Source organism: Pongo abelii, chromosome X (genome assembly GCF_028885655.2).
Source record: "Pongo abelii isolate AG06213 chromosome X, NHGRI_mPonAbe1-v2.0_pri, whole genome shotgun sequence".
In the NCBI taxonomy this organism is placed as follows: Eukaryota; Metazoa; Chordata; class Mammalia; order Primates; family Hominidae; genus Pongo; species Pongo abelii.
Genome location: NC_072008.2, coordinates 76,489,086 through 76,556,124, shown reverse-complemented (window position 1 = coordinate 76,556,124; position 67,039 = coordinate 76,489,086). Strand labels below are relative to the sequence as shown.

The 67,039-nt window shown below is 46.1% G+C and overlaps 3 protein-coding genes across 3 annotated transcripts in view; 2 read left to right on the top strand and 1 right to left on the bottom strand.

Moving 5' to 3' along the window:
• The window catches only part of LOC129047433 (uncharacterized protein CXorf49-like), a 1,882-nt gene extending 813 nt beyond the window's left edge, over nucleotides 1-1,069 (top strand). Inside the window, exons 2-4 of the mRNA XM_054544182.1 lie at nucleotides 179-224; nucleotides 784-825; nucleotides 932-1,069. Coding sequence (XP_054400157.1) covers nucleotides 179-224; nucleotides 784-824 — 87 coding nt within the window. The 3' untranslated portion in view covers nucleotide 825; nucleotides 932-1,069. The remainder of the gene's footprint in view (nucleotides 1-178; nucleotides 225-783; nucleotides 826-931) is intronic.
• Nucleotides 1,070-40,649: 39,580 nt separating this feature from the next.
• Nucleotides 40,650-44,370, bottom strand: LOC100449772 (uncharacterized protein CXorf49). The gene is made up of 6 exons (XM_054544236.1): nucleotides 43,141-44,370; nucleotides 42,464-42,608; nucleotides 41,844-41,920; nucleotides 41,519-41,564; nucleotides 40,926-40,967; nucleotides 40,650-40,820 (listed from the first exon to the last, which is right to left on the bottom strand). Exons 1-5 carry the CDS (start codon nucleotides 44,368-44,370, stop codon nucleotides 40,927-40,929), a joined length of 1,539 nt encoding a protein of 512 aa, XP_054400211.1. The 3' UTR covers nucleotides 40,650-40,820; nucleotide 40,926.
• Nucleotides 44,371-45,270: 900 nt separating this feature from the next.
• On the top strand, nucleotides 45,271-49,185 carry LOC100434045 (uncharacterized protein CXorf49). The gene is made up of 6 exons (XM_009236854.3): nucleotides 45,271-46,621; nucleotides 47,208-47,364; nucleotides 47,905-47,981; nucleotides 48,266-48,311; nucleotides 48,865-48,906; nucleotides 49,012-49,185. Exons 1-5 carry the CDS (start codon nucleotides 45,407-45,409, stop codon nucleotides 48,903-48,905), a joined length of 1,536 nt encoding a protein of 511 aa, XP_009235129.3. The 5' UTR covers nucleotides 45,271-45,406; the 3' UTR covers nucleotide 48,906; nucleotides 49,012-49,185.
• The last annotated feature ends 17,854 nt before the right edge of the window (nucleotides 49,186-67,039 follow it).

The window sequence follows — 67,039 nt, the reverse complement described above, 5'->3', positions numbered from 1 at the left end:
CTTCTGCATCCCACGGAGAGAGGGTGCCTCTTTTACATTGAGGGTTTCATGCCAACCCACCTCACCACTGGGCTGCAGGCTATGGGGGCTGTAAGGGCTGGGGGAGACGGGGAAGACGAGGAGAGAGGAGGCCAGAATTGACTAGCCATTTATCTTCCTCCGGTGTCTACTGGTCTAGTGCATCAGGCTGCAGAGGGAAATTGAGGACCTTACACAGCAACTAGGTATGATGGAGCCCTGGCTGGGGCAGGAATGGACAGCGGTGTCTTTCTGCAGGTGTGGGGGGCGGGGGTGGGCTGTAGGTACAGGCGGCGTCACTGGGACTGACTTTCCTTTGGGGAAGAGAACCAAGGAAAGCCTGGCCCTGGAGCCTTCTGTGCGTTTCCAGCTAGGTGTGTGCACAGACAGCAACGTGTCGTCTGAACTCCGTGTATCCTTAGTCCACGAGTCCCAGAACTCTCCTTCTCTTAGGAGGGTTAGAGATACCGCATGTGTTTTCCCTTTAACTGCTGCCTGGTATGGCTTGTACGGTGTTTGCTTGCTGGCTGGCTTATCTGTCTTTGAAACACGTTCTGAATGAACGGTTCTGGGATGGCCCAGCACCTGAGAACCACTTTCCCACTTAGAAGGCACTTCCACATTTAATTCAGGTGATGGGTGGGTGAGTCAGTCCCAGGGCTGGTGGGGTTTCTGGTTGCAGGGCTAGGTGGTTCCCCAGGGGGGCAGGGGGTGAGTTTCTGTTTCCCTGGGTCTGGAGTGCCCGGTTCTGCCTCTCTGTTTCAGCGGCCATGCAGTTCCTCAATGACAAGTTCCAGGACCTTTGAAGTGAGTGTTGCACACACCATGCCCCTTCCCACAATCCTGGTAGCTTAGGAGGGCTGTGGGCTGGCCCTGGCTGGGGGCCAGTCCCTGAGCCTGCTCTGTTTCACAGGTTGGAGCCAGCGTCCGGAGCTGCAGCCAAGCGAGTTTCCTCCTTATCCTCCTTAGCCAGGGCTTTTTCTCTTCCGCTGCATTTGCCCCCTTCCCAACGCAGTTCAAAGCAGTGTGAAATAAAGTCGTTCTCATATTCTGTGGTCTGTGGTCTGCCCTCTCTGCGATTGTTGGGAGTGTTGGGGTGTGCCGGGTGTTGCTCCGTTCCCTGGCGCTGGAAGAACAGTTCCCCTGGCGCTCTGTGGTGGGCCCTCTCCCTGCGGGGCGCCTGGGCCGGCCTCTGAGCAGCAGCCCTGCACTCGGGCTCACCATAGTGCCCTGGGCCTAGGTGCTGTGGGAGGCCTGCCCGGCCACAGCAGCATTTCCTGCTTTTCCTGTACACGCCCTGCTCATGCCCCCTCCTCTTCTCCCACTTTGGGGTCTCACGGGTCCCCTTCTTCAGTGCTATTCTCTCTCCCCTTCAGCAGGAACTGATGGCCTCCTTTGAGCACCCTGGTCCTTTGAGCAACCTTTCCTCCTGCAGTTCACTGTCCCTGTTTGTCCTGTCACTGTCCTTTCCATCATGAGCATCCTTGCTCTCCCCCATGGCTTGACGCCAGTGGCCTTTCCTGCATGATTATTTCCGTGCTGTTGAGGAACACGACGGAGCTCAGTCCTCTTTCTGGAGCCATTATTTCCCTCCGGTGCCACCATGCGCATGGTCAGGTCATCTGGGCCAGTAACCTGCGTGACATCCTCAGTTCGTCTTAGCCCTCACCTTTGAACCTCAGTTACCAAATCCCGTTAGGTCTCCCTCTTTAGTTTCAGTAGCCTTGTGGAGGCAGAAGCCACATCCCGGTGGGTGGCTGAGTCAAAGGGAAGGTAGATGGAGTGCAGAAGAAAAGGGCAAGATAGTCTCTTGGTTGGAGGTGGGGGCACCGAGTCTGTTCTGGCGCCTGTGGGCCAACCTGGTGGAAACTGTTCGCAGGCACCTACACAGAAGGTGGCTTCCATATCCTTGGTGTTCTATAGGTGGCCAGCAGCCCCTTCTGCAGCCAGTGGGCTCCATACCCTTGATTTGAAAATGGCCAGCTGGTTTCCAGGGCAAGTGTGGATGCTAGGCCTGGCTGGTCTTTGATGGTCCCCGTGAAATACCATTTCACCATCCCCAAGGCCGCAGGGTTTTGTGGACGTAATATTTTCGTGTCCCTGGTCAGTCTTCCAGACCACCTCTCCAGGTCACACGAGATTTTCTCGAGCTCTCTCTTCTGCCTTCACCGTCCCTGACAGTTGAGATCGCCTCGTTCCTTCAGCCGGCATCCTGGGCTGGGCAGGCCCCAGACTCGGGCATAGATTCTGGTTCAAGTGAGGAGGTGTGTGTAGGTTCTGCCAGCTCCCATTGCCAAGAGACTGGGTGTTGCGAACAGACAAAAACAATAGAAATGCAGATACCATTCCAAGTTAGCGTGTGTGTGTGTGTGTGTGTGTGTGTGTGTGTGTGTATGCACGCACATGCGCACACGTGAGCGTGCCCCTGCTAGCACCTGCTTGGGAATCAAATTAATCGTGGGTGCTGTCCCTTGAGTGAGAATGGACTGATTCATGGAGTGGAAGCAGTGGTGAAGGATCCATGAAGGATCGAATTTGCTAAAGCAGGGCTGGGATCTACCCTTTCACAAGAGGTGTTGTTCAATTCTAACACCTAGAAGGCTGTGGAGTGGACGAAGGGGACATCCCCAAACACAGGGATGGGTGTCAGGGCCCTCAGAATGCTGGAGGTGCCACAGTAGGCTCGTGATCCTCCGCAGGATGGATGGGATGTCTCAGCACTCCCATGTGTGGGTGCAGTGATAATGCCTCAGAGTCGCTGGTTGGTGCCTCATCTAGGAAGTGGGGAGCTCCCGTGGGAGGGCGCCATGATGCCCGCTAACCAACACATGGGCAGGATACTCACAGAGAGGGTGGAAAGTGGGAAAGAGAGACTGCCCTGGGACAGCTGGTCGGGCTCGGTATCTGCCTTCCCCCATACTCCCTCTGTGTCTCCCTGCTGGGCTCATGGTGTGAGCTCAGCGAGGGGGACCACCACACACATGGTGGGTCAATCACAGACCTCAGACCTGGAAACCAACGCTGGTGGGGACCTACCCCATCGGAATCTAACCCCTCACTGGAGAGGATGGGCTTGACTCCTTGGGCCAAGGCTTTGACCCTGATACAGGTGGTTGTTTCTTGGGGGGATAACACAGTGGGCTGATGTTTGGGGGAAGACATGTGTCAGGGACTCTCCAGCTTGGGTTTTTGCCACCGGAGACATCTAGGCAGGTTCTGGTGGGGGCAGAACTCCAGCCCCAGTCACTGCCCCGGGGGGCGTGGGCCATGGTCGACAGGGTGTGGAAGGGGAGAAGCCCGTGGACGGAGTCGTGGAAGGCGTGAACCCATCCCTCAGTTGCTGGCTTTTGCCAGCCCTGCCTCCCAGCACGCCACCTCGGTTCCATATTCAGACCACCTTCTGCACAATAATGGGGCCGTAACATGTACACCCTAGGCCCATGGTACACCACATGGTTGGGCGGAGCCTTCTGGTCCTAGGGGATGTAAATGCAGAATCTGAGGCTCCTCAGGTTAGAGGAATCCGTCTGGGTCCCATTGGACAGGAAGAGGTTGAGCCCCTCCCCTCATTCAGTGGCCCCCTTTTGCTTTTCCCTCAAGCCTCCTCTCCCACCAAGAGGAATGTGGGGCCTGGCCTGGAGAGCCTTAGACCCCCTTCTGCCTTGTCCTGCCACTCAGCTCAGATGAGCTCCAGAGGTCTGGTGAGCTGCGTGCCTGCCACAGTGGCGGAGCCCTATTGCAGAATCCCACCTACACCCGGTGCCAGGACTGCCACAGGTACATTCCCATATGAGACCTCTTACTCTGTGGGCAGAAAAGAGCATCTCCTCTTCAGACTCCAGCTAGGGCCGAAGGTGTGTGAGTCTCCTAGCACGCCCGCCAGCCAGAGTCCCCAAGGGTGGCCTTCCAGGCTGTGGCAGAGGCCCAGGGCATCACACACGGGGATGTGAGATGGCAATCATAGGATCATAGTGGTCATGGTGAGTAACAGCCATGAACTTTAGCCCGCCTGGAACACACTCCTGGGTGAACTCGGACGACCTCATGCGCATCTGTCCTCAACCTCCACCCCAAGAACTCCTCCTTTCCCCCACACATTTTCTCATCATGCATTTCCTCGAAGGATGAGGCCAACACCAGTGTTTGCCAGGTACGGCCGCGTAGGCTGTGGCCGCCAGGGTGGCTGTGCAAACTCTATCTGTGGGATTCCAGGGTGCTCCGTTCTCGTGATCCAGCGTGAACGGCACCCATGTGGTTGTGCAGTGTTGAAGTCCAGGTCACTACCATGCAGAGCAAGGAACAGAACGTTGGCAGGGTCTTGGAACCCTCCTGTTTGCCCCATCCTGATCACTACCTCCCCCTTTGCACACCCCAGAGGAAATCACTCTGCTGACTTTTCCAATAATCACTCACTTTCCTTTAAGTATTAATAATTGTCATTTAATAACCCTCACCAACATATAAAAGTTAGAGGCAGTTAAATGTAAAATTATATGTTTGAAACATAATACACACACACACACACACTCTCACATGCACGCGCGTGCACACACACACACACACACACACACACACACACACACACACACACACGGGGATAACTCAGAAGCCCGCCATCTGACAAACAGTTATAAGGTGATCAAGCCAGGTAGCTATTACCCAGGTCATGAAACTGTACATTGCACCTTTAGGGAATTGCAGTCCGAGTGTCTTTCTCTGAAGGAAGCCAAATGCACATGCTACGTACCGTGTGATTCCATTTGTATGACATTCTGGAAAAGGCAAAACTCTAGGAACACAAAACAGATTGATGGTTGCCAGGGTCTGAGGGTTAAGACGAGGAGTTCAGTATAAGAGGGCGTAAGGGAACCTGGAGGGGGGCGGGGGACGGCGATGCTCTATATCTATATATATTGTGCTGGTGTTTTTACAGCCATATGCATTTACGAGATCTCGTAGACCTCTGTGTAAGTTATAGCCCAATAGTCCTGACTTCTTAGAAAAAAAAAAAATTGTCAGCAATACATTTCAAATGGAAATTGACATTTAGTCAATACCTTTTGTGACTATGAAGAGCATGTTGCTCTCCCCGAATCTGTTAATGTGGAGAATTATACCACTGTATTTTCTGAAGAGAAATTAAGTTCATATTTCTGGGATGAAGCCAATATTAGTCATGCCATATTAGGTATTTTCCTTTTTATATCCTGTAGGCTTCCGTGTGCTAAGATTCTGCTTCCAATTTTTACTTCTATGTCATGAGCCTGTGATTGACCTGCAATGTTTCTCTAGGTGTCCTTGCAGGATTTGGTATCGAGGTTATGCCAAGCTCATACAGTGAGTGGAGGATTGTTCTTCCCTTTCAATTTTCTTTTCTTTTCTTTTTTATTTTTTTTTGAGACGGAGTCTCGCTCTGTCACCCAGGCTGGAGTGCAGTGGCACGATCTCGGCTCACTGCAAGCTCCGCGTCCCAGGATCACGCCATTCTCCTGCCTCAGCCTCCCAAGCAGCTGGGACTACAGGCGCCTGCCAGCACGCCCGGCTAATTTTTTTTTTTTTTTAATTTTTGGTAGAGATGGGGTTTCACCGTGTTAGCCAGGATGGTCTCGATCTCCTGACCTCGTGATCCACCCGCCTCGGCCTCCCAAAGTGCTGGGATTACAGGCGTGAACCACCATGCCTGGCCCCTCCCTTTCAATTTTCTGCACGAGTTTGTGTAAAATGGAAGATATGTATTCCTAGGATGTTTGTCAGAATGTGGTGGTGAATCCTGGAGTTCATTCGCGGAAAGCCTTTGACTACTGATATCTTTCTGTAATGATTCTGGAACGGTTCAGGTTGGCTGTGCCTTCTTGTGTCAGTTTTGGCGGGTTTGGTTTCCTAGCAATTGGTGACCTTTTTCACTGTTTTCAAACTGACTGGAATAAAATGGTCCATAATACCCCCTTCATCCCAGATTGCATTTGTCTAAATTTTGGAGCCACAGGAGAGTTAGTTGCAGGGAAAGCACAAGGAGCACCCATACGTATATTCTTCAACTGCATCCTCCAGTTGTTACCATTTTCTCACATTTGCTTCAGCCCTCCCTCCATCCTGCACCCCCGTCTTTCTCTAAGCGTGTGTGCGTGCTTGTATTTTTGTTTTTTATTGTTTTGTGGAATCATTTGAGATCCACTGGAATCATTTAGATCCATCATCCGTAAATACTGCAGCATGTATCGCCTACAAGAAAGCATGGGCTCCCACAAAACCTTAATGCCATCATGACACTCAGGAAATGTAACACTGAGACCACACAATTTTCTACTGTATGATCACATGAAACATTTTCCAACTGTCCCCATGGTCCCATAGTATCCCTCATAGCTGCTTTCTAACAAAATTCTCTTTCCAACCAAACATCATGCTTTGCATTTAGTTGTCAAGTCTCTTTTGAGACAGGGTCTCCCTCTGTCGCCCACGCTGGCATGTAGTGTCACGAACCCGGCTCACTGTAGCCTCGACCTCCAGGCTCAAGCCATCCTCCCACCTCAGCCTCCTGAGTAGCTTGGACCACAGGCAAGCACCAACCGCTCGCCGAGGTCTCCCAAATTGATGGGATTACGGGCATGAGCCATGAGCCATGGTTCCCGGCCCATCAAGTCTCTTCAGTGTCCTTTAAAGTGTGCTTTTGTGTGTGTGTGTGTGTGTGTGTGTGTTTGAGATGGAGTCTCACTCCGTTGCCCAGGCTGGAGCACAGTGGCACGATCTCGGCTCACTGCAAGCTCCGCCTCCCGGGTTCACGCCATTCTCCTGCCTCAGCCTCCCGAGTAGCTGGGACTACAGGCGCCCGCCACCACGCCCGGCTAATTTTTTGTATTTTTTAGTAGAGACGGGGTTTGACCGTCTTAACCAGGATGGTCTCGATCTCCTGACCTTGTGATCCGCCCGCCTTAAAGTGTGCTTTAAACCAGTGCAGTCCTTGTCAGGAAGCCCTTGAACGTAGGTTTGTCCAATGGCTTCCTTGTGATTAGATTCAGGTAGGTTTAACATTTTTGGCGGGACTACTGCAAAGCAGACGTGCTGTTCTTCTGGGTGCGTGACATCAGCAGATTCTCCATGTCGGTTTGTCTCATGACTGGTGATGTTCATCTTGACCATGTGCTCGGGGCGCTGTTCCAGATTACCCCATTGTGAAAGTGCCATCTTCTCTTTGTATTTAATTAGCTATGTGCTGTTACTGCATGGGCACTCTGTGTGAATATCCAGTTCCCCCACAATATCTTCTTTCTATCTTTTGGATGTCTGCATATGATATGGCTTGGAACCGTGTCCCCACCAAGTCTCATGTCAAACTGTAACTTCTAATGCTGGAGGTGGGGCCTGGTGGGAGCTGACTGGATTATCGGGCTGGATTTCTCAGGAATGGTTTAGCAGCATCCGCTTGGTACTGTCCCCGTGGTCGCGAGTGAGTTGTCATGAGTCTGGTCGTTTAAAAGTGTGTGACACCTCCCCCTGTTCTCTCTCTCTTGCTCCTGCTCCTACCATGTAACAAGTACCTGCTCCTGTTTTGCCTTCTGCCATGATTGCAAGTTTCCTGAGTCCTCCTAGAAGTAGAAGCCGCTATGCTTCCCGTACAGCCTGCAGAACCATGAGCTCTTCTCTTTATGAATGACTCGGTCTTGGATATTTCTATATAGCAACACGAGAACGGACGTAACATCGTTTGTGCTTATTTCTCCCTTTTCTTTCCTGTTAGCGGTGCCCTTCTCCCTTGTTTTCTTGACCAGTCTCACAAGAGTTTTACCAATTTCATTCTTCTTCCAAACACCCAACTTCTGGTTTTGTGATCCTTATGCTTGTTTCTACTTTCACTGATTTCTGCTTTTACCTTGATGACTTCCTTCTACTTTCCTTGGTCTTATGTTGGGCTTCTTTTTCTAACGTTTTCTCGTTAATTGTCTGCGATCCTCTTTTAAATATATGCTTTTAGCAGCCTACACATCCCTCTCAGGACTCCTTTACTTGTGCCAACAAGGGTTTATGAGTAGTATTTTTGTAATCACCCAGTCCCAAATATGGGAAACAACGAAAATCACAACTTTCATGGGACGGAATGAATACATTGTGGTATGTTAATACAATGGAATACTATTTCAGCAACGGAAAAGTACAAAGTACTCCTCCATGGAATAATAGGCGCAAATCTTACAAAGATAACATCGAGGGAAAGAAGCAAGGGACAACACGGACATGTTTAATGATTCCATTCCTATAACTTCAAATGACAGGCAACACTAACATACCTTGTTGAAGAATGCATACTTAGGGTATAAAACCATAGAGAAGAGCAAGGAAAGGACAATCAGAAAAGTCAGGATGTTGGTTTCCCCTTGCAGTAGGAGTGGGGCTGAGCTCAGGCAGGGACATCCCAGGAGGCTTTGGGGGATGCTGGCGGTGTTCTCCTCTGGGACCTAGGGGAGCGTTCCCGTACAGGTGCACTGGATAATCATTTATTAAACTAGGCACATAAACTGTGATGTTTTCTTTCTGCACGTTGCCTGCCACCATAAGCAGACAAAACAATAGTGCTAAGGGAAGTAACATTGCATTAAACAGGTAAGTATTTCATAACCAGAAGGATAACCAAAATTTTATTTTCTCTATTTATAGCAGATCTCCTTGCGAGTACTAATATCAGTTTATTGATAGTGATAGCTTGATTTCAAATTCTCATAGATTTCACCAAACATCATAGGAATGATGCTTATATAATTGTGATCTTAATTTCGATGTTTTGGTAAATATTTTATATTTGGGTGGTAAGTTTTCATTCAGAATTTGTGATTTTGTGCTGGAACCCTATGGCCTTGGTACATTTTTCTCACGGGAGATTTGTCACCTCCCCATCCACTTATTCTCAGAGGCAGACGACTTAGGACCTGAGAAAAAGAAATTAAGGCAACAACATTGAGGGGCAGCAACGCAAATGTTTACCTTCATAGTTTATATCAGCTAATTGTGGTATACTCATATGATGGAATACCTTTTTTTTTTTTTTTTTTTTTTTTTTTTGCAATGGAAATGTACGGGGTATTCTTAGGGATACTATCCATTTTTAAGAAAAGTCCATTACCAAGATATAACAAATTACATAAAGTTAACCATCATATGATATTTATAAAGCATACTACACATATATACAAGTTTAGAAAACCAATCGACTGTGAATGAACTATTGTGAAGTGATGAAAACACGTATTGAGTACTGAGGTCAAGAAAGAGTACATTGCAGTTCTAGAGGTCTTATATGTATTTCACTGTGCTAAAGACACCAAATATGAAATGCTACATAATGTGTGATTCCATTTGTAGAACATTCTTAAAACTGGAAAACTACACATACAGAAAACTAATCAGTCATTTCCAGGTCTGTGGATTGTGAGAAGTGTTTAACTACAAATGCGTGTTATTTCTTATTAGCAATTTCGCCCCTCTTTATTTTGAAATGTAACATACATAGAGAGAACTTCACAATATGTGCGTGTTGTTTAATAAGTGATTATCAAGGGCACCTCTACAGAAACACCCCCATGTCACAGAGGAGAACACCGCCAGCATTCCCCAAAGCTCCTGGGGTGTCTCTGCCTGATCTCAGCCTCATTCCTCCTTCAAGAGGAAACCAACACATTTACATTTGTGATCATTCTTTCCTCTTTTTTCTCTACGTTTTTCTGTCCTATGTCCTATATTACATTCTTTTAATACTACAGTATGCCTGCAGACGACATGTTCCTAAGTCTAGAAAACCACACAGTGTCAGCCCCAAAGCTCCTTAAGCTGATAATCAACTTCAGCAAAGTCTCAGGATACCAGATCAATGGGAAAAATCGCAAACATTCGTATACACCAACAACAGTCAAGCAGAGAGCCAAATTGGGAACACAGTCCCATTCATAATTGCTACACACACCAAGATACCCAGGAATACACCACACCAGGGAGGTGAAAGATCTCTACAAGAAGAACTACAAAATACTGCTCAAGGAAATCAGAGATGTGACAAACAAATAGCATCTATAAGGAACTTAAACAAATTTACAAGAAAAAAACCAAACAACCCCATTAAAAAGTGGGCAAAGGACATGAACAGTCACTTTTCAAAACAAGACATACATGCGGCCAACAATCCTGTGAAGGAACGCTCAACATCACTGACCATTACAGAAATGCAAATCAAAACCACAATGAGATACCATCTCACGCCAGTCAGAATGGCTATTATTACAAAGTGAAAAAAAAATAATAATGGATACTGGCGAGGTTGCAGAGAAAAAGGAACACTTATACACTGTTGGTGAGAGTGTAAATTAGTTTAACCATTGTGGAAGACAATGTGGTGATTCCTCGAAGACCTGAAGACAGAAATACCATTCGGCCCAGCAATCTCATCACTGAGCATATACCCAAAGGAATATAATAAATCATTCTGTTATCAAGACACGTGCACGTGTATATTCATTGCAGCACTATTCACAATACCAAAGATATGGAATCAACCTAAATGCCCATCAATGGTAGACTGGATAAAGAAAATGTGGTACATATACACCATGGGATACTATACGGCCATAAAAAAGAATGAGATCAGGTCCTTTGCAGGAACATGGTTGGAACTGGAGGCCATTATCCTTAGCAAACTAATGCAGGAACAGAAAACCAAATATCGCATATTCCCACTTACAAGTGGAAGCTAAACGATGAGAACACAGGGACACAAAGAGGGGAACAACACACACTGGGGCCTATTGGACGGTGGAGGGTGGGAGGATGGAGAGGAGCAGGAAAAATAACGAATGGGTACTAGGCTTAATCACTGGGTGACGAAACAATTTCTACAAGAAACCCCCACGACACAAGTTTACCTATGTAACGAACCTGTACATGTACCTCTGAACTTAAAATAAAAGTTCAGTTCAAGAAATAATAATAATATGGTTTGGTGTTGACTGTTATGTACTTTTATATTAGTGGAATCAGAAAATATGTTCATTTTTCTTGCTTCTTGTGTTTAATGTCAGGAGTTTGGTTTTGGATATTTAAATTTGAGATGCCTATTAGGTATCCACGTGGAGAAGTTGAGTAGACAAAGGTCTGGACCTGGGCTGAAGAAATACATACGGGAGTCATCGTAGTATCGATTTTTTTTTTTCAGGGCCCATTGCAGAGCTTATAGCTTGCAGTGGAACGCCAAGAATGAGTTCTCAGACAAATCCAGCTGAGGGGGGCCGGGGGCAGCTCTCCTAAGAGACTCCGCCCCAGCATCTGTCCGCCAAGTATTCATTGAAAGGGCTTGTTAAACCACAAACATCCACTAGATGGCCTTTTTGAGGTCGGGTCGTGAGACACCTGTGGCCTGGTACAAGCACGCAAACCGCATTCTCGGGAGGCTGTTTTCAGCGTTCCTTATCACACCACACACTCCACTCCCCGTGCTGTTTTCAGGGTCAAGGAGTTTCATTCTCATGGACAAATAACATACACACAGTGCCTCAGTATGTTTCCACGCCCCAACCTCAAACGCCTTGTACCTAAGCTTGGATATGTTGTCGTACACCCCCCATATCCCCCCCTTCTTTAATTCTTACAGCATGCTGGTCATCCAATGCAAGGTAAGCTTCCATGATTCTTCCCTGGTCATAGATGCGTCGGGTGGCAGCACAGAGCCATCTGCAAGTGCCTAGCAAACAGATACAAAAAAGAATAAGTACAGCGGCCATCACCCAAATGCGTATGTTTAACCCAGACAACCAAGTGTTCGAGTTTAACCATTGAAAGCCTTCTTGTAATTGCTGCGACCATTCTTCAAGGTGTTTCTTTAATTCACACTCAAGAATGGAAATTTGAGAAGACAAATGGTCGTGATAAGCCCCTTGCAGATGTGCTTTCACTCTCTCCCAAGCATATTGGGAGCTATTATATGGCAGAGGTGTGACACAGATAGAATTATACTGCGAATCACAATGTAAATTTTGATGGGTAATGAATGCCTGCTGCTGATTCCCCAGTTATTCAACAGCGGCTTCAAGAGACCAGGCGAGACAGAATGGTTTTATCTATATTGACCTGTTCTTGAAATTCACGGGTTACATTATATACCATGTGGTTCACCACTGAGGCTGTGTGAATAGATTCTGTCAGAAAAACAGCTGCAGTAGCAGCAGTTGCTAATATAATAATAGCTGAGACTAAAAAGGCAATTAAAGTGGCCAGGAATCTTTTTTTTTTTTTTTTTTTCCGAGTATGAGATAGTGCTTTTCTAAGTAGCTGCAGGGTGGAATCTCCTTTTCAGCTCCAGGCTAAATTTACAGGCAGCCACAATTCTGCACGCCATTTTAAGATCATGACATAGGTTATATCCAACTGTGTAACGTTTCGATGGACAAGCATGTAGCATACCAACTACTGGAAGAGACTTTAACACTATAAAAGGATTGATTCTGCTCTACGTTAGGAACACCTTGCCCAAACAAAAGTATGTAAGGGTGAGCGGTACAAATCAGGACTGTGTCAGTAACATTATTATGCAAAGAGAGGGTATGGTTGCCACCGCCAGTAATATACTCACCATGTGAAAGAACCCGTTCAAAAACAGGAAATCCTAATCTCCAAATGTGGGCATGAGCAGGGCTTAAAGCTTGTTTCTCTCTCACTTGTAATATTGGTCCTGAAAGCCCATACTCTGACTAGGTAATAGAACTACTGGAGGGACTCCCAAATCCAATAGTCTGATTTGCAGACATAAGATTACCATGGGGACCCCAATCAAGTAAGGTGCCATTATCAAACAGAGGCCCTTGACATGGAGCAGGCTGGTCTGTACGGCGACCACTGGCACCTACTCGGACGGCATATAGGAAGATCGGGCACTTGTGTAGCTTCATTAGAGACCTCAGTAAGATTAGTGGTAATAGTAGAAATAAAGGTCAAGTTTGCAAGCTTAGCATCCCTTTTAGGCTGATAGTAAAGATACTCCTGAGGGATGAGAGTAACACACTTATCATGTGCTATTGTGGAAAAATAAAGAGGGGGATTACTAGACAATAAAATCAAGGAGTAGTTAAGTTGAATCCATCCCAGATTTTCAGTTACGGGGTAAGACAGACGCATCCATCGGCCTCCTGCCCAAGAAGTATCATTAGATGACAAAAGCGGGTCAGCATCCCACCATGTAATAACATTAAAAACAGGGGGATTTAGAACATGACTCCAATAAACATGTTCTTGAGCTGATCCCACTTGGCAAAGGACAAGAATTACCCGCCACCCCAACATCCATGTCTGTCTTACTTTCTCAGAAGTTTCCCCAATTACCGCCAGATACGTAAGAAACCGATTGTCTGCAGTTGCAGGGGCTTCCACGGCGGCAAGCTGGGTAGATGCTTGTTGATTCAATTTCTTTAGCTGTCCCCAGGTGATGTCAGCTGCCTTCCGAGTCATCACCATCATTGTTGGGTGGTTCTCCAACGACTGGTCCTGTTCTCTAGAAGAGAGCCCCATAACCTCCCCCTCCCTGCCTTTTTAAATTAAGATATACTTTAAGAGTTTGATGAGCTCGTTTAACAATGGCCTGACTGGTTGAGTTATAAGGAATATCAGTTTTGTGTGGCATGTGCCAAAGTTGCAATGCATATGTAAATCGAGCACTAAGATAGGAAGGTCCATTATTAGTTTTTATAGTGTGTGGAAGGCTTAGAGTTATAATAGATTTAAACAAATGAGCGATTGCATCTTTAGTTTTTTCTCCTGTCTGGGAGATAGCATGTATTAGGCCTGTATATGTGTCCACGGTAACATGGAGAAATTTAAAACGTCCAAAGGGTGGATACCGAGTAACATTAGTTTGCCAGATAGCATTAGGCACCAGACCTCGTAGGTTGGCACCAAGCCCTAAGGAAAAGGGGGAAAGAGAATGCTGTTGGCAATTAGGACAAGTTTTAATAATCATGCAAGCTTGAGTAAGTGTCAAATGAAGCTGTTGTTTAAGACTGCGGGCGTTCTGATGAAAAAACAACATGATCAGCTTGAGCTTGCAAAAAAGCAGAAGAATTTGCAAACCACATCTGTGGTCGTACCAGAGCATCAGCTCAAGCATTCCCTTCTGATAAGGACCAGGTAGCCCAGAATGACGGCAAATATGTGTGATGTAAAGAGGGTGACGACAGGCACAGAGGAGCTCTTGCGTTGCAAGAAACAAAGCTAATAGGGGTTTATTAGTAATGCGCTTCACATGTGCAAGATCTAAATGAGTAATACTATACACCACATAAGCGGAATCACTAACTATATTTATGTCTTGGTGAGGAAAAGTTTGTAAGGCCAATATCAGGGCACCTAATTCCGCCTGTTGTGTAGTTTCTAAAATGCTCCTGGATTTTGTGCTGCCAGTTCTGCATGGCATCTTGCCACACTATAGCTGCTTTTTCAGTTTTTGGGTTTTTTTTAACCATCTGTAAAGACAGTGGTGGCATGAAGTAAAGGCTCAGAGACAACAATAGATACAAATTAAACAGGTACAGTTTGTAAAAAGTTCAGGAGTTTAGAGGCTGGTAAATGAAAGCTGATATTACCAATAAAGTCAGCCATTGCCACTTGCCAATCAAGATCACAAGCTAAGAGAGTGTGAAATTGTTCCTTGCTTAAAGGTAGGAAAAGAGTAGCAGGGTCTTATCCTGACAGCTGGACGCAACGCTGGCGTCCTTTTATGAGAAGAGAAGCTATTATATCTGTAGTCTTTTGTATAAGTTTAGAGGGATTATGAGACAGGTACATAACATATAAAATACCGAAATGGCAAAAGATAAAGCCTACCTGTTAAACTAAGGCATGGAAAGGATGGCTATTTTAAGTGATTTTTACTATATTTTGGCCCTTGAAAGTCATTAGAAAGTGACTGCAAGTCACCAGGATAATAAACCTGCATTGAGTTAGCTTAAGCGTGTAAAAAAAAAAAAAAAAAAAAAAAAGCTTTTTAAAAATGTGCTTTGGTGTTAGCCATTTTCCTGCATCAGCCTTCAGCTGGAATGTCTTAGAAGTGAGCTTGGGAAAGTAGGGCTGTGGCCGGTTTCTTTCTATTCATTCTGGGCCCCTTAGGCAGCTTCTCTTTTTAATAGCCTGCCACTTGTTGCTGTCCTTACCCTGAGAGGAAGGAAGGAAGAGTACAAGTGGCAGTAAGAGGCCAGAGAATGACCGGGTGGTAAACTGTGTGTGGAAGTGCGGAGGCTGGAGGCAAGAAGGTAACAGGCTGGGAGAAAAACACTCCCCTTATCTTCTAGGCCACCTACGCCTGCAGCCAACCCTGTTAGGTGAGGTACTGAGAATATACTGGGCTTTTTATTATTTTTACCACCCCCAAGCAGAGAGGCTCAGGGGAGGAGCAGACATGCAGCACAGGGTCTGCTTTGAAGTTTCTTAGCCACAGTGTTTTTAAACATTTCGTAAAAAAGCAAAACAAACATTCCTTACTGCTGCGTCTATCTTCTGAAGATGACAGCAGCTGGCAGAGCTCGTCCCCCTCAGTCTAGTTAGCATTTAATATATGGCTATGGGAGAGCGCCCCTTATTAGTGGGCTCCTCCTCCAGGGCTCTGTACTCCAGGCTGCTCCACACTCCTTTGCCCACCTTAGGCCAGTAAGGTCCGGGTGCACATGGACTATTTCTTAGCCCTTTCCCTAGGGGGCCAGGGAAGACAAGGACTTGCTTGTCAACTGAGGCATGTGAGGGGTGGCAGGGAAGGGCAGAAGTAGGAAAAGCAGCAGCACAGCAAGCAGCAGGCCACTTCCTGGGCACAGTTACTAAGGCACGTGACCATGGTGAGGCGGATCCTCAGGACTGGGCTGCAGCTGCCAGCAGCCACCCGGGGACTCGGCCTGTGCCTTTTGGCCTTCCCTCCGTCACCACAAACCTAGAAAGGGGCAACCTGCCCAGACTGCCCGTGACCAAATGGGCACTCCATGGCATCTTAGCAACTCTCCTGCCCCAGGCCTCTGTGGGCAGCAAGAAAGCTAGAGCTATCTGGGATAAAACCCAGGAGGCAGCATGTAACTTCCCCTTTTACTCCAGTGAAACAGAAAAAAGACAAGGCCAGAAAGGCTGATGCTGGAAGTAGGAAATGAGAACTTGCATATTAGGAAGACAATCATAATCAGCCACTTTCCTTCCCTCCTGGACGCACCCCTCCAGCAGGGAAGTTAGTCGAGGAGACGCAGCCACCCAATCACACAGATCATACAGATGTTCGCTGACCGGGGGTCTTACCTAAGAGCCGTCCCTTGGGCGGCCTCCAATCTCCTTAAGGGGGATGGGAGGCGCTGTTGGCTGAACAGGGCCAACAAATGCAGGTCCTTCTAAGGGTGGAGGAAAGAAGGGCAATGGCTTTTCTACAGGGAGAGGAAAAGGCTCCCATCCGTCCTTATCCTCACTAAAAAAAAAAAAAAAAAAAATCCTCCTTATGCCCTACAGAAGGGAATGAAGTAGAGAGAGGAGCACCCCCACCCCCCAACCACTGTTCTGGTTCCTGTTTGTCCTCACTAGAAAAAAACCTCTTCCTTATTCCCCATAGAAGGGAACGAAGTGGGGAGAGGAATCTCTCCCTTTAAATCTTCTGAATTCTTTTCAGGTGGAGATAATGGGCGGTCTAACCGCGATCTGGCAGATAAAGAGGATACAACGCAGAGCGCACCAGCGCCCAGGTGGTCAAAATAGTAACATTAGTAAAATGACCTTGCTCATATCCTCTTTTCAGGCAGCGACCTACCTGCTCCCATAACCCTAAATCTAAGGTTCCTTGATCAGGAAACCAAGGGTATTTCTGCCAAATTAAAAGCGTAAGCTTGTGTAGAGCTCCAGGCTCTACAGTGCACTGGATAGCCTTAGGTAGCTGTTGCACTGTTTTAAAAAATACTTTCTGTTTGGTCATTTCCTGACCCATGATAACCCAACCCGCGATAGTTTACGCATGGGTCCCGTCCTCCTGATGGGAGTCAGGACTGTCCCTTACCAGGATTCCCCGAAAAGTAATGAGCTCTCCTCCTTCACACGTAACTTCAAGGCGATCACGTCCGGGGCACCACTTGCAGAGCTCATAGCTTGCAGTGAACGCCAAGAATGAGTTCTCAGACAATTCCAGCTGAGGGGGGCCGGGGGCAGCTCTTCTAAGAGACTCCGCCCCAGCATCTGTCCGCCAAGTATTCATTGAACGGGCTTGTTAAACCACAAACATCCACTAGATGGCCTTTTTGAGGTCGGGTCTTGAGACACCTGTGGCCTGGTACAAGCACGCAAACCGCATTCTCGGGAGGCTGTTTTCAGCGTTCCTTATCACGCCACACACTCCACTCCCCGTGCTGTTTTCAGGGTCAAGGAGTTTCATTCTCATGCACAAATAACATACACACAGTGCCTCAGTGTGTTTCCACGCCCCGACCTCAAACGCCTTGTACATAAGCTTGAATATGTCGCCGTGCACCCCCGACACCCACTCCAGAGACAGAAATTACACCACTTTTCTATTGAGTTATGTTAAAATACACGTAACATAAAATTTACCACCTTAAGCGTTTTTCAGTTTTCAGTTCAGTAGTGTTAAGTATATTTGCATTGCTGTGCAGCCAATCTCCAGCACGTCTTCGATTGCAAAACTGAACTGTATACCCATTAAACAACTCCTCATTTTCCCCTGCCCCGCAGCCTCTGGAAACCACCATTCTACCTTCTGTTTCTGAGTTTGAATATTTTAGATCCCATATACAGGCGGAATCATGTAGTGTTGGTCCTTTTGTGACTGGCTCATTTCATAGCATAAGGTCCTAAAGTTTTATCCACATTGTAGCCTGTGTCAGAACTCCATCCTTTTACAGGTCAAATCATAATTCACTGTAAGGGCCAAATAGTGGACCATATTTAGTTTCTGTATTCATCCGTCAGTGGACACTTGGGTTGCTTCCATCTCTTGGCTCTCATGAATGATGCTGCTATGAGCAGGGATGTACAAATATCTCTGAGACTCTGATTTCTATTTTTTCGATATAGACACGGAATGGAATTACTGGATCAGATGGTAATTCTCTTTTTAGTTTTCTGAGTAGCCGAGTAGCCGCCATACTGTTTTCCACAGCAGATGTGCCATTTTACATTCCCACCAACAGTGCACAAAGGTTCTGGTTTCTGCACATCTTCACCAGTATCACGTCAGTTTTATTGAACAAACGGAATTTATTTCATTTCTTTGTATTTTGTTTTTATTTTTAATGACACAATCGTATACATTTATAGTGTACAACATGATGATTTGAAATATGTATACATTGTGCAATGGCTAAATTAGGCTAACTACAATATGTATGAACTCACATACCTTTCATCTTCTGTGGTGAGAACACTTAAAATCTACCCTCTTAAAAATTTTCAAGTATACATTATTATTAACTATGGTCACCATGTTTACAATAGATCTCTTGAACTTAGACTTCTTGTCTAAATGAAGTTTTGTATCCTTTGACCAATATCTCCCCAATCCTCCCCAGCCCCAGACCCTGGTAACCACCATTCTATTCTCTGTTTCTAAAAAGTTTGATTTTTTAAGATCCCACACCCCAGTGAGATCATACAGTATTTGTCTTGCCGTGCCTGCCTTATTTCACTCGACATAATATATTCCAGATTCACTCATGTTGCCACAAATGACAGGATTTCCTTTTGTTTTTTTAAAAATGCTCAGTACTATTCTATTGTGTGTACATATACACATGTGCTTTACCCATTCATCCGTTGATGGGCTCTTAGTTTGACTTCACGTCTTGGCTGTTGTGAACAGTGCTGCAATGTATATGCAAGTGCAGATATTTTTGACATACTCATTTCATTTTCTTTGGCCATCTATCCAGTAGTGGGATTACTAAATCAAATGATAGTGCTATGGATAATTTTTTAATTTTAATGGATACATAAGATTTGCACATATTTATGATGTACATGTGATATTTTGTCACGTGCATAGAATGTGTAATGATCAGTTCAGGATATTTGGGGTAACCATCACCTGGAATATTTTTCATTCCTAGTATTGGGGATATTTCAAGTCCTCTCTTCTATTTTGAAATATACAATACATTGCTGTTAACTGTAGTCATCCTACTCTGCTGTTGAACATTAGAAATCATTCCTTTTTTTTTTTTTTTTTTCTTTTGAGACAGGCTCTCACTCTGTCGCCCCAGGCTGGGGTGCAGCGGCGCGATCAAAGCTTACTGCAGCCTCAACCTCCTAGGCTTAAGCGATCCTCCCACCTCAGCCTCCTGAGTAGCTGGGACAACAGGCACATGCCACCATGCAGGGCTACCTTTTTTTTTTTTTTTTTTTCATAGAGACAGGGTTTCGCTATATTGTCCAGGCTGGTCTGCAACTCCTGAGCTCATGCTATCTGCCCGCCTCGGCCTCCCAAACTGCTGGGATTACAGGTGTCAGCCACCATGCCCAGCCTAGAACTTATTCCTTTTTTAACTGTATGTTTATGCCTGTCAACCAATCTCTCTTCTTCCAAACCCCCCTTCCTCCAATCCACACACACTTCCCAGCCTCTCATATCTATCACTCTATTCTCTGCCTCTAGGAGATCAACTTTTTTACCTCCCACATATGAGTGAGAACATATGGTATTTGTCTTTCTGTGCCTGGCTTATTTCACCTAACATAATGACCATCCATGTTCCATCCATGTTGCTGCAAATGAAAGGATTTCATTCTTTTTGTGGCTGAATCATATTTCCTGTGTACATATGCCACATTTTCTTTATCCATTCATCCACTGATGGACACTTAGGTTGATTCCATGTCTTGGCTATTGTGATGAGTGCTGCAATAAACATGGGGGTGTAGGTATCCCTTTGATATACCGATTTCCTTTCTTTTGGATAAATACCCGGTAGTGGGATTGCTGGATAGTTCTATCTGTAGTGTTTTGAAAAGTCTCCATACTGTTTTCCACAGTGGCTGTACTAATTTACATTCCCACCAACAGCGTATAAGGGTTCCCTTTTCTTCACATCCTCGCCAACACTTGTTCTCTTTTATCTTTCTGATAATAGCCATTTTAACAGGTGTGAAGTGATAGCTCATTGTGACATTTCTCTGATGATAAGTAATGTCGAGCATTTTCATACAACTGTTGGCCATTTGTATGTCTTCTTTGGAGAAATGTCTATTCAGATCCTTTGCACATTTTAAAATCTGGTGATTTGTTTTCTTGTTATTGAGTTGAGTTCCTTATGTATTTTGGATATTAACTCCTTATCAGATGTATAGTTTGTGAATATTTTCTCCCATTCTGTAGGTTGCCTCTTCACTCTGTTGATCATTTCCTTTGTTGTACAGAAGCCTTTCAGTTTGACGTAATCCCATTTCTCTATTCTTTCTTTGGTTGCTCATGCTTTTGGGGTCATAGCGGAAAAATTATTTCCCAGATCAATGCCATGGATGTTTCCCCCTATGTTTTCTTCTGGTAGTTTTACAGTTTCAGGTCTTACATTTAAATCCGGAGTCCAATTTGCCTTGATTTTTGTGTATGATATGAGACAAGGGTCCCATTTCATTCTTCTGCATGTGGATATTGCGTTTTCCCAACACCATTTATTGAAGAGACCGGCCTTTCCCTATGTGTGTTCTTGGCATCTTTGTTGAAAATCACTTGACCATAAATGCATTAATTCTTTCTAGTCTATTACGTTTGTCCGTATGTCTGTTTGTATGCCAGTACCATGCTGTTTTGATTACTCTAGCTTTTATTATATTTTGAGATCAGGTTGTGATTCCTCCAGCTTTGTTCGTTTCGCTCAAGATTGCTTTGGGTAACTGGAGTCTTTTGTGGTTCGCTGCGAATTTTAGGATTGCTTTTTCGATGTATGTAAAACTAGCATTGGAATTTTGATAGGGATTGCATTGAATCTGTTAATTGCTTTGAGTAGTATGGACATTTTAACAATATTGATTCTTCCAATCCTTGATCATGGGTTAGCTTTCCATTTATTTGTGGCTTCCTCAGTTGCTTTCATCAATGTCTTATAGTTTTCAGTGTACAGCTCTTTTACCTCCTTGATTGAATTTATTCCTAAGTATTTTATGTTATTTTTGAGAACTGTTTTAAATGGTATTGTTTTCTTGATTTATTTTCAGATAGTTTGTTATTGGTGTATAGAAATGCTACTGATTTGTACATGTTGATTTTGTTTTTTGCAACTTTCCTTAAAATTCATTTGAATTTTAAGGTTTTTTGTAAAATATTTTAAGACTTTATATATGTACAATCATGTCATCTGCAGAGAGAGGTAATTTAATTTCTTTTTTCTTTTCGTTTCTTTTTTGAGATAGGGTCTCGTTTTGTCACCCAGGCTGGAGTGCAGTGGTGCGATCTCAGCTCACCGCAGCCTCGACTTCCTGGGTTCCAGCGAGTCTCGTGCCTCAGGCCCAGATGTAGCTGGGCGCCACCACGCCCAGCTAGCTTTCGTATTTTTGGTGGAGACAGGGTTTCGCCGTGTTGCCCAGGCTGGTCTCGAACTCCTGGCCTCATGTGATCCACCTGCCTCGGTCTCCCAAAGTGTTAGGATTACAAGCATGAGCCACCGCGCCCAGCAAACTTGTTACTTTCTGCTTTGTGTGCCTTTCATTTTTTTTCTCTTGCCTAAGATTTTTGACTAAAAGTTGTAGTACTACGTTGCATAGCAGTGGTGAAAGGGAGCATCTTTGTCCTGTTCCTGACGTAGGTAGTATTGAAACCAGGGTCTTCCATCAGCTGTGGCAAGAATGTAGTTAAAGAAAAGAATCAGACCAAAAATTGAGCCCCGGGGCTCTATATTTTTAAGAATTTGGGGTAAGGGAGCTTCCAGATAGCTGAACTCATGGAAGTTCCTGGAGGGAGGTGCACCTGTGCCCTATGCATCTCTTTCATCTGGCTGTTCGTCTGTATCCTTTCCCATATTCTTTATAATAAATGGGTAACATATTTATTAATCAGTGATAAAACCCAACACGATACACCAAAATGATTTTGTGCACTTAGAGGAGAAATATTTCCTAGTTAAGTAGGAAATTGTGCAAAAGGCCTCTGGAAGACCTTCATTCTAAACTGTTTCGTAGGGAAACGTTTCATTTAGAAGTCTGGACATCCTTTCTTCGGTTTGCTGTAATCTGCATTCGCTGAGTAGAACTCGTGTTGATCATCGGGACCCCGTTTATTCCAGGATTCTGAGGTATTCTTTCTGTCCCAACTAACTTTTGGGTTAAACAGTGTCAGATGCAAGACATGCAGCCCTGCTCTAGTGCCTCCTGCTCAAATAGATACAAATACAGAGATGTCGAACTCAAATGCTTTCTGGCCTGACCAAAGAGCTGCTGGAGCATGTGTGAAGCCTGGAAGGAGAGAAGAACAAATATTTCAGGCCCAGGTCCAAGTAGGTCAATGCAGCATTTGATTTTTGGAGGAGACTTGGGTAATATAGAATTGAGTTAATCATAATCCTTACCTCATAACATGCTACCCGTGATTGATACGAAGCCCTATTTATTTTAAAATGCAATGTGCCCCCATTTACCTATTACCCGATCCAATAACTAGATTATCAGTAGAAACCTGGATATCTACCTCTGAGCTCCCCTCACTGTAACCTCCTGAATCCCTTCACTTCCGCCAGAGGCAACCCCAGCCTGAATTGTGTACTTGGCATTCCTTTGATTTTTATTGCAAATAAGTATATGTATAAAACAATATACTCTTTTTTTGTTTTTGAGACAGGGTCTCACTCTGATTGTTCAGTCTGAAGTGCAGTAGCATGATTTTGGCTCACTGCAGGCTCGACCTCCCTGGCTCAGGTGATTCTCCCACCTCAGTCTCCCGAGTACCTAGGAGTACAAGTGCGCGCCGTGATGTCTGGCTAATTTTTTGGAGAGAGGGGGTTTAGCCATGTTGCACAGGCTGGTCTCAAACTCCTGGACTCAAGCACTCCACCCACCTCTGCCTCCCAAAGTGCTGGGATTACAGGCGTGAGCCACTGTGCTCGGCCATTATACTCTTCAGTTGTGCTTGATTTTGAACTTTATGAAAAGGGTGTCACACGGTATGTAGTCCTGTGGGAATTACTTTTTTCATACTTATACTAACATTATCCATTGTTGAGTATGGAACTGCAGTTCACCCATTTGCCTTGCTACACAGTATATCATGGTGTGCATATACCACAGTTTAGGCATTCTCTTGTTCATGAGCATTTGCATTGGTCCCAGGTTTTTGCTACTGTGGCCAGTGCTGCTGTGAAATTCTTGTCGGGTGGACATTGACAGGAATTGCTGAGTTGTCAATGATCTACTTTATATATTGATGCCACATTGTTTTCCAAACTGGTTGTGTTCGTTTATATTCCCAACACGTTTCAAGCTGTATGAGATCCCACTGCTCTGCGTTATCTCTAACCTTTGATGTTGCTAGGTTTCTTATTCTTTGCCAATCAAATGGGTACAAGATTTATCTTGAGGTCGTGTTTAGCATTTCCCTGACTACTGATGAGCTGAGCATATCTTCGTGTGCTTATTGGCCACATAGGTTCCTTCTTCTTTTTTTTTTTTTTTTTTTATATTTTCAAAAATTTATCTAGACTTTACACTGTGCCCAGTAGACATTCTTTTATGCACCTCTATATGTATCAGCTCATTAATCCTCACAACAACTCTTTATGTGTCATTATCATTCCCATTTTACAAATAAAGAAATCAGGCTGCAGAGAGGTTAACTAATTTGCTCAAGGTTACAAGCCAATAAGCTGAAGTATCATAATTTGGAAATCAAGGATTCTGAACTGACCCTACACCTGATGTCTACCACTGTATTTCATAGTTGCAGGGTAACAGAGCAGAAGATAGAATGGACGTGGATGAATACTTGGGTTTGAATTCATCTCTGCATTAGTTTGGTTTAGGACCCTCTCCTTTTAAAAAGGTAATACGATTTCTATCACAGGGATATTAGGCGAACAAAGTGAATTTCACATAAGAAAGTATGCTGTACATCACAGATGCTAAGAGTTTTTTTTACTCTATTTTGTCTATTTTTAACTTTTTTTTTTTTATTCTTTCTGATTAATTTTTAATTTATAATAGTCACATAATTGTACATATTTATGGAATACAGGTTGATATTTTAATACATGTATACATTGTATAAGGATTAAATGAGGGTAATTACCGTATCAATCACCTTAAATATTTATCATTTCTTTGTGGTGATAACATTCAAAATCTTCTCTTCTAGCTAACTTGAAATATACACTACATTGTTAGTAGTTGTAGTCACCCTACTGTGCAATAGAACACAAGAACCTGAAGTCCAAGAAGGGAGAATAAAAGAAAAGAAAAACACCACCAGAACTTGTTCTTCCTATCTATCTATACATTTGTACCCTTGAGCAATCTCTCCTGGTCTCCTTCTTCTATGGAATTCCTGTTCATGATTTTTGCCTATTTTCTTGCTGGGTTGTTTGTCTTTCTTATTGATATCTACAAGTTCTCAAAATATATTCTTGATACCAATCTTTTGTCAATTGTATACCGGATAAATATCTTCTTCCAGCTTGTACCATGTATTTCCGCTTTTATGTGACATCTTTTAAAAATTGAGGTATTACATACATACAGCAAATCACAGAAACATAAGTCTACAATTTTATCACAGTTATACACCCATGTAACCGCCATCCTTTATCCTCCCATCCCCAAAAAGAGAATTTTGAGAGAAAATGAGGAGCCAGTAAAGATTGAGGAGTGATCACTGATATGGGAATAAACCCTATGTCTTCTCCTGGTAATGGCAGACGAGATAATTCAGATAAACCCTGTGTGTTGGCCATCTGTTAGTTGGCCATCTGGTTTAACTCAATCTACAGCCTCCCTCCCTCTCTCTGGTGACTGGGCTGATATCACATAGTTCAATGCCCCAACCCTCTAGTCATATGATTGGTCTTTCTGGTCTGGCCAGCCTCCATTTGGAGTCACCTCATCACATAAACTATCTAGGGGCCTCCCATGATTCACCTCATTAGCATAAACCATGAAGTGTGGTCCATGGGACCCATCAGGAATGACACTATCACTCAGGAAATTGCAAGGGATTAGAGGTTATCTCCCAGGTCTCAGGGACAAAGTCCAAGCATCCCATTCTTTATTACACATTAAGTGCGCAGAAAAATGCACATTATAAGAAAAATTCATCTTATTGGGATCTTTCTAGATCCTGGGAATATAGAAATATACTGCTATGGTTTGGATATGATTCGTCTGTCCCCGCCAAAACTTATGGGGAAATTGGATCCCCAGTGTGGTGGTGTTGGAAGGTGGGGCCTTGCGGGAGGTGTTCGGGTCATGGAGACAGATCCCTCATGAACAGCTTGCTGCCGTTCTGGAGGTAGTGAGTGAGTACTGGCTCTGGTGAGACTGGATTAGTGCCCATGACGGTAGGTTTGTCATAAAGCCAGCATGCCCCTCGGTTTTTCCCTCTTTGCACGTGTCCGCTTCCCCTTTGGCCTCTTCCACTATGCTTTGGCCTAGGAGGTGGCTGTCACCAGAAGCTGAGCAGTTACTGGTGCCATGCTCCTCCTACTTCCCAGCTTGCTGAATCATGAGCTAAATCAACCACTTTTATTTTTAAATTACCCAGTCTCAGGCGTTCTGTTACAGCAACACAAAACAGACTGAGACACATACTAACAATGGCCCAAAAGAGGCAGAGATGGTATAATGTTGGTGCAAAAGTAATTGCAGTTTTTGTCGTTACTTTTAATAGCAAAACCTTCTGCACCAACCCAATACCACAAACAACTCAGTTCAAGAACTTACATGAAATGGACTAAATCTTTTGAAGACACGAATTGTCAAGACTCACCCAATATGAAACAACTTGAGTAGTCCTATAAAGACATTGAACTTTGGGAGGCCAAGCTGGGAGAATCGCCTGAGCCCAGAAGACCGAGACCAGCCTGGGCAACAAAGTGAGACCCTAGCTCTACAAAAAATTTATATATAAAACGAAATGGAATTCATAGTAAAATACCTTCCAAAGAAGATATTCCAACCCAGATGGTTTCACTGGCAAATTCCACCAAACATTCAAAGAAGAATTAATACCGATTCTACAATATCTCTTCCCAAAAACAGACCAGTAAAGACTACTTGTCAACACGTTTTATGAGGCCAGGATCACCCTGATACCAAAACCAGCCAAAGACTGTATAAAAGAAGCAAGCAAGCAAGCAACGACAGACCACCAACTCTCATGAACGTAAATGCAAAAATCATCGCAAAATATTAGCAAATTGAATCCCGCAATGTCTAAAAAATATATAGCTCAACCATGTGAGGCTTATCCCAGGAATGCAGGGCTTATTGAATGTTAAAAACAAATAATAAATTTATTCCATTATATTAATGGTCAATAAAAGAAAGAAATACGTGATCATATGAATTGATGTAGAAAAAGCCTTTGGCAAAATTCTATATCCATTCAAGACACAAACTCTCAGCAAACTAAGAATAGAAAAGACCTTCCTCAGCTTGATAAAGGGAATCTGCAAGAAAACCCACAGCTAATATCATAGTTAATAGTGAACACCTGAATGTTTTCCTCCTAAGTTCATGAACAATACAAGGATGTCTACTCTTGCCACTTCTATTCAACATCATACTTAGAAGTCCTTCCTATTGTAATAATTCAAGAAATAGAATTAAAAGACTTTCAGATAGGAAAAGAAGAAATAAAACTGCCTGGTATTCACATAAGACGTTGTTATCTATGCCGAGAATTCCATGGAATCTACAAAAAAAAATTCCTAGAACTCGTAAGTGAGCTTACTAAAGGTAAAGCGTATTTGCTCAATACACAAAAATCAATTGTATTTCTATATAAAGTAAGTATAGAAATAGAAACAAAACATTTAAAAACCAGTGACATTTACAATAACTGCAACAATGAAATACCTAGGCATGAATCAAAGAAATTCTACGTTCTGAAAATTACACAATGCTAATGAAAGAAATCCAGGAAGGCCTAAATGAATGGAATACACATGAGTGTACTGTGTTTATAAATGGAAACACTCATTAAATATATGAGTTCTCCTTGAATTGATCTATATATTTAACGCAATACAATTAAAGTGATAGTAGGATTTTTTGTAGACATACACAACATGATTCTAAAATTTATACTAAGAATCAAAAGAACTACAATCATTAAAACAATTTTAGGCATGGTACAGTGGCTCACGCCTGTAATTTCAGCACTTTGGGAGGTCCGGGCGGGCGGAGCATGAGGTCAAGAGATCGAGACCATCCTGGCCAACATGGTGAAACCCTGTATCTACTAAAAATACAAAACTTAGCTGGGTGTGATGGTGGGTGCCTGTAGTCCCAGCTACTCGGGAGGCTGAGGCAGGAGAATTGCTTGAACCCGGGAGGTGGAGGTTGCAGTGAGCCGAGATCGTGCTACTGCACTCCAGCCTGGATGACAGAGCAAGACTCCACTTCAAAAAAATAAAATAAAATAAAAAAGAGTAAAGTTGAAGGAATCACTTTACCTACTTCTTTTTTTTTTTTTTTTGAGACAGAGTCTCATTCTGTTCCCAGGCTGGAGTGCAGTGACACAATCATGGCTCACTGCAGCCTTTAACTCTCAGACTTAAATGATCTTCCCGCCTCAGCGTGTTGAGTAGCTGGGACTACAGGTGTGCACCACCATACCTGACTAATATTTTTATTTTTTTGTAGAGATGGGGTCTCACTATGTTTCCCAGGTCTCGCCATGTTGCCCAGGCTGGTCTTGGACTCCTGAGCTCAAGTGGTCCTCATGCTTTGGCCTCCCAAATCTGACTTCTAAGACTCACCAGAGCACTACACTAATTACGACAAGGGTGTTATTAGCAATGGGGTAGATATAAGTCAGCAGAAAAGATAGAGATTCCAGAAACAGACCCTAGATGTATTGCCAATACATTTTTAAATTTATTTTTTGAGGAGAAATTTTTATAACATTAAGCTTTCAGAATGAGCAGTCCAGCAGCATTCGGTATTTTCATAATGTTGTGCAAGTACTGCCTCTAACTAGTTCGGAACATTTTCATCACTTCCAAAGAAATCCGTATGCTCATTAAGAAACTACTTCCCATCCTCTTCCTCCTGGGCTCAGGCACCCACTAAGTTAGTTTCCGACTTTATGGGCTTACCTATTCTGGATATTTCATATGAATCAAATAATATAATATGTGACCTTCGTGTCTCTCTCACTCTCTCTCTCTCTCTTTTTTTTTTTCTTGAGACACGGTCTCCCTGTCTCACTCAGGCTGGAGTGCAATGGTGGAAACAAGGCTCACTGCAGCCTCGACCCCCTGGGCTCATGGGATCCTCCCACCTCAGCCTCCCGAGTAGCTGGGACTACAGGCACGCACCACCATATCTGGCTAATTTTTTTTTGTATTTATTGTAGAGACGGCATTTCGCCATGTTGCCCAGGCTGGTCTCGAACTCTTGGCCTCAAGTGATCCACCCATCTCAGCCTCCCAAAGTGCTAGGATTACAGGCATGAGCCACTGCACCTGGCCTTGGCTTCTTTCTTTAGCATGATGTTTTCAAGGCCCATCCACGTTGTAGCATCTATCAGTATTTCATTCCTTTTTATGACTGAATAATATTTCACTGTATGCATAGACCACAGCTTGTTTATCCATTCATCAGTTGATGGATATTCGGGTTATTCCCACCTTTTGACTTTTGAAATAATGCTGCTATGAACGTGCATGTACAAGTATGTCTTTGAGCACCTGTTTTCAGTTCTTTTGACTATATACCTATGAGAGTAATTCTCAAGTCACATGTTAATTCTATGTTTAACCTTTTAGGAACCACCAAAATGTTTTCCACAGTGGCTGAATTATTTTACATTCCCATCAGCCATGTATGAAAGTTCTAATTTCTCCACATCCTATTCAACAATTCTTATTGCCCATCTTGAAAAAAGTGTGACCATCCCGGTAGACGTGGAATAGTACCTGATTGTTTTGATTTGCATTTTCCTAATTGCTAATGATGTTGAGTATCTTTACATGCATTTCTTAACTATTTGGATATCTTCGTTGGAGACATGTCTATTAAATCCTTTGCTTATTTCAAAAATGGGGTTGCCTTTTCTTGATGGGTTTTTTGTAAGTTTTAATATATTCCGGATGTTACATGATCAGATACATGATTGGCAAAGGTTTTTCTCCCATTCTGTTATCTTTTCACTTTCTTGACAATGTCCACTGATCCACAAAAGTTTTCAATTTCAGTGAAGTCCCATTTATCATTTTTAGTTTTGTTGCCTGTGCTTTAGGTGTCATACTCTAAGAATCCAATGCCAAATACAAAGACATGACTTACCCCTGTGTTTTGTTCTAAAAGTATTAATTTTAACACTTACATTTATGTTTTTGATTCATTTTGAGTTAATTTTTGTATATGGTATATGGTATGAAGTAGGGGTCCAACTTCATTCTTTGGCATGTGGATAACCAGTTATCCTAGCACCATTTCTTTAAGAAACGATTCTTTCCCCCATTGAATGGCCTTGGTGCTCTTGTTGTAAATCAATTTAGCATAGGCTGACCCCCACAGACTCAGGCTCCAGGCTTGCCCTTGCAGTCCCAGGCTCCAGGTCACCCACGCACACTGTCTTCAGCTCCACCCCAGTGCCGGTCCAGCCCCCACAGTCTCGGGCTCCAGGCCCACCTCATCACCAGGCAGGCCCTGGTTTTCCCAGGCTCCAGACTGGTCCCATGGCCAGGCCGCTCCCTCAGCCCTAGACTCCGGGTACACCCATGAACCAAGCCTGCGTTGGGGCAAGGCTAGCCTCACAGCCCCAGGCTCTGGGCTGGCACCCATGGAATGAGCCACCAGCCCTGCCATGGGGCCGAGGTGGCCCTGCAGCCTTAGGTTCCAAGCCAGCCTCCAGAACCCCAGACTCCAGGCTGACACATGCAGACATCACCTGCAGACCAGTCCCTACAGCCCCAGACTTCAGGCCTGGACATGTGGACCCAGCTTCCAGATCCTCCTCAGTGTCAGGACAACCCCTATGACCCTCGACCTGGTCTGCTTCAATGATAGGCTGGCTTCTGTAGTTTCAGACTTCAGGCTGGCACCCATAGACCTAGCCTCTGTACCCACTCCAGCTCCAGGCTGACCCCTGTGACCTCAAGCACCAGGCCAGAACCTACAAAGCCAGCTTCCAGGCCAGCCCCCAAGGATTAAAGACTCCAGGCTTGCCAAGTGCCACGCTAGCATCTTTGGCCTCAGACCCCAGGCTGGCCCTCTCAGACTCAGGCTCCAGGCCCACGCCAGGCGCCAGACAGGCTAAGAGGAAGTCTGACCCACATGGCCTCGGGCTTCAGGCCCACGCCAGGGCAAGACTGGCCCCAATAGCCAGGTTGGTCCCCATGGCACCAGGACCCAGGCCCAAATCCATGAACTCAGGTTCCAGGTCCACCCTACCTGCTCACCAAGCCAGCTTTCCCAAGAAATCCAGCAGCAAGTCTATCCATGCACCATGCCAGATGGTCTTCCCAGAATCCCTGGATGGACTGAACCGTGAAGGGCTTTCCCAACCAGAGCCAGTCGTCAAGCACTGGAGCAAGTCCCCACTTCTTTTTTGTTTTTTCTTTTTCCTTTTTTTTTTCTAATGGAGTTTTGCTATTGTTGCTCCGGTTGGAGTGCAATGGCGCAATCTCAGCTCACTATAACCTCCGTCTCCCGGGTTCCAGTGATTCTCCAGCTTCAGACTCCTGAGTAGCTGGGATTACAGGCGCCCACCACCATGCCCAGCTAACTTTTTGTATTTTTAGTAGAGACGAGGTTTCACCATGTTGGTCAGGCTGGTCTCGAGCTCCTGACCTCAAGTGATCCGCCCACCTCTGCCTCCCAAAGTACTGGGATTACAGGCATGAACCACCGCACCCGGCTCAAGTCCCTACTTCTTTAAATGCACAGATGCCAATGTACAGCCACAAAGGTCACAATCAATCAGGGAAACATGACACTACCAAAGGAACAAAGTAAAGCTTCACTGATCAACCCTAAAGAAGAGAGATTTAGAAACTTTCTAAGAAGGAATTAAAAATAATCTTCCTAAAGTAGTTCACTGCATTACAAGGAATGCTAGAGGGAATTCTTCAAGCTGAGAGAAAGCGATCTGGTTTTTGAGTTTGTTTGTTATTTGGGTTTTGTTTTTTGTATGTTTCTTTGTTTGTTTTGAGACAGGATCTCACTCTATCACCTGGGCTGGAGTGCAGTGGTGTGATCGTGGCTCACTGCAACCTCGACTTCCCAGGCTCAAGTAAACCTCCTACATGAGCCTCCCAAGAAGCTGGGACTGCAGGTATGCACTGCCATGCCCAGCTAATTTTTTTGTTTGTTTCTATTTTGTGTGGAGACAGTGTTTCACTATGTTGCCCAGGCTGGTCTCCAACTCCTGAGCTCAAGTGATCAGCCTGCCTCAGCCTCCCAAAGTGCTGGGACTACACGCACGAGCCATCGCACCTGGCCAAGAAAAGGATGTTAATTGGTAATAAGAAAATATGAAAGAAGAAAATTTATGAGTAAAATAAGTACATGTTCAAACCCAGAATACTCTTATTGTAATGACGATGTATAAATCACTTATATCTTTAGTATGAAGGTTAAAAGACAAAACTATTTGTGAAAGTATAGCTACAAAAATGTGTTAAGGGATATGGAATATAAAAGAGATGTAAATAGTGACATCAGAAACATAAAATATACGGGGAGTTAAGGAGCATAATTGTAGTTTTTGTGTGTAATCAAAGTTAAGTTGTTATCAGCTCAGAATAGTCTGTTATAACCATAAGATATTTTATGTAAGCCTCATGGTATTCATAAAACAGAAATCTATAGTAGATACACAAAAGATAAAAAGTGAAGAATCGCAGCATATCACTATTGAAAACCACTTGATCATGAAGGCAGACAGCAAAAGAAGAAAGGAACAAGGAATCCACAAAACAACCAGAAACAATGAGCAAAGAGGCAACAGTAAGTCCTTGCCTATCAAGAATTAACTTGAATGTAAATAGATTAAATTCTCCAAAGACATAGCAAGTCTAAATGGGGGGGAAAAAAAAAAAACAAGACCAAAGCATATGATGCCTTTGAGAGACCCACTGCACCTTTGGGACACACATAGACTAAAAGTGAAGGGATGGAAAAACACATGTCATTCAAATAGGAAACAAAGGAGAGCAGGAGTGGCCATATTTGTATGAGACAAAATAGACTTGAAGTCAAAAACTACAAAATGAGACAAAGAAAGTCATTATATGATGATAAAAGGGTCGATTCATCAAGAGGCTATAATAATTATAAACACATACACACCTAACTTTAGAGCATCTAAATATGGAAAGCAAATAATCACACATCTGAAGGGAGAAATACACTGCAATACAACAGTAGGAGGAGACTTCACTATCCCATTGTCAACAATGGAAATTCAGAGAGAAAACTGGTAAGGAAACAGTGGGTTTGAACACGATAAAACAAACGGGCCTAACAGACATATACAGAATGTTCCATCTAACAGCAGCAGAAGACACATTCTTCTCAAGTGCACACTGAACATTCTCCAGGATAGATGATATGTTAGGCCACAAAACAAGTCAACACATTTAAGAAGATTGAAATCATATCAAATATATTTTCTGAACACAATGCTATGAATTTAGAAATCAATAATAGGAAGAATTTTAGAAAATTCACAAATACATACAAATGAAACAACATGTTCCCAAACAACCAATTGATCCAAGAACAACTTAAAAGGGAAATTAAAAACTATCTTGAGACAAATGAAAATGGACTCACAACATACCAAGACATGAGAAATGCAGGAAAAACACAGTTTTAAGGGGAAGTTTATAGCAATAATTGCTCACCTCAAAAAACAACAAAGATTTCAAATAATGACCAAATGTTACACCTCGAGGAACTAGAAAAAGAAGAGAGTTTATGCCCAAAGATAGTAGGAGGAAGGTAATAATAAACATCAGAGCACAAATAAATAAAATGGAGACTTGGAAAACAATAGAAAATAGCAACAAATGTGGGATGGTTTTTTTAAAAACATCAACAAAATTGACAAATGCTTAGCTAAATTAAGAAAAAAAGAGGAAAGACCAACTAAAAACAGAAATGAAATCAGAGACATTACAACCAATGCTACAGAAATTAAAAGGATTATAAGAGACTATTATGAACAATTGTATGCCAACAAATTGGATAACCGAGAATAAATGAATAAATGTCTTTTATCCATACAACATACCAAGACTGAATTATAAAGAAATAAAAAATCTGGACAAAAACTGGGTGAAGAGATCGAATCAGTAATGGAAAGTCACCCATCAAAGGGAAGCCCAGGACCTGATGGCTTTCTGTTGAATTCTACCAAACATTTAGAGTAGGATTAAGATCAATCCTTCTCAAACTCATCCAATAAACTGAAGAAGAAGGAATACTTCCAAACTCATTTTACAAGGCCAGCATTACCCTAGCACCAAAGCCAGATGAGGACACCACAAGAAAATTATAGGCCCATATCCCTGATGAACATAGAAGCAAAAATCCTCAACAAAGTACTAGGAAACCAAATTTCATAGCACATTAATTTTTTGTGTTTTTCTGCTGTTTAATTAAAGGATTACCCACCATGACCCAATGGCTATGAGACTTGCACTGTACTCACTGCTGCCCTGTCACAGCAGAAAGCAAAACTGGTCTGAAGTTGGCTGATGCCCACAGAGGGAGCATTTAGACCAGCCCTAGCCAGAGGGGATTTACACATCACAGAAGTCAGAACTTGGGTTTTGGGAAGCCTCGCCACTGCGAGATCAGGGGTTATAAATAAACTTGAAAGGTGGTCTAGGCCACAAGGTCTGCAACTCCTAGTGCTGTGCTGGGCTCAGAGCCAGAGGACATGGGGAGCACATGACCTAGTGAAACACCAGCCAAGGTGGCTGAGGGAATATATGTACCATGGCTTTCCCAACCCCAGCAGCACAGCTCGCAGCTCCAGGAGAGATGCCTTCCTTCACTTGAGGAGAGGAGAGGGAAGTGTAAAGAAGACTTTGTCTTGCATCTTGGATATAAACTTAGCTGCAGAAGGATAGGGCACTGGGCAGAGTCCTGAGGCCCCCATTTCAGGGTCTAGCTTGTGGATGACATTTCCAGACACACCCTGGGCCAGAAGGGAATCTGCTGCCTTGAAGGGAAGGATTCAGCCCTGACAGGATTCATCACCTGCTGACTAAAGGGCCCTTGGGCCCTGAGGAACCTGCAATGATACCCAGGTAGTTTACCATGGGCCCTGGGTGAGACTCTAAGACATGCTGGCTTCAGGGGAGACCCAGCGCATTCCCAGCTGTGGTGGCTATGGGCAGAGACAGTTTCTCTGGGAGAATAGCAGAAGGAAGAGTAAAGGGGACTTTGCCATGCACCGTAGGTGCCAGCTTGGCCACAGTGAGGCAGAGCAGCAAGTGAGGTCTTGGGGTACCCAAGTCCAGGCCCTGGCTCTTGCATAGGACTTTTGGACCTCCCCTGGGCCAGAGGAGAGCCCATTACCACGAAGAGTGAGTTCCAGGCCTAGCAGTATTCACCACAAGCTGACTGAGAAGCCCTTCAGCCTTAAGTGAACACAGGCAGTAGCCTGGCAATAGTCTCTGTGGGCCTGCAGTGGTGGTGGCCACAGCAAGAGGCTTCTCTGCCTGTGGAATGGGCACAGAAGAGGGAAGGACTTTGTATTGTGGTTTGAGTGCCAGCTTAGTTGCGATAGTGTAGAGCACAAGGTAAATTTCTAAAATTTTTGACTCTGGTCCCTGGCTCCCAGAGGCATCTCTGGGCCAACCTGGGGTCTGGGGGAACTAGCCACCCTGAAGGGAAGGACAAAGGCCTGACTGGCTTTGCTACCTGCTTATTGTAGAGTCCTCCAGCCTTGAGTGAACATAGGCAGTAGTCAGGTATTGGTTACAGCCAGGTAATGGGCAAGACCAGTGCTGTGTTGGCTTCAGGCCTGATTCAGCAAGGCCCCAGTGGTGGTGGCCACAGGGGGGATTGTGTCACTCCACCTGCAGCTCCAGGTGTCTCAGCACAGAGAGAGAGCAAGAGGAAGAGAGAGCAAGAGGGAGAGCGAGAGCGAGAAATGGGGGTGGGGGTGAGAGAGAGAGAGAGAGCGAGAGAGAGATAGAAAGAGAGAGAGAGACAGAGAGAGAGAGAGAGAGACTGAGACTTTGTTTGTTTGGGAGAAATAAGGGAAGAAAACAAGAGTCTCTGTCTGGTAACTCAGAGAATTCTTCTGGGTCTTATCCAAGACCACTGAGGCAGTACCTCTACAAGTCTGCAAGAGCCACAGTGTTACTAGGCTTGGTATACCCCTAATGCAGATACAACTTAGATTACAACACCCAGCTCCCTTTGAATATCTGGAAAGCCTTCTGAAGAAAGATGGTACAAACAAGCCCAGAATGCAAAGACTACAATAAATCCTAACTCTTCAATGCCCAGGCGCCGACGAACATCCACAAGCATCAAGACCATCCAGGTAAACATGACCTCACCAAATGAACTTAAGAAGGCACCAGGGTCCAGGCCTGGAGAATAAAGATATGAGACAGGTAATTCAAAATAGCTGTTTTGAGGTAAGTGAAAGAAATTCGAAATAACACACAGAGGGAATTCAGAAATCTATCAGATAAATTTAACAATGACATTGAAGTAGTTAAAAGGAATCAAGCTGAAATTGTGAAGTTGAGGAATGCAATTGGGAGGGTGGAGCAAGAAGTTGGGATGGAAGCCTCCATTGGTTGTTCCCCCTGCAGGAACACCAAATTTTAACAATGAACTGCACACAAAAAAATTGTGTAAAAAAATTAATAACTATGGGAACTCTTCAAGTCATAGAGAGTGCAATAAGACATAAAGAGAAACAACAAAAGTTAAAAAGTGGGCAGATGAAGTTAAAGTGCTGAATTTTCATAAGTTATCTTTTCACTTTGTTTGTGTATACAATCAGTGCTAAGTTGTCATCAGTTTAAAATAATGGGTTATAAAATAGTATCTGGAAGCCTCATGGTAACCTCAAGTGGAAAAACATAAAATGGATACATAAAAAATAAAAAGCAAGAAATTAAATTTTACCACCAGAGAAAATCATCTTCTCTAAAAGGAAGGCAGGAGGAAAAGAAGCAGGAAAAGAACATTACAAAACAACCAGAAAGGAAATAACAAATTGGAAGGAGCAAGTCCTTACTCATCGATAGTAACATTGAATGTAAATGAAATAAACTATCCAATCAAATGACATAAAGTAGCTGAATAAATATTTTTAAAAGACCCAATGATCTGTTTCCTTTAAGAAACACACATCACCTATAAAGACAAACATAGATGGAAAATAAAGGGAAGGAAAGAAATATTCCATGCCAATGTAAACTAAAAAAGAGAACCAGTAGCTATACTTATGTCAGACAAAATAGATTTCAAGACAAAGACTATAAGAAGAGAAAAAGAAGGTCATCATATAATGATAAAGGGGTCAATTGAGCAAGAGGATGTAACAATTATAAATATATATGCACCCATCACTGGAGCACCCATATATAGAAAGCAAATATTACTAGAGCTAAAGAGAGGGAGAGACCCCGATACAATAATAGCTGGAGACTTCAACATTTCACTTTCAGCATTAGAGAGATCTTCCAGGCATGAAATCAACAAAGAAACATCAGACTTAATCTGCACTATAGAGCAAACGGATCTAATAGATATTTACAAAACATTTCATCCAATGGCTGCAGAATACACATTCTTTTCCTCAGCACACGGATCATTCTTAAGGACAGATCATGTGAGGTCACAAGTTTTAAAACATTCAAAAAATTGCAATAATATTAGACATCTTCTCTGACCACAATGGAATAAAACTAGAGATCAATAACTACAGACATTTTAGAAACTATAAAACTTTAAAAATTTCTTGAAATGAATGACGATAGAAACAAAACATACCCAGACCTATGGGATACAGCCAAAGCAGTACAAAGAGAGAAGTGTATATCTAAAAGTACCCACACCAAAAAAGAACAAAAAAAATCAAGAAGAGCTAATACTAATCCTACTCAAACTATTCTGAAAAACAGAGGAGGAGGGAATACTTCCAAACTCATTCTACCAGGCCAGTATAAGCCTGATATCAAAAACCAGACAAAGACACATTTTTTAAAAAAAAAAAAAAAGGAAGCTACAGGCCAATTTCCCTGATGAATTTTGATGCAAAAACCTTCAGCAAATACTAGCAAACCGAATTGAACCATACATTGATAATTTGACTTCTTTCTTTCTAATTTGGAGGCCTTTTATCTCTTTCTCTTGTCTGATTGTTCTAGCTAGGACTTCCAGTACCATGGTGAACAAAAGTGGTGAACATGGGCACCTTGTTGTGTTCCAAGTCTTAGAGGAAAGGCATTCAGTCATCATCACGACTAAGTGCGATATACCCCAGGGATCCAAGGATGGTTCAACATATGCAAATCAATCAATGTGATACACCATATCAACAGAATGAAGGATAACAACCATATGATCATTTCAATTAATGCTGAAAAAAACCATTTGATAAAATTCAGAATTCCTTCATGGCGAAAGCCCTCACAGAACTGGGTATAGAAGGAACATACAGACTCACAGCTAGTATCATACTGAATGGGGAAGAACTGAAAGCTGGGGAAAGGGAGAAGCTTGGAGTGGCTCAGTCTAAGTCTGAAAGTCTCAAAACCAGGGAAGCCCACAGTTCATTCTATTTAAATATCTTTTCTTTGGACCCATTAATTATCCCCACTTCTCCCTCACCCCTCACCACTCTTTCCAGCCTCTGGTAATTATCCTTCTGCTTGTTTGCAGATGACATGATCTTGTATTTGCGAAAACCTAAAGACTCCACCAATAAACTCTTCGAACTGATGAGCAAATTCAGGCAAGTTGCAGGATAGAACATCAACGCACATAAATCTAGCATTTCTACATGCCAACAGTGAACACTCTGAAAAAAAAATCGATAAAGTCATCTCATTCACAACAGCCAGAAATAAAATAAAATACCTAAAGGATTCGTTATTTATTCCAGTCTTCTCTGTCTGGCTTGTTTGGATTTTTATGTTTGCTTAGAGATTTTGTGTAATTTACCTGTTGAATGTCATTTTTTTTCTGCTAGGCCACTACCATCTTTACAGCATTAGATGGTGCCTTAAGCCCAACTTTGCCTTGTCTTAAGCAAATGATCAGAGTGCTGCCCATCCAGAATGAGGGAGGTCCCAAAGGTAATGTCTTGGCAGTATGGAAGAGCTAGCTGGCTAAGGGTCTGTGCCCAGGGAGCTCATGGAACATCCCACTAACAGTGTGGCACTGCTAAACAGCCACTCTGATTTGGCATCTCGTTTGGCTGAGTTACAGAGCAGAGGTTCCAGGGCTGAGGATGATAGTTCTGCCTCTCCGTTTTGTCTCTGGCTGTCCTCAGGGACATTTCTCCCCTCAGGCACTCATGATGCTTCCCGTGGGTTGAATCAGGAACAGGTCTCCTGCCATGGAACCCAAGATGGTGTGGAAGCTGACCGTTCACCTCAATATCACTTCTTCCAGTGTAGAAACAATGACTCGGCCAGCACGGTTGCTCACACCTGTAATCCTAGCACTTTGGGAGGTCGAGGCGGGCGGATCACCTGAGGTCAGGGTTTCAAGACCAGCCTGGTCAACATGGTGAAACCCCATCTCTACTAAAAATACAAACATTAGCCAGGATTGGTGGCACACGCCTGTAACCCCAGCAACTTGGGAGGCTGAGACAGGAGAATTGCTTGAACCCAGGAGGCGGAGGTTGCAGTGAGCCAAAACTGTGCCATTACACTCCAGCCTGGGCAACAGAGTGAGGCTCCGTCTCAAAAAAAAAAAAAAAAAAAAAAAAAAACAAGAAAATAAAAAAAAGCACAGACGTCTCCACACATATACTAATCCTGAATGGTATCTGCATTTCTCCTGTCTTCGTCTGTTCAACACTCAGGCTGTTGGCTTTCAGAGCTGGCAGAACCTACATCACTGGAACCAGAATCTGTGTCTGTGTCTCACATCCATCCAGCCCGGGATTCAGGCTGAAGGAAGGAGGCAATCCCAACTGTCAGAGAGGGTAAAGGCAGAACAGGAAGCTCAAGGAAATCTCGTGTGACCTCAAGAGGCGGTCTGAAAGACTGAACAGGCACACAGAAATATCACGTCTACAAAAACCTGCGGCTTTGGGGATGGTGGAACAGTATTTGACAAGGACCATCCAAGAACAGCCAGGCCTAGCATCCACACTTGCCCTGGAAGGCAACTGGCCATTTTCAAATCAAGGGTATGAAGCCAACCGGCTGCAGAAGGGGCTGTTGGCCGCCTACAGGACATCAAGGAGGTGGAAGCCGCCTTCCATGTGGCTGCCAGTGGGAAGTGTGGGAAGTTTTTTTTGTTTTTATTTTTGTTTTAGATGGAGTCTCGCTCTGTCACCAGGCTGGAGTGCAGTGGCGCAATCTCGGCTCATTGCGACCTCTGCCTCCCGTGTTCAAGTGATTCTCCTGCCTCAGCCTCCCGAGTACCTGGGACTATAGGCGCCCAGCAGGCAGTTTTCACCAGGTTGGCCCACAGGCACCGGAACAGACTGAATGCCCCCACCTCCAACCAAGAGACTACCCCGCCCTTTTCAGCGCTCCCTGTGCCTTCCCTTTTGCTCGGCCACCCACTGGGATGTGGCGTCTGCTTCCATGTGGCTACTGAAACTAAGGAGGGAGACCTGATGGGATTTGGCAACAGTGGTTCAAAGATGAGGGCTAATAGAGGAACTGAGGATGTTGCGAGGGTTTCTGGCCCAGATGAACTGACTGTGTGCGTGGTGGCACCAGAGGGACATAATGGATCCAGAAAGAGGACTGGGCCCGAGTGGAAGGATGAGCTCCGTCATGCTCCTCAACAGCATGGAAATAACCACGCAGGAGAGGCCACCAGCATCAAGCCACAGGGAGAGCAAGGATGCTCATGACGGAAAGGACAGTGACATGGCAGAACTGTGAAAGTGAACCACAGGAGGAAAGGCAAGAGAGACTGGGGTTCTGAAAGGAGGCACTCAGTTCCTCCTGAAGGTGAGGGAGAGTAGCGCTGAACAACGGTACCTATGAGACCCCAAAGTAGGATGAGAAGAGGAGAGAACATGAGCAGGATGTGTTGGGAAAAGGCAGAAAATGCTCCTGTGGCAGGGCAGGGCCCCCACAGCACCTAGACCCAGGGCACTATGGTGACTGCAGGGCTGCTGCTCAGAGGCCGGCCCAGGTGCCCTACAGGGAGAGGGCCCACCACAGAGCGATCTTCAAGCGCCAGGGAACACAGAAACACCCCGCACCCCCCAACACTCCCAACAATCGAGAGAGGGCAGACTACAGACCACAGAATATGAGAACAACTTTATTTCAAACTGCTTTGAACTGCGTTGCGAAGGGGGCAAATGCAGCGGAAGAGTAGAAGCCCTGGCTGAAGAGGATATGGAGGGAACCCGCTTGGCTGCAGCTCCGGAGCTCCAAAGGTAGCAGCTGCTCATCCTGTAGGAACATGCTGGCTCCAACCTGTGAAACAGAGCAGCTCAGGGACGGGTCCCCAGCCAGGGCCAGCCCACAGCCCTCCTAAGCTACCGGGACTGTGGGAAGGGGCATGGTGTATGCAATACTCACTTCAAAGGTCCTGGAACTTGTCAGCGAGGAACTGCATGGCCGCTGAAACAGAGAGGCAGAACCAGGCACTCTAGACCCAGGGAGAACAGAAACCCAACCCCTACCCCCGTGAAGAACCACCTAGCCCTGCAACCAGAAACCCCACCAGCCCTGGGACTGACTCATCCACCCGTCACCTGAATTAAATGTGGAAATGCCTTCTAAGTGGGAAAGTGGTTCTCAGGTGTTGAGCCATCCCAGAACCGTTCAGAACGTGTTTCAAAGGCAGATAAGCCAGCCATCAAGCAAAAACCATACAAGCAGTACCAGGCAGCAGTTAAAGGAAAACACATAAGGTATCTCTAACCATCCTAAGAGAAGATCTCTGGGACTTGTGGACAAAGTGTACACGGAGTTCAGACGACACATTGCTGTCTGTGCACACCCCTAGCTGGAAAAGCACAGAAGGCTCCAGGGCCAGGCCTCCTTGGTTCTCTTCCCCAAAGGAAAGTCAGTTCCAGTGATGCTGCCTGTACCTACAGTCCTCCCCCACCCCCGGCACCTGCAGAACGACACCGCTGTCCATCCCTGCCCCAGCCAGTGCTCCATCATACCTAGTTGGTCTCTAAGGTCTTCAATTTCCATCTGCAGCAAGATGCACTAGCCCAGGAGACACCGGTGGAAAAGAAATGGTTAGTCAGTTCTGGCTTCCTTTCTCCCCGTTCTCCCTCTCTCCCTTACAGCCTTTACAGCCCCCATAGCCTGCAGCCCAGTGGTGAGATGGATTGGCACAAAACCCTCAATGGAAAGGAGCCACTCACTCTGCATGGGGTATGGGAGGCAGAGGGGACTGGGGAGACACCGAAATCAGTTTAACCTGAACATGGATCCCACCATCTAGTGTGGACCTCTATTTCTAGGAGCCACACGAAGCATTACCCGCGGACAGCCCTGGGCTCCCGGGGGCTGCTGCTGCCTTTCCGGTCTTGGGGGATGGACAGGCGGCTGCTGGTTACCTGAAAAAGAACACAAAATCCAGCTTCCAAGCCTCTCAGTGAGGTGGAAAAGGCCTAGAAGGGTCTAAAGTGAGGCACCATCACCCTCTGCTGGCAACATGTTGCCCCTGCTCTGTCCAGCATCTCCAACCCTCCCTCTGGGACTGTCTTCCCTGTTCCCCAGTGTGAGCCCATCTGCACCTGTGGCCCCCTAGCGTTGTGACTCCGGGTTGGACTCCAGCAGTGCGGCAGCCACAGCCAGGCCCTGGGAGGGCCAGTGTGGCTGAGCAGGACTTAACAGAAAAGGGCTCAGTACCACCGAAAGTCTCCTTCCAGAGTTGGAGTGTGGGGCACTGCTCCAAATCATCCCCCACCACACACACCCCACTCAGAGAGGACAATGTGGCTTAAAGCCAGCCCCGTCGACACCCCATTTCCTGTGGGACAGCTACCTGGGTGGGCAGGGAAGCCTGGGAGCACAGCTAAGCCCCCAGAAGCGACAGAGCCAGAGGTTTCCCTCCCGACCCCTCTCCCCTACACCCCAAACAAACCCGCAAGACTCACCGGAGGGTGCATGGCATCTGGGCACCAGGCGTCTCAAGGTAAAGGCCGAGGGCTGTGAGGTTCCTAATACTTGGGGAGCTCTGATGTTGGGATCGCCACTGCTGTATTCTCCACGACGCACAGACAGGGAAATTAGCTCTGGCTTCTGTGTGGGAAGTTAAAACAGAAATTTCTGAGTCAGGCTGGCAGTGGGGATGGGTGGTGAGTACACATGGGGAGGGGTTGTGTTAAGGTGGAGACTCCAGACTAATCTCATTAACACTTTCTCCCTCAGTCCGCCCCAAGACAGGAGGGCTTGCTTAACAGCTAGGGAAGGAGGAATTGGGAAGTTGATGAGTCTAGACGCCCAAGCTTTGTGCCCTGATCCAAACCAGCTGCCAGCCCTGCCTTCCATCCCAGCTCCTCCCTCAGGGAGGAGGCAGGACAACCGCAGAGTGTCCAGAGCCAGGCCTGGCACACACCAAGTGCTCCCTTTAATGTGTGCTCCTAAGAGGAGGACCCCAATCGGGCATCCTAGTGTCCCTGGGCTCCCGATGACAGCCTGTGAGCAAGGGATAGAGAGGGCATGGGCAAAGAGGTGGGTGCTGGAAGAGAGGTGGGTGGGGGGGAGACAGAGGAGAAAGAGGAGGAGGAGAGCAAGGAGGAGAAGGAGGAGTGCGCGAAGAGAACCTACTCACTTGGGCCCTTGGGACCTCATCTCTATTTGGGTCATTATCTTCTCTGGCCGCAGCCTGGGACTCCCAGGTCTTCCTTCCTGCAGGTTTCTTCCCAGGGCTGCTGTGCTTGGGCTCCTTGGGTCTCACGGACTTCCCCAGGAGCCCCACACCAGACACTGGCGGGAAGCTGGCCGGATCAGGTGGAACTGCTGAAAGTCTCTGCCCCCAGGCAGGAAAGGCTCCCTGCAGGGCCAGTTTTGGCGCACCCTCTAGGGAGTTCTTCTCCTGGGCCACCTTCCTTCCCAGAGTGCCCCGGGGTAGGGGCCCTCTAACGGCAACTCCTGAGCAGCTGGGCCTGACCCCCCTCTTTCCCCACACCATGCTCTGCATTTTCTTCAAGGAAGGCGCGTCCAGCTCTCCCACAGCCGGCCTCTCCACGACTGGGGTGAGTCTGCGGGGAGGAGAGGTCAGGAGAGGTCCCTGAACCTGAAGGTAACTCTCCCTGCGGTGGAAACTGGGGCGTCTGCAAGTGTCTGCTGGCTTCTTGGGGCTTCCGGGCTTGGCCTGGCTTCCTTCTTTGGTGCTAATGATCACCCTAATCACCGGTAAGTCGCTGCTCTCATCTGCGGAATCAGAGTCGTCAGTATTCAGCCCGGCGGGGCCTTCCGCGGAGGGCTGCTGGGGATCCACTTGGACGCTCAATCTGCTCTTCGAGCCCCTTTCTGGGTTCTCCCAGGCCGGTCCTGGCCCAGGAACACTGAGGTGGAGAGGGCCGGCGGAGGCCTGCTGCCATTCTCCAGGGCTGGGGCTCAGCGCGCCTCTCCAACTGGGACCGACCTCCAGGTCCGCCCAGATGTCAGCGGACCCTTCGGCAGCGGCGCCTTCTGGGGACAGGTGTCCCTGGACGCTGGACGGCGGCATGATGGTGGCTGGCTCATCAGCCAGGTAGAAAGAGTAGTCCACACCACCCCCTTGGTTGTCAACCGGGGTGCCAGGCCGGCCTTCCTGGCCCCAGAGCACCACCCTTCCCTGCTCTATCAATTCGCTCTCAGGCTCGAAGCTGAAGCTCTCAGGATCTGTGAACCCGCTCTCACCCTTGCCCTCGCCACTGCGCTGCCCCCGCGAATCGAGGCCTCGGCCGTGGCCGTGGCCCCGTGGGGCTCCCAGGCTGGCGGTGTGGGCGCCAGCCTGCTCGCCACCCTCGGGGCCTAAACCAGCCCCGCAAACAGACACTTCATCGGTGGAGCTCATGGCGCCCGCCAGTCCCGACAGCCGGGCTGTGGGGAGACTGTCGTCCTGGTAACAGTGGGAGAAAAGAGCCGAGCCCAGCCAAGCCCAGCCGAGGGGGCCACTCTCAGCTTCGAGCCTGAGAGCGAATTGATACAGCAGGGAAGGGTGGTGCTCTGGGACCACAGGAACAGCAAGGCCTTTGGGACACCGCCACCCTCACCACAGTCTGCTCACGAGATGTCACTGACAGCGCGTGGCTTCCGGGCTCCCTCAATGCCTGCGTCCTGCCTTCTCATTGTTCCATGCCTTCTCATTGGTCTGCCCATCGCCAATCAGCGCGCCCCTTGTTGGGCGAGGCTTCTGGGCTTTACCCAATTGGGAGGCAGGCTCTTGGATTGCCCGGACGCCCGTGGTTTGGCTGGGTGGGTGTACTTGGGTCGGGTCTTGGGGCCAGGGCCCACTGGAGCTCTCCATCCACCTCTTTCTTCCTGTCCTGCTGCCTCTGGCCAGGCACCTACTTTCCAATGACAGCCACGTCTCTGAGCCCCAGTGTCCCATTGTAAGGCGGAAGTCAAGGGGAGAGCTGCCCCCAGCTCATCAGCTTGGGAGAATAAATGTCCTGATGCATGAGAAGCACCTGGCACACAGAGGAGCTATCATTAAAAAGTAGGTGCCCAGCCAGAGGGAGCAAGACAGCAAGAAAGAAGTGGATCGAGAGCTCCAGTGCACCCTGGCCCCAAGACCCGACCAGAGCGCATCCATCCAGTCAAATGACTGGCACTGGGACAAACCAAGAGCCTGTGTCCCTATTGGTTAAAGCCCAGGGGCTTCAGCAAACAAAGGGGGCGCTGGTTGGTGGAGGGGGGACCAATGAGAAGGCTCAACACGGGTGTCAAAGGCGCGCGGAAGCCACACGCTGTCGGGAACACGGTACTTCCGCCTGCCGTGAGGGCGGCGGTGTCCTGAAGGCCTCGTTGTTCCTGTCCCGTGGCCTGCTTGGCTGGGCTTGGTTGAGCTCGACCGTCTCCCCATAGGCCAGGGTGCCTGAACTGGCGCCATGAGCTCCCGCGATAAGGTGTCCGTTTGGGGGGCCGGTTTCGACCTGGAGGGTGGCGAGCAGGCTGGCACCTGCACAGTCAGCCCCGGAGCCCCACAGGGCCACAGCCGAGGCCTCGATTTGGGGGCACCGCACAGCAGTAAGGGCGAGAGCAGGTTCACAGATCCCGAGGGATTCAGCTTCGAGTCTGAGAGCGAATTGATAGAGCAGGGAAGGGTGGTGCTCTGGGGACAGGAAGGCCGGCCTGGCACCCCGGTCGACGACCAAGGGGACGGTGTGGACTACTCGTCCTACCTGATTGATGAGCCAGCCGCCATCGTGCCACCGTCCAGCATCCAGGGACACCCGTTCCCTGAAGGTGCCGCTACTGAAGGGTCCACTGAAAACTGGGTGGACCTGGAGGTCGGTGCCAGTGGGAGAGGCGCGCTGAGCCCCAGCCCTGGAGAATGGCAGCAGGCCTCTGCCGGCCCTCTCCACCTCAGTGTTCCTGGACCAGGCCGGGCCTGGAAGAACCCAGAAAGGGGCTCGAAGAGCAGATGGAGCGTCCGCGTGGACCCCCAGCAGCCCTCTGTAAAAGGCCCCACCGGGATGTCTACCCACGACTCTGATTCCTCCGATGAGACCAGTGACTTACCACTGATGAGGGTGGGCATTCGCCACAAAGAAGGAAGCCAAGCCAAGTTCGGCAGCCACAAGAAGCCAGCAGACACATCCAGACACTCAAGCTTCCACTGTAAGGAGAGTTACTTGCCCGTGCCAGGCCGTTTCCTGACCTCTGCTCCCTGCGTACTCACTCCAGTCGTGGAGAGGCCGGCTGTGGGAGAGCTGGAGGACTCTCCCGGGAAGAAAATGCTGAGCAGGGCCTTAGGAAAGGTGGAGGCCAGGCCCAGCTGCTCAGAAGCTGCCACTGCAGGGGCCCTGCCCCGGGGCCCTTCGAGGAGGAAGATGGCCCAGGAGAAGTCTGTAGGGGGTGCCTCTCAACTGGCCCTATGGAGACCCTTTCCTGCCTGTGGAGAGAGACTCTCAGCCGCTCCCCCAGGGCCGGCCACCTCCCAGCCATTGCCTGGTGTGCGGCCGCAGGGGATGTCCAAGAAACCCCAAAAGCCTAAGCACAGCAGCCCTGGGAAGAAACCAGCAGGAAGGAAGACCAGGGAGTCCCAGGCTGCGGCCAGAGAAGATAATGACCCAAATAGAGATGAGGTCCCCAGGGCCCAAGTAAGTAGGCCCTTCTCACCCTCCTCTCCCTCTTCATCCTCCTCCTCCTCTGTCTCCCCCCAGCCTCCTCTCTTCCAGCACACACCTGTTTAGCCATGCCCCCTATGTCCCTTGCTCAAGGGTTGTTATCGGGAGGCCAGGGACACTAGAATGCCCAATCAGGGTCTTCGTTGTAGGGGCACACGTTAAAGGGAGTATTTGGTGTGTGACGGGCATACCTCCGGACACTCTGCAGGGGTCCTGCCTCCTCCCCCAGAGAGGAGCTGGGATGGAAGGCAGGGCTGGCAGCTGGTTAGGTTAGGGTGATCCCTTAAAGTGTGGCCCACAAATCTGGGGCATCTAGGCTCATCAACTTCCCGACTCCTCCTTACTTAGCTGTTGCCCGAGCCACCTGGAAGGGGGCCCGGGCTATCTCACTACCCCCAGTGTTTTCCCTGGCTGGGCTCTGCCTCCTGGCCTGGGGCTGACTGAGGGAGAAAGTGCTAATGAGATTAGGCTCTGGAGTCTCCATCTTACCACAACCCCTTCCCATATGTACTCACTGCCTGCCCCCACCGCCAGCCCGACTCAGAAATTTCTGTTTTAGCTTCCCACACACAGGCCAGGACTGCCTCGCCTATCCATGCATCGTGGAGAATTCAGCAGTAGCGACCCCAACATCAGAGCTCCCCAAGTTCCGGGGACTTCAGAGCCCTCTGCCTACAGCCTGGGAGGCCTCATGCCCAGACGCCATGCACCCTCCGGTGAGTCTTGCGGGTTTAATATGGGTGGAGGGGAGAGGGGTCGGGAGGGAAACCTCTGGCTCTCTTGCTTCTGGGGGCTCAACCTTGTTCCCAAGCTTCCGTGCCCACCCAGGCAGGTATCCCATGGGAAATGGGGTGTCAACAGGGCTGGCTTTAAGCCACATCGTCCTCTCTGAGTGGGGTTTGTGTGGTGGGGGGTGATTTGGAGCAGTGCCCCAAACTCCAACTCTGGAAGACTTTCGGCGGTACTGAGCCCTTTTCTGTTAAGTCCTGCTCAACCACACTGGCCCTCCCAGGGCCTGGCTGTGGCTGCCCCGCTGCTGGCGTCCAACCCGGAGTCACAACGCTAGGGGGCCACAGGTGCAGATGGGCTCACACTGGGGAACAGGGAAGACAGTCCCAGAGGGAGGGTTGGAGATGCTGGACAGAGCAGGGGCAACGTGTTGCCAGCAGAGGGTGATGGTGCCTCACTTTAGACCCTTCTAGGCCTTTTCCACCTCACTGGGAGGCTTGGAAGCTGGATTTTGTGTTCTCTTTCAGGTGACCAGCAGCCACCTGTCCATCCCCCAAGACTGGAAAGGCAGCAGCAGCCCCTGGGAGCCCAGGGCTGTCCTCGGGTAATGTTTTGTGTGGCTCCTAGAAATCCAGGTCCACACTAGATGGTGGGATCTGTGTCTAGGTTAAACTGATAGCTGCATCCCCCCCGACCCCCGCCGCCTCCACCTTCTGCACCCCAGGGAGAGAGGGTGCCTCCTTTCCATTGAGGGTTTTGTGCCAACCCACCTCACCACTGGGCTGCAGGCTATGGGGGCTGTAAGGGCTGGGGGAGAGAGGGAGGCCGGGGACAGAGCAGGCCAGAATTGACTAACCATTTCTCTTCCTCTGGTGTCTCCTGGACTAGTGCATCTGGCTGCAGAGGGAAATTGAGGACCTTAGAGACCAACTAGGTATGAGGGAGCCCTGGCTGGGGCAGGGATGGACAGCGGTGTCTTTCTGCAGGTGCCGGGGGCAGGGTGGACTGTAGGTACAGGCAGCATCACTGGGACTGACTTTCCTTTGGGGAAGAGAACCAAGGAGGCCTGGCCCTGGAGCCTTCTGTGCCTTTCCAGCTAGGGGTGTGCACAGACAGCAACGTGTCGTCTGAACACTGTGTACATTTGGTCCATGAGTCCCAGAACTCTCCTTCTCTTACAACGGTTGGAGATACCTCATGTGTTTTCCCTTTAACTGCTGCCTGGTAGGGCTTGTATGGTGTTTGCTTGCTGGCTGGCTTATCTGTCTTTGAAACACATTCTGAATGGTTCTGGGATGCCCCAGCACCTGAGAACCACTTTCTGGCTTAGAAGGCATTTCCACATTTAATTCAGATGACGGGTGGATGAGTCAGTCCCAGGGCTGGTGGGGTTTCTGGTTGCAGGGCTAGGTGGTTCCCCACGGGGGCAGGGGGTGGGTTTCTGTTTCCCTGCGTCTAGAGTGCCTGGTTCTGCCTCTCTGTTTCAGCGGCCATGCAGTCCTTCACTGACAAGTTCCAGGACCTTTGAAGTGAGTGTTGCACACACCATGCCCCTTCCCACAGTCCCGGGAGCTTAGGAGGGCTGTGGGCTGGCCCTGGCTGGGGACCCGTCCCTGAGCTGCTCTGTTTCACAGGTTGGAGCCAGCATGTTCCTACAAGATGAGCAGCTGCCACCTTTGGAGCTCCGGAGCTGCAGCCAAGCGGGTTCCCTCCATATCCTCTTCAGCCAGGGCTTCTTCTCTTCTGCTGCATTTGCCCCCTTCCCAACGCAGTTTAAAGCAGTTTGAAATAAAGTCATTCTCATATTCTGTGGTCTGTGGTCTGCCCTCTCTGCAATTGTTGGGAGTGTTGGGGTGTGCCGGGTGTTGCTCTGTTCCCTGGCACTGGAAGAACAATTCCCCTGGCGCTCTGTGGTGGGCCCTCTCCCTGCAGGGCGCCTGGGCCCACCTCTGAGCAGCAGCCCTGCACTCAGGCTCACCATAGTGCCCTGGGTCTAGATGCTTTGGGGGCCCTGCCCGGCCACAGCAGCATTTCCTGCCTTTCTCCTACACGCCCTGCTCATGGTCCCTCCTCTTCTCCTCTTACTTTGGGGTATCACAGGTCCCCTTCTTCAGTGCTATTCTCCCTCCTTCAGCAGGAACTGATGGACTCCTAGAACCCCTGTCTCTCTCACCTTTCCTTTTGCGGTTCACTGTCCCAGTTCTGCCCTGTCACCGTCCTTTCCATTGTGAGCATCTTTGCCCTCCCAGTGGCTTCCTGTGGGTGGCCTTTCTTGCATGATTATTTCCGTGCTGTTGAGGAACACAGTGGAGCCCAGTCCTCTTTCTGGAGCTGTTATGTGCCTCCGGTGCCACCATGCACACGGTCAGGTCATCTGGGCCAGTAACCTGCGTGGCATCCTCAGTTCCTCTTAGCCCTCACCTTTGAACCTCAGTTACCAAATCTGGTCAGGTCTCCTCCTTAGTTTTAGTAGCCAGGTGGAGGCAGAAGCCACGTCCTGGTGGGTGGCAGAGCCAAAGGGAAGGTACAGGGAGCGCTGAAGAAAAGGGCAGGTTCGTCTCTTGGTTGGAGGCGGGGGTACTCAGTCTGTTCTGGTGCCTGCGGGCCAACCTGGTAGAAACTGCGGGCTGGGAGCTACACGGAAGGCGGCTTCCACATCCTTGGCGTCCTATAGGCAGCCAACAGCCCCTTCTGCAGCTGGTCGGCTCCATACCCTTGATTTGAAAATGGCCAGCTACTTTCCAGGGCAAGTGTCAATGCTAGGCCTGGCTGTTCTTGGATGGTCCCCATGAAATATCATTTCACCACCCCCAAGGCCGCAGGTTTTTGTGGATGTGATATTTCCGTGTCCCTGCTCAGTCTTCCAGATTGCCTCTCGAGGTCACATGAGATTTCCTCGAGCTCCCTGTTCTGCCTTCACCCTCCCCGACAGTTGGGATCGCCCGCTACCTTCAGCTGGAATCCTCGACTGGGTGGGCCCCAGATTTGGGCACAGATTCAGATTCCAATGAGCAGGTGTGTGTAGGTTCTCCCTGCTCCCATCGCCAAGAGACTGGGTGTTGAATAGACAAAGACAATAGAAATGCAGATACCATTCAAGGTTAGTGTGTGTGTGTGTGTGTGTGTGTGTGTGCGCACCTGCATGAGCATGCCCCTGTATGCACCTGCTTGGGAATCAAATTAATTGGGGGTGGTCTCCCTTGAGCAAGAAAGGGATGATTCACGGAGTGGAGGCAGTGGTGAAGGATCCGTGAAGGATCAAATGCGCAAAAGCAGGGCTGGGATCTAACTTTGACAAGAGGTGTTGTTCAATTCTAACACCTAGGAGGGCATAGATTGGAACAAATGGGACGTCCCCAAACACAGGGATGGGTGTCGGGCTCTCAGAATGCTGGAGGCACCACAGTAGGCTCCTGATCCTCCGCAGGATGGATGGGATGTCTCAGCACTCCCGTGTGTGGGTGCAGTGATAATGCCTCAGAGTCGCTGGTTGGTGCTTCATCTAAGAAGCGGGGAGCTCCCATGGGACGGTGCCGTGAGTTGAGGTAACGGAGACACGGGCAGGGTGGGAACAGTGCAGGTGGAAAGCCAGAAAGAAGGACTGCCCTCGGACAGCTAGTCAGGCTCGGTACCCGCCTTCCCACATACTCTCACTGTGTCTCACTGCCGGGACGGGGTGGGACCATCACACAAGTGGAGGGCCAGTCACAGGCCTCAGAGATGTAAACAAATGGTGGTAGGGACCTACCCCATACGCATCGAACCCCTCGCCTGAGAGGGTTGGCTTGATTCCTCGGGCCAAGGCTTTGACCCTGACACAGGTGGTTGTTTCAGTGGGCTGGTGTCTGGGGGAAGACATGTGTCAGGTACTCTCCAGCTTGGGTTTTTGCCACTGGAGACATCTAGGCAGGTTCTGGTGGGGTGAGAACTCCACCCCTATCACTGCCCCAGGGGGCATGGGTCATGGTCAATAGAGTGTAGAAGGGGAGAAGCCCGTGGACAGAGTCATGGAAGGCGTGAACCCATCCCCCGGTGGCTGGATTTGCAAGCCCTGCCTCTCAGCACACCACCTCGGTTTCATATTCAGACCACCTCCCACACAATAATGAGGCTGTAACATGTACACCCCAGGCCATGATCGGGCGGAGCCTTCCAGTTCTAGGGGATATAAGTGCAGAATCCGAAGTTCCTCGGATTAGCACAATCCATCTGAGCCCCAGTGGAGAGGAAGAGGTTGAGCACCTCCCCTTATTCAGTGACCCCCTTTTGCTTTTCCCTCAAGCCTGCTCTCCCACCAAGAGGATTGTGGGGTCTGGCCTGGAGAGCCTTAGACCCCCTCCTGCCTTGTCCTGCCACTCAGCTCAGACGGGCTCCGGAGGTCTGGCGAACTGCGTGCCTGCCCTTGATGCAGCCACAGTGGCGGAGCCCTGAGCAGAATCCCACCTACACCCGGTGCCAGGGCTGCCACAGGTACACTTCCAGATGAGACGTCTTACTCTGTGGGCAGAAAAGACCATCTCCTCTTCAGACTCCAGCTAGGGCCAAACATGTGTGAGTCTCCTCACACGCCCACCAGCCAGAGTCCCCAAGACTGGCCTTCCAGGCTGTGGCCGAGGCCCAGGGCACCGCACACAGGGATGTGAGATGGCAATCATAGGATCATAGTGGTCATGGTGAGTAACAGCCATGAACTTTAGCCCGCCTGGAACACACTCCTGGATGAACTTGGACAACCTCATGCACATCTGTCCTCAACCTCCACCCCAAGAACTCCTCTTTTCCCCCACACATTTTCTCATCATCCCTTTCCTCGAAGGATGAGGCCAACACCTGTGTTTGCCAGGTATAGCCACGTAGGCTGTGGCCACCAGGGTGGCCATGCAAACTCTATATGTGGGATTCCAGGGTGCCCCGTTCTTGTGATCCAGCGTAAACGGCGACCATGTGGTTGTGCAATATTGAAGTCTGGGTCACTACCATGCAGAGGAAGAACAGAAGGTTGGCAGGATTTTGGAACCCTCCTGTTTGCCCCAACCCAATCACTACCTCCCCCTTTGCACACCCCAGAGGTAATCACTCTGCTGACTTTTCCAATAATCACTCACTTTCTTTTACAGGGCTAATAATTCCCAGTTAATAACCCTCACCAAGATGTAAAAGAGGCAGCTAAATGTAAAATTATATGTTTGAAACATAATACACACACACACACACACACACATACTCTCTCTCACACACACCCACACATACTCTCTCTCACACACACCCACGCATACACACACACTTACAGACAGAACTCAGAAGCCGGCCCTCTGACAAACACTTGTAAGGTGATCAAGCCCGGTAACTACTACTGAGGTCATGAAACTGTACATTGCACCTTCAGAGAATTGTAATCAGAATGTCTTTCTCTGAAGGAAGCCAAATGCACATGCATATACCGTGTGATTCCATTTATATGACATTCTGGAAAAGGCAAATCTGTAGCAACAGAAAACAGATTGGTGGTTGCCAAGGTCTGAGGGTTAAGACCAGAAGTTCACTACCAGAGGGCATGAGGGAACCTGGGGGGGATGCCGATGCTCTATATCTATATATACTGTGCTGGTGTTTCCACAGCAGTATGAATTTACAAAATCCCATACACCTGTGTGTAGTTATAGTCCAATAGTCCTGACTTTTTAGAAAAAAAAAAGAATTGTCAGCAATACATCTTGAATGGATATTGACATTTAGTCAATACTTTTCGTGACTACAAAGAGTGTGTCTTTCTCCCCGAATCTGTTAATGTGGAGAATTATAGCACTGTATTTTCTGAAGGGAAATTAAGTTCGTATTTCTGGGATGAAGCCAATATTAGTCATACCATATTAGGCGTTTTCCTTTTATATCCTATAGGCTTCTGTGTGCTAAGATTCTGGTTCTGATTTTTGCTTCTATGTCATGAGCCTGTGATTGACTTGCAATGTTTCTCTAAGTGTCCTTGCAGGATTTCGTATCGAGGTTATGCCAAGCTCATACAGTGAGTGGAGGATTGTTCCTCCCTTTCAATTTTCTGCACAAGTTTGTGTCAAATGAAGATATGTATTCCTAGGATGTTTTTCAGAATGTGGTGGGGAATCCTGGAGTTTATTAGTGGAAAGCGTTTGACTACTCATATCTTTCTGTAATGATTCTGGAACGGTTCAGGTTGGCTGTTCCTTCTTGTGTCAGTCTTGGCGGGTTTGGTTTCCTAGCAATTGGTGACTTTTTCATTGTTTTCAAACTGACTGGAATAAAATGGTCCATAATACCCCCTTCATCTCAGATTGCATTTATTTAAATTTTGGAGCCAAAGGAGAGTTGCAGGGAAAGCACAAGGAGCACCCGTAAGTATATTCTTCAACTGCATCCTCCAGTTGTTACCATTTTCTCACATTTGCTTCATCCCTCCCTCCATGCCGCGCCCCCATTTTTTCTGAGCGTGTGCGTGTATTTTTTTCTATTGTTTTGTGGAATCATTTGAGATCCATTGGAATCATTTAGATCCATCATCCGTAAATACTGCAGCATGTATCACCTACAAGGAGGCATGGGCTCCCACAAAACCTTAATGCCATCATGACACTCAGGAAATGTAACATTGAGACCACACAATTTTCTACTGTATGATCACATGAAACATTTTCCGATTGTCCCCATGGTCCCATAGTATCCCTCATAGCTGCTTTCTAACAAAATTCTCTTTCCAGACAAACATCAGACTTTGCATTTAGTTGTCAAGTCTCCTTTGAGACAGGGTCTCCCTCTGTCTCCCAGGCTAGTGGGCAGTGTCGCGAACCCCGCTCACTGCAGCCTTGACCTCCAGGCTCAAGCCATCCTCCTGCCTCAGCCTCCTGAGTAGCTTGGACTACAGGCACGTGCCACCATGCCCAGCTAATTTTTAAAATACTTTCTGTAGAGACGGGGTTTCACCATGTTGCCCAGGCTCATCTGGAACTCCTGAGCTCAAGCCATCCGCCCGCCTAGGTCTCCCAAAATAATGGGATTATGGGCGTGAGCCATGGTTCCCGGTCCGTCAAGTCTCTTCAGAGGCCTTTAAAATGTGCTTTAAAGCAATGTTTAAAATGTGCTTTAAACCAGTGCAGTTGTTTTCAGGAAGCCCTTGAACTTGGGTTTGTCTAATGGCTTCCTTGTGATTAAACTCAGGTAAGTTTAACATTTTTGACAAGACTACTGCATAGCAAACGTGCTGTCCTTCTCGGTGCATGACATCAGCAGATTCTCCATGTAGGCTTCTCTTATGACTGCTGATGTTCATCTTGACCATGTGGCCAGGGCGTTGTTCCAGATTACTCCATTGTGAAGGTACCATATCCTCTTTGTATTTAATTAGCTATGTGCTGTTACTGCATGGGCACTCCGTGTGAATATCCAGTTCCCCCACAATATCCTCTTTCTATCTTTTGGATGTCTGCATATCATATGATTTGGATCTGTGTCCCCAGCAAGTCTCGTGTCAAACTGTGACTTCTAATGTTAGAGGTGGGGCCTGGTGAGAGGTGACTGGATCATGGGGCTGGATTTTTCAGGAATGGTTTAGCAGCATCCACTTGGTACTCTCCTCACGGTCGTGAGTGAGTTTTCATGAGTCTGGTCATTTAAAAGTATGTGACACCTCCCCCTGCTCTCTCTTGCTCTTGCTCCTACCATGTAAAATGTACCTGCTCCTGTTTCACCTTCTGCCATGATTGCAAGCTTTCTGAGTCCTCCCAGAAGCAGTAGCCACTACGCTTCCTGTACAGCCTGCAGAACCATGAGCTCTTCTCTTTATAAATGACTCGGTCTTGGGTATTTCTTTATAGCAACACAAGAACGGATGTAACATCATTTGTGCTTATTTCTCCCTTTTCTTTCCTGATAGCGATGCCCTTCTCCCTTGTTTTCTTGACCAGTCTCACAAGAGTTTTACCAATTTCATTCCTCTTCCAAACACCCAACTTCTGGTTTTGTGATCCTTACGCTTGTTTCCACTTTCACTGATTTCTGCGTTTACCTTATTTCCTTCTACTTTCCTTGGTCTTAATGTTGTTCTTGTTTTTCAAACTTTTTCTCATTAATTGTCTGCTATTCTATTCTGTATGGTTTGGCTGTGCCCCCACTCAAATCTCAAGTTGAATTGTATCTCCCAGAATTCCTACCTGTTGTGGGAGGGACCCAGGGGAAGGTAATTGAATCATGGGGGCCGGCCTTTCCAGTGCTATTCTCATGATAATGAATAAGTCTCACAAGATCTGATGGGCTTATCAGGAGTTTCTGCTTTTGCTTCTTCCTCATTTTCTCTTGCCACCACCACATAAGGAGCACCTTTCGCCTCCTGCCATGATTCTGAGGCCTCCCCAGCCACGTGGAACTGTAACTCCAATTAAACCTTTTTCTTCCCAGTCTTGGGTACGTCTTTATCAGCAGTATAAAAATGGACTAATACAGTAAATTGGTACCAGTAGAGTGGGGCGCTGTTGAAAAGATACCTGAAAACATCGGAGCAACTTTGGAACTGGCTGACAGCCAGAGGTTGGAACAGTTTTAAGGCCTCAGAAGAAGAGAGGAAAATGTGGGAACATTTGGAACTTCCTGGAGACTTGTTGAATGGCTTTGCCTGAAATGCTGATAGTGATATGGATAATAAGGTCCAGGCTGAGGTGGTCTCAGATGGAGATGAGGAACTTGTTGGAAATTGGAGTAAAGGTGACTCTTGTTTTGTTGTAGCAAAGAGACTGGCAGCATTTTGCCCCTGCCCTAAAGATTTGTGGAACTTTGAACTTGAGAGAGATAATTTAGGGTATCTGGTGGAAGAAATTTCTAAGCAGCAAAGGACTCAAAAGGTGACTTGCGTGCTGTTAAAAGCATTCAGTTTTAAAAGGGAAACAGCAACTTGAAGCATTCCCTTTGAAAACTGGCACAAGACAGGGATGCCCTCTCTCACCACACCTATTCAACATAGTGTTGGAAGTTCTGGCCAGGGCAATCAGGCAGGAGAAAGAAATAAAGGGTATTCAATTAGGAAAAGAGGAAGTCAAATTGTCCCTGTTTGCAGATGACATGATTGTATATTTAGAAAACCCCGTCATCTCAGCCCAAAATCTCCTTATGCCGATAAGCAACTTCAGCAAAGTCTCAGGATACAAAATCAATGTGGAAAAATTACAAGCATTCCTATACACCAAGAACACACAAACAGAGAGCCAAAACATGAATGAACTCCCATTCACAATTGCTTCAAAGAGAATAAAATACCTAAGAATCCAACTTACAAGGGATGTGAAGGACCTCTTCAAGGAGAACTACAAACCACTGCTCAATGAAACAAAAGAGGACACAAACAAATGGAAGAGCATTCCATGCTCATGGATAGGAAGAATCAATATTGTGAAAATGGCCATACTGCCCAAGGTAATTTATAGATTCAATGCCATCCCCATCAAGCTACCAATGACTTTCTTCACAGAATTGGAAAAAACTACTTTAAAGTTCATATGGAACCAAAAAAGAGCCCACATTGCCAAGACAATCCTAAGCCAAAAGAACAAAGCTGGAGGCATCACACTACCTGACTTCAAACTATACTACAAGGCTACAGTAACCAAAACAGCATGGTACTGGTACCAAAACAGAGATACAGACCAATGGAACAGAACAGAGCCTTCAGAAATAATACCACACATCTACAACCATTTGATCTTTGACAAGCCTGACAAAAACAAGAAATGGGGAAAGGATTCCCTATTTAATAAATAGTGCTGGGAAAACTGGCTAGCCATGTGGAGAAAGCTGAAACTGGATCTCTTCCTTACACCTTATACAAAAATTAATTCAAGATGGATTAAAGACTTAAATATTAGACCAAAAACCATAAAAACCCTAGAAGAAAACCTAGGCAATACCATTCAGGACATAGGCATGGGCAAGGACTTCATGACTAAAACACCAAAAGCAATGGCAACAAAAGCCAAAATTGACAAATGGGATCTAATTAAACTAAAGAGCTTCTGCACAGCAAAAGAAACTACCATCAGAGTGAACAGGCAACCTACAGAATGGGAGAAAATTTTTACAATCTACCCATCTGATAAAGGGCTAATATCCAGAATCTACAAAGAACTTAAACAAATTTACAAGAAAAAATCAAACAACCCCATCAAAAACTGGGTGAAGGATATGAACAGACACTTCTCAAAAGAAGACATTTATGCAGCTAACAGACACATGAAAAGATGCTCATCATCACTGGCCATCAGAGAAATGCAAATCAAAACCACAATGAGATACCATCTCACACCAGTCAGAATGGCGATCATTAAAAAGTCAAGAAACAACAGGTGCTGGAGAGGATGTGGAGAAATAGGAAAACTTTTACACTGTTGGTGAGACTGTAAACTGGTTCAACCATTGTGGAAGACAGTGTGGCGATTCCTCAGGGATCTAGAACTAGAAATACCATTTGACCCAGCCATCCCATTACTGGGTATATAACCAAAGGATTATTAATCATGCTTCTATAAAGACACATGCTGACATATGTTTATTATGGCACTATTCACAATAGCAAAGACTTGGAACCAACCCAAATGTCCATCAATGATAGACTGGATTAAGAAAATGTGGCACATATACACCATGGAATACTATGCAGCCATAAAAAAGGATGAGTTCATGTCCTTTGTAGGGACATGGATGAAGCTGGAAACCATCATTCTGAGCAAACTATAGCAAGGACAGAAAACCAAACACCACATGTTCTCACTCATAGGTGGGAATTGAACAATGAGAACACTTGAACACAGGGTGGGGAACATCACACACCAGGGCCTGTCTTGGGGTGGGGGGACAGGAGAGGCATAGCATTAGGAGATATAACTAATGTAAATGATGAGTTAATGGGTGTAGCACACCAACATGGCACATGTATATATATGTAACAAACCTGCATGTTGTGCACATGTACCCTAGAACTTAAAGTATAATAAAAATAAATAAATAAATAAAAGAGAAACAGCATAAAAGTTGAGAAAATTTGCAACCTGACAGTGAAGTAGAAAAGAAAAACCCATTTTTTTTTAGGAGAAATTCAAGCCAGCTGCAGAAATTTGCATAAAGAGCAAGGAGACTAATGTTATTCCCCAAGACCCTGGGGAAAATGTCTCCAGGCCATGTCAGAGAACTTCAAGGCAGCCCCTCCCATCACAGGCCCAGAGGCCCAAGAGGAAAAAGTGGTTTTGTGGGCTGGGCCCAGGGTCCCCGTGCAGTGTGCAGCCTAGGAACTTGGTGCCCAGCCACTCCAGCCATGGCTGAAAAAGGCCAATGCAGAGCTCGAGCTGTAGCTTTAGAAGGTGGAAGCCCCAAGTCTTGGCAGCTTCCATGAGGTATTGAGCCTGCGGCTGCACAGAAGTCAAGAATTGAGGTTTGGGAACCTCTGCCTAGATTTCAGAAGATGTGTGGAAATGCCTGGATGCTCAGGCAAAAGTTTGCTGCAGAGTGGGGGGCATTGTGGAGAACTTCTGCTAGGGCAGTGCAGAAGGGAAATGTGGGGTCGGAGCCACCACACAGAGTCCCTACTGGGGGACTGCCTAGTGGAGTTCCCATAAAGGTGCACTTGATAATTATTTATTAAACTATGCACATAGATTGTGATGTTTTCTTTCTGTATGTTGCTTACCACCATAAGCAGAGAAAAAATAGTGCTAAGGGAAGTAACATTGCATTAAACAGTCAAGTATTTTATAACCAGAAGGATAACCAAAATTATTTTCTCTATTTATAGCAGATCTCTTTGAGAGTAGTAATATCAGTTTATTGATAATAATAGTTTTATATTCAAATTCTCATAGATTTCACTAAACATCATAGGAATGATGCTTACATAATTGGGATATTAATTTCAATGTTTTGGTAAGTATTTTATATTTGGGTGGTAAGTTTTCATTCACAGTTTGTGACTTTGTGCTGGAATCCCATGCACTTGGTACATTTTCTCAGGGGAGATTTGTTACCTCCCCATCCACTTATTCTCAGAGATGGAAGACCAAGAACTGGAGAAAAAGAAATGACCAAAAAAAAATCTAAAAAGATGTGCCTTCAATGTAATACATGAATTTGACCAGGTGAGGGCAGTGCCGTTTTAAGCTGTTTGCTGGGATGCAAGTGGAGGCAGCTAGTGATTTCATGCCTTTTGAGTTTCTCCTCTTCTCTACTGTTAGCTGCTGGGATTGAAAGGGCCATTTGTGCCAATTAAAGTGGAAGCAGTGTTGGCAATCCTTCTGATGGGCTGCATCTCCTTCGCCTGTTTGGCACTTCCATCTTAACGCCAACCTTGCCAGCTGCTTTCCCCAGCAATTCTTTTCTTCCTGTTTCTTCTCCTCAGGCCCAACTAAGACCACTGATGTGCTAGACAAAGCACGGGGCCCTGACAGAGAGATAGCAGGCTGGAGTGTGCAGCCCTTTGGGGCCTTATTGTTTGTTGTGAATAAAGCCAGAGGCATTTTCCTAAAAAGTGAACCTCCATCCCAGGATGAGTTTCCCCTGCTTTTGTTTCTAGCCTTGTACTCCCCCAGGGTGGCTTGAGTGAAGGCTCCACACTGGTTTATGGCATTAATAGGGTCAAGTAGGACGAATGTTGGGACTATTTATTTCATCAATTGATGAAATGAAATAAAAACTATTCTCTGGGGCCAGGCTCAGTGGCTTATGCCTCTCTGGGAGGCCAAGGCAGGCAGATCGCTTGAGCTCAGGAGTTCAAGACCAGCCTGGCCAACATGGCAAAACCCTGTTTCTTTGAAAAATACAAAAAAATTAGACAAGTGTGGTGCCACATGCCTGTAGTCCCAGCCACTTGTGGGGCTGAGGTGGGAGGATCACTTGAGCCTGGAAGGTAGAGCCTGGCAGTGAGCCGAGATCACCACTGCACTCTAGACTGGATGACAAAGTGAGACCTTGTCTCCAAAAAAAAAAAAAAAAAAAAAAACACACACACACAAAACTATTACTGGTTCTCTGGGAGCTACCCCTCTGCCTAGAGATAAATAGCAATTTCCATGATAAGTACCACTCCATTCCCTAATTCCATTATTTAGAAGTCCAGCAACTGTAAGGACTTACTTAAGGTTGAGTGAGAAGCAGAAATCAAGGAACTACTTATGTTGAAACTTTACTACTTAAGTAAAAGGTCTTCTTAAATTCTCATTAGGGATTTTTCATCTTTTCCAACAATATATATATATATATTTTTTTTTGAAACAGGGTCCCACCCTCTCACCCAGGCTGGAGTGCAGTGGCATGCTCATAGCTCACTCCAGCCTCGAACTCCTGGGCTCAAGCCATCCTCCTACCTCAGCCTTCCAAAGTGCTGGAATTCCAGGTGCGAGGCAGCACACCCAGCCTTTTTCATCCCTTTAGACTACATTTCTTTATTGCTAATTCTATCATACCGTTAGAAGAAATTTGAGGGAAAAAATTATTTTGCTCTTAATGCTAGGACCCAAATACCTCAACTGATTTTTTTTCTCCATGGTTCCTGCTCTAAGATCATAGAAGTGCAGAATATTAGAACTAGAAGAACTCTTGGAGAAATTTAACAGGCCAACTCATGGTCAGTGTGCAAGTGAGGAATCTAACAGCTGGAGGGGCAGTGTCATGTCAAGGCCACCAGATAGTTCAAGGCTGCACCTCCTCAGTCTCCATTTTGTCCTTCAGCAGGGCAGAAGCCACTCTATCTCCTCATATGCAGGCCTCATGTGGATTGATATCAAAGTTGGTGCAGCTTCTTCCCAACCTCCTGACTCGTTCTAAGCACTACAATATATCCCGTTTGCTGTCAGTTACAGCTAGAGCCAGATTAACCCATGACAGCATCTTGAGTGAAGAAGCAGCTATTGCCTTTACTCCATCCAGAGGACCTGTGGTGTGCTGGGGTCACCCAGGATGGTTGTCTCTGGCTATTGTACAGTTCTGTACAGGCACAACAGATGGCAGAGTAAGGTAGGACAAGCGCTAGACGAGGAATCAAAAGACCTGGCTCTCTCCTAACCTACTGAAAAGCACTTCCCCTTACAGAACCTCCATTTCTCCATCTGTGAAAACAGAAAGGTGGCCTGAAACAGTGCTTCTCAACCTGAGGTCCATGAACTTTCTGAAATTGTGTGCAGAGTTGTGGGAGGTGGTGTTTGCAGTCTCCTAGGGAGAGGGTATAGAGCTTTCATCTCATTCTCAAAGAGTTCCTGTTATGGACTGAATTGTGTTTCCCCAAATTCATATGTCTAAATATTAACCTCCGATGTGACAGTATTTGGAGACAGGGCCCTTAGGGAGGTAACTAAGGTTAAATGAGCGTGAGGCCTAACCCAATATGACTGGTGCCCTTAGAAGAAGAAGAGACACCAGAGTGCTATCTCTCTCTCTCTCTCTCTCTCTCTGTCTCTCTGTCTCTCTGTCTCTCTATCTCTCTCCCCACCACCCCTTTAAGGACATGGTGAGAAGGTGACTGTCTGCAAGCCAGAAAGAAGACCTTCACCAGGAACCTAATTGCTGGCACCTTGATCTTGGGCTTCCAGCCTCCAGAATTGTGAGAAAAATTTCCTTCGTTCAAGCCACCCAGCCTGTGGTATTTTATTATGGCAGCCTGAGCTGACTAATACCGGTCCTATAATCCAGAAAAGGTTCAGAGTCACTAGATCCACTGGTCCCCAGATACCAAGCTTGGGCATTCATGTTCTGCAGCAATGTGTCTCTAGATATTTTGTAGACTTCTTAAGTTTTGAACCTTTCATACACATATTTTACATAATTGTGATTATAGCGTATGTACAAATCTATTCTACCTTTTTTCTGCTCAGAATTGGGCAGCATATTTATTATTGCAACACACTGTGTTTTCTATTAGTTGCATAGCACAAGTTTGGATCTATATAAACCCATATCAGTTTAAGTCCTGATTCTACAACCTACTTATTATCTCTGTGACCTTGAGCAAGTTATAACGTATCTGTGCCTTGTATATAAAATGGGGATAAGGGTTGGGTGCAGTGGCTCACACCTGTTATCCCAGCACTTTGGGAGGCTGAGGCGAGAGGATCACCTGAGGTCGGATGTTCAAGACCAGCCTGGCCAACATGGTGAAACTCCATCTCTACTAAAAATACAAAAATTAGCCGGGTGTGGTGGCACACATCTGTAATCTCAGCTACTCAGGAGGCTGAGGCACGAGAATCACTTGAACTCAGGAGGCAGAGGTTGCAGTGAGCTGAGATCACGCCACTGCACTCCAGCCTGGGCGACAGAGCAAGACTCCATCTCAAAAAATAAAAATAAAAATAAAAATAAAATAGGGATAAGATTAGTATCTGTATTAGTCCATTCTCACACGGCTATAAAGAACTGCAAGACTGGATAATTTTTAAAGAAAAGATGCTTAGTTGACTCACAGTTCTGCATGGCTGGGTAAGCCTCAGGAAACTTACAATTATGGTGAAAGGGGAAGAGGCATGTCTTACATGGTGGCAGGTGAGAAAGAGCAAGTGTGTGAAGGAGGAACTGTCAGACACATAAAACCATCAGATCTCGTGAGAACTCACTCACTACCAGGAGAACAGCATGGGGGAAACCGCCCCCATGATCCAATCACCTCCCACCAGGCTTTGTCCTTGACATATGGGGATTATGGGGATTACTATTCAAGATGAGATTTGGGTGGGGACACGGAGCCAAACCCTATCAGTATCTATCTCATGTGGCCATGATGATTATCAAATGACATAATGTATGTAGAGGACCAGGGATATATTAAAGTTTCAACAGATATTAGTAGCTCTTATCATTGTTGAATACTGAAGTTGTTACCAGGTTTTTGCTTTTATAAATTATACTGCTGTGAACAAATTTCTTTGTACGTAGAGAATTTTTTTTCTTTTAAACAATTTCCTGAGGCTAAATTCCCTAGAGTAGTGTAACTGGGTCAATAGTTAGATTATTTTTTCTTATAATTTGGAGAATTTTTATTTTGTTTTTATTGAAATATCTCATTTATATTTACTTAACTGTAAATCTCTTCTGTGCATACATATTTTAAATGTATTAGTCCACATAAGCAAAATAAATCAGTGAATTTATTTCTAGAAGTTCTTTATATTTAGCGTAGAACTCTTCTGAATCCTTTTTTACATTAGCGTTGTCTGTGTTGCTGGATCTGCACCCTATGCTATCCTTTGGTGGTACATCATTTATTGAAAGACTGTTTCACTGTTGGTTCCAGGATTTCCTTCCAAGCTGCTGAGATCCCATCTGCACCCTTTCAGTGAAGATGCTTTCTTGATCTTTTAAGGGTATTTCATGCACAGGTAATGACAACCTGATCACTAAAATATCAAATGGCCAACCGTCATCACTGACTGTCAGAAGCATTCTGATTTCAGAGACATGAAAATTTTTTTTAAAGTGTATATTAGGATCAATGAAGTATGCTAACTCACCACTATTGTGAATCCCACCTTCTTCAGATAGAATATTTTTAAATAAATTTTATTGTGTATATTTGAGGTTTACAACATGATGTTATGGAATACATATAGATAATAAGATGGTTACTATAGTGAAGCAAATGAACATTATCGCTTCACACAGTTACTTTTTTGTGACAAGAGCAGCTAAAAATCTACTTATTTAATAAAAATCCCTAATATATACAATTTTATTAACTCTAGTCCTCATGTTGTACCTTAGGTCTCTAGACTTGTTCATCCTATGTAACTGCTACTTTAAAATCTTTTGCCTATATTCCTCCATTTCTTCCCCTTCCCCCTACCCTACCCCTGGTAACTACTATTGTATTCTCTCTATATACATATATATATATTTGACCTTTTTTAAGATTCTACATGTAAGTGAGCTCATGCTATATTTTTATTTCTGTGTCTGACTTACTTCACTTAGTATAATGTACTCCAGGTCTATCCATGATGTGGCAAATGGCAGGATCTCCCTTTTTAAGGCTGAATAATATTCGTGTGTGTGTGTGTGTGTGTGTGTGTGTGTGTGTGAAAATAAAGAAAATCAACTTAGGTTGTTTCCATATCTTGGCTATTGTGAATAATGCTGCAATGGACATGGGAGTGAAGATATCTTTATGAAGTGGTGATTTCATTTCCTTTGGGAAGGAGGTGAAAGATCTCTAGAAGAAGAACTACAAAACACTGCTGAAAGAAATCAAAGATGACAAAAACAAATGGAAATACATCCCATGCTCATGGATTGGAAGAATCGAGGCTGGGTGCAGTGGCTCACGCCTGTAATCCCAGCACTTTGGGAGGCCAAGGCAGGTGGATTTCTTGAGCCCTGGAGTTCGAGACCAGCCTAGGCAACATGGTGAAACCCTGTCTCTACAAAAAATACAAAAATTAGCTGAGTGTGGACGCATGTGCCTGTGATCCCAGCTATTCAGGAGACTGAGGTGGGAGGATCGCTTAAGCCCAGGAGGCAGAGGTTGCAGTGAGCCAAGATCGCACCATTGCATTCCAGCCTGAGCTACAGAGTGAGACTCTGTCTCAAAAAAAAAAAAAAAAAATCGATATTGTGAAAGTGACCATACTGTCCAAAGCAATCTACAAGTTCAATGCAACTCCTATCAAAATACCAAAATCATTTTTCAGAAAATTAGAAAAAGAGGCCAGGTGCAGTAGCTCATGCCTGCAATCCCAGCATTTTGGAAGGCTGAGGCAGGAGAGTCCCTTGAGCCCAGGAGTTCAAGACCAGCCTGGGCAACAAAACAAGACCCCATCGCTACAAAAAATTTAAAAATTAGCTGGGCATGGTGGCATGCGCCTGGTGTCCCAGCTACTCAGGAGGCTGAGGTGGGAAGCTGGCTTGAGCCCGGAAGGTTGAGGCTGCAGTGAACCATGGGCATACCACTGCACCCCGGCTTGGGTAACAGAGTGAGACTCTGTCTCAAAAAAAAAAAAAAGAAAAAGAAAAGAAAAAAAAATCCTGAAATTTATATGGAGCCAAAAAAGAGCCTGAATAGACAAAGCAATTCTAAGCAAAAATAATAAATCTGGAGGCATCACATTACCTGAATTCAAATTATATTACAAGGCTATAGTAACCAAAACGGCATGGTACTGGTATAAAACTAGATACATAGACCAATGGAACAAAATAGAGAACCCAGAAATAAAGCCAAATATTTACATACAACCAGTGGATCTTCAACAAAGCATACAAGAACATAAACTGGGGAAAGGATACCCTATTCAATAAATGGTGCTGGGAAAACTGGATAGCCACATGTACAAGAATGAAACTGGGCCTCTGTTTCTCACCATACACAAAAGTCAACTTTAGATGAATTAAAGACATAAATCTAAGACCTGACACCATAAAAATTCTAGAAGAAAACCGCCAGGCATGGTGGCTCACGTCTGTAATCCCAGCACTTTGGGAGGCTGACGTGGTTGGATCACCTGAGGTTGGGAGTTTGAGATTACCCTGACCGACATGGAGAAACCTCATCTCTACTAAAAATACAAAATTAGCCGGGTGTGGTGGCATATGCCTGTATTCCCAGCTACTCGGGAGGCTGAGGCAGGAGAACAGCTTGAACCCAGGAGGCGGAGTTTGCGGTGAGCCGGGGATTGCACCATTGCACTCCAGCCTGGGCAACAAGAGCGAAACTCCATCTCAAAAAAAAAAAAAAAAAAAAAAAAAAATTCTAGAAGAAAACCTAGGAGAAACTCTTCTGGACATAGGCCTTGGTAAAGAATTTATGACTAAGACCTCAAAAGCAAATGCAACAAAAGCAAAAATAAATAAATGAGACCTAATTAAACTAAAAAACTTGTGCTACAGCAAAAGAAATCATCAGAATAAACAGACAACACTCAGAATGGGAGAAAATATTTGCAAACTATACATCCGACAAAGGACTAATATCCAGAAATCTGCAAGGAACTCAAATAAATCAGCAAGAAAAAAAAAAACAAATAATCATATCAAAAAGTGGGCAAATGACATGAATAGACGTTTCTCAAACGAAGATATACAAATGGCCAAGAAACATATGAAAAAACGTTCAACATCACTAATCATCAGGGAAATGCAAATTAAAACCACAATGAGATACTACCTAACTCCAGCCAGAACTGTCATTTTTTTCTTTTCTTTTCTTTTCTTTTGTTTTTTTTTGTTTGTTTGTTTGTTGAGATGGAGCTTCACTCTTGTCTCCCAGGCTGGAGTGCAGTGGCACAGTCTCAGCTCACTGCAGCCTCCACCTCCGGGGTTCAAGTAATTCTCCTGTCTCAGCCTCCCAATAGCTGGAATTACAGGCGCTCGCCACCATGCCCGGCTAATTTTTGTATTTTTAGTAGAGACGGGGTTTCACCATGTTGGCCAGGCTGGTCTCGAACTCCTGACCCCAGGTGATCCACCTGCCTCAGCCTCCCAGAGCGCTAGGATTACAGGCGTAAGCCACCATACCTGGCCCAGAATTGCCATTATTTAAAAACCGAAAAACAAAGGATCGACAAATTACAGCCCACAGGCCAAATCAAACCCACCACCTGTTTCTGGACAGCTTGCGAGCCGGGCATGGTAGAGTGCGCCTGTAATCCCATAGATGTTGGCATGGATGTGGTGAAAAGG

What these genes read in the sequence shown, in the direction of transcription:
- LOC100434045 (XM_009236854.3), top strand. Translation starts at nt 45,407, where the DNA reads ATGAGCTCCCGCGATAAGGTGTCCGTTTGGGGGGCCGGTTTCGACCTG. An exon ending in CAGACGCCATGCACCCTCCG is followed by an intron (nt 47,365 to 47,904) that starts GTGAGTCTTGCG and finishes GTTCTCTTTCAG; the next exon opens with GTGACCAGCAGCCACCTGTC. An exon ending in GAGCCCAGGGCTGTCCTCGG is followed by an intron (nt 47,982 to 48,265) that starts GTAATGTTTTGT and finishes CTCCTGGACTAG; the next exon opens with TGCATCTGGCTGCAGAGGGA.
- LOC100449772 (XM_054544236.1), bottom strand. Translation starts at nt 44,370, where the DNA reads ATGAGCTCCACCGATGAAGTGTCTGTTTGCGGGGCTGGTTTAGGCCCC. An exon ending in CAGATGCCATGCACCCTCCG is followed by an intron (nt 41,921 to 42,463) that starts GTGAGTCTTGCG and finishes GTTCTTTTTCAG; the next exon opens with GTAACCAGCAGCCGCCTGTC. An exon ending in GAGCCCAGGGCTGTCCGCGG is followed by an intron (nt 41,565 to 41,843) that starts GTAATGCTTCGT and finishes CTCCTGGGCTAG; the next exon opens with TGCATCTTGCTGCAGATGGA.